The sequence below is a fragment of the Panicum virgatum genome, chromosome 5K, assembly GCF_016808335.1.
Source record: "Panicum virgatum strain AP13 chromosome 5K, P.virgatum_v5, whole genome shotgun sequence".
NCBI lineage: Eukaryota > Viridiplantae > Streptophyta > Magnoliopsida > Poales > Poaceae > Panicum > Panicum virgatum.
This window is the reverse complement of record NC_053140.1, coordinates 1761392-1831019: the sequence shown is the minus strand read 5'-3', so window position 1 is coordinate 1831019 and position 69628 is coordinate 1761392. Positions and strand designations below refer to the sequence as shown.

Sequence of the window (69628 nt, the reverse complement as noted above, 5' to 3'; positions counted from 1 at the left end):
GCTGAGCCTAACCCTCAGCCGGACGACTCTTCTTCCGGTAGTGCCTCTTCTGTGGGCAACCTCGACGACTTCTAGGCGTCTTAGACTTGTCCTAGATAGTTGTGTTCTCTTGTTGTAGCATATGTATATAGGGAAGATGATATTGTAAAATAGCCTTAGGGAGGAGTACCACTTGTTGTATTATATGTGGTAAGGTTAAGCGATGTTAGGTTGTAAGAACAAGGCTGCTTTGGATGTAATATAAGTAGCGACTACCAGTTTGGAAATCATAATCTTTCTACTTAGCAAATCTCTTTATTTGTGCATCTTCACGCCGTTTGATGAATACAAGAGGTTGCAAATTTTTGTGGCATATGTGCTCATCAAATGTTAGCATGTTGAATCTGTGAGACTAAATTTTAGTCCGACCCCTTCTATGATCTCTGTTGTTTAGCAACATAGCACATAGCGATGAAGAGCGAATTGATAGATTATTTTCTTTACCCTTTGCTCTCAGCATTGAGTCTCTATACGATGGAGCATGAAGCTATCTAGCAGCTGACCAGTTTTGATTTTTGTGGGTTGCACATTTATGTGTTGTGCACATTGTGCTACACCGCATCTAGTTACATTTTTGCTGATTTTGTTTTATCCAAATGTATGATCATTGGATGTACCATTAATTTTGGAAGCGAGAAATATGTATCTAATGGATGTCTTCCATGATTACAGATGGTTGGTCATACACGCGGAACTCCTGATGGCTTCGGTTGTGAAAATGGCAGTGGATCTCAGCAACCACCGCCACCCCCGTCGAATCTGGCCGAGTTAATGGCCATGCAAACAGAGCTGCTTCGCCAGCTAGTCCAAGGGCAACAAAATCAGCCACACCAACAGTATGGAGGAAGGGAGGCACAACCAGCGGGTTACCAGGAATTTTTTGGTACCCAACCTCCACTTTTCAGCAAAGCTGATGACCCATTGGATGCCGATGCTTGGCTTCGTACAATCAATTCCAAGTTTTCTTTGTTAGCGGTACCATGTATTGATGCGAACAAGGCCCCCTTTGCCGCCCAACAGCTTCGCGGTCCTGCACGTATATGGTGGGATAATTATTGTGAAATGCAGCCTGCTGAACATATCATATCTTGGGAGGAATTCAGAACTGCATTCAGATCACATCATATTCCGGATGGACTAATTGAAAGAAAGTTGAATGAATTCTTGGCTCTAGATCAGGGAACCCGCACTGTTCTTCAATATGCACAGACCTTCAATCATCTGTGCCAATATGCGGGTCATCATGCTGATACTGATGCCAAGAAACGTGATCGTTTCCGTCGTGGCCTCAATACTAAGCTCAAAGAACGTTTAAACTTGGTTCAGCCCAATACCTATAATGAGCTGGTTAATATGGCCATTACACAGGAAGATTGTATTGCTGCACATCGTGCTGAGAAAAAGCGGAAGGCACCAACAGGACCCTCGAGTGCCCAGCCACCGAGGTATCGCCTAGTGCAAAATACTCCACCTAGGCCTCCACAAAGAAACACCCCAGTGGGTAGATTTGTCTTTAGGCCGCCTCAGCAACAAGGAGGATTCAGACCTCCAGTGCCTCAGCAACAGCAACAGCAGCAGTTTAGCCCAAGGCCGAATGCCCCACAGTTCAATAGTGGGAATAGTAATAATCGATGTTTCAACTGCGGCAGTGCTTCTCATTTTGCCAAGAATTGTCCACAACCCAGAAGGAATAATCCAGGGCAAAACTCTAATCAGAACAACAACAACAACAACAACAACAACAACAAGGGCAAGGGCAAGAGGCAAATGGTGCAAGTCCGGCAAGGGCGAGTTAATTTCACTACTCTTGTAGACCTTCCAGCAGGAGCACCAGTTATGACGGGTACTTTCTCTATCCACAATAAACCCGCAGTCATATTATTTGATTCTGGTGCAACGCATAGTTTTATAAGTGCCAAATTTGGAGCAAGATTAGGATTGGATTTTTGTCATACTAAGGGATTTTTTATGATAACAACCCCTGGTGGGAAGATAGCTTCCAATCAAATCACTAGATGTGTGCCAATTAAGCTGGGTAGCAAATTGATAAAGACAGACTTGATCTTGCTGAATTTAGAAGGCATGGATGTTATTCTAGGCGTGAATTGGATGACTACACATAAAGTACTATTAGATATCTCTTCCCGAGCTATCGAGATAGATTCACCACATCAAGGAGCCACCATACTTTATCTACCACAACGAGAGTACATTAACTCTTGTGCTTATGCCGCAAAAGAAATTAAACTTGAAGACATCCCTATTGTGTGGGAGTATGCGGATGTATTTCCAGATGATTTACCTGGAATGCCTCCTGATAGAGACATCGAGTTTGTTATCGAACTTCAACCCGGTACCGCCCCTATTTCTAAGAGGTCGTACCGAATGCCTCCAAATGAATTAGCAGAATTGAAAGTCCAACTCCAAGACCTTCTTGACAAAGGTTTTATACGTCCAAGTTCTTCACCCTGGGGATGTCCAGCCCTGTTTGTGAAGAAGAAAGACAATAGTTTGAGGCTATGCGTTGATTATCGACCACTCAATGCGGTCACTATTAAAAACAAGTATCCTCTTCCCCGCATTGATATTCTGTTTGATCAGTTAGCTGGAGCTAAGGTTTTCTCTAAGATTGATCTTCGTTCTGGCTACCATCAAATAAAGATCAAGCCTTGTGATATTCCAAAGACTGCTTTCTCTACCAGATATGGACTATATGAATATCTGGTTATGTCTTTTGGCCTTACCAACGCCCCAGCATATTTCATGTACTTGATGAATTCAGTCTTCATGCCGGAGCTGGATAAATTCGTCGTAGTTTTCATTGACGATATCTTGATCTACTCCAAGAATGAAGAAGATCATGCTGAACATTTGCGTATCATTCTCCAACGATTACGAGATCATCATCTTTATGCCAAATTCTCCAAGTGTGAATTTTGGTTGGACAGTGTGAAATTCTTAGGTCACACTATCTCCAGTGATGGTATATCTGTTGATCCAACTAAAGTACAAGAAGTGATGGATTGGGAATCTCCTATTTCAGTTCATCAAATTCGCAGTTTCCTTGGTTTAGCTGGATATTATCGTCGATTCATTACTGATTTCTCCAGAATAGCCAAGCCTATGACGGAATTATTGAAGAAGGGAGTGAAGTTTGTTTGGAGTGATAAGTGTGAAGAAGCTTTCCAAACTCTCAAAGCAAGATTAACTACCGCTCCAGTATTGTCTACACCGGACAGTACTAAACCTTTTGATGTCTATTGTGATGCGTCGGGTACGGGACTTGGTTGTGTGCTTATGCAGGACAACCGGGTTATCTCTTATGCATCAAGAGCTCTCCGGGATCATGAGAAGAATTATCCAACCCATGATCTGGAATTAGCAGCTGTCATTCACGCTCTTAAGATTTGGAGACATCATCTTATGGGAACTCACTGTAATATTTACACTGACCATAAGAGCCTCAAATATATCTTTACTCAAGCTGATCTCAACATGAGGCAGAGACGCTGGCTAGAGTTGATAAAGGATTATGATCTAGAAGTGCACTATCATCCAGGAAAGGCTAATGTGGTTGCGGATGCACTCAGCCGCAAGTCACAATGCCATTGTCTATCTGTAGAACCATTCAATGAAACTTTATGCCAGGAAATGATGAAGTTAAACCTAGAAATGGTACCTCAAGGAAGTTTGAACCATATATCCCTTGAGCCTACACTTCATGATAGCATCATCATGGGGAAATTACATGATGAGGGTATCAAGGTCATCAAGGAAAAGTTATCACAAGGTGAACCAAAGTATAAATGTTTCCGAGTGGATCATAGAGGAGTTTTATGGTTTGAATCTCGACTAGTTGTACCCAAGAATCATGAGCTTAGAAAACAAATCCTTGATGAAGCACATCTATCGAAGTTTTCGATTCATCCCGGTGGTACCAAGATGTACCAAGATCTCAAACAAAATTTCTGGTGGACTCGAATGAAAAGAGAGATCGCCAGATATGTTTCTGAGTGTGATGTCTGTCAAAGAGTTAAAGCTAGTCATTTGAAAGTAGCTGGTACTCTTCAACCTTTATCTATTCCATCCTGGAAATGGGAGGACATCAGTATGGATTTTATCGTTGGTTTACTCACTACTCCTCATAAGCATGATTCTGTTTGGGTAATCGTTGATAGACTCACCAAGACCGCTCATTTTATTCCAGTACACACCACTTATTCTGCCAGGAAGTACGCAGAGATTTATCTCGATCTGATTGTTTGTTTACATGGCATTCCAAAGACGATTATTTCTGATCGTGGGCCTCAGTTTATAGCACGTTTCTGGGAGCAAATGCAGGAATCCCTTGGAACAAAATTGATTCGTAGTTCAGCTTATCATCCACAAACAGATGGGCAAACTGAACGAATCAATCAAATCCTTGAAGACATGTTGAGAGCATGTGTTATTCAATATGGCAAGAATTGGGTTAAGTGCCTAGCACTGGCAGAGTTTTCATACAATAACAGCTATCAATCCAGCTTGCAAATGGCACCATTTGAAGCATTATACGGTCGAAGGTGTCGAACTCCTTTGAATTGGTCACAAGCTGGAGAACGCAAAATTTTTGGGCCAGATTTAGTTTCGGAGGCAGAGGAGCAAGTCAGAATTATCCAGGTTAATCTTAAAGCAGCTCAATCAAGACAGAAAAGTTATGCAGACAAAAGGAGAGATCCTTTACAATTCGAGGTAGGAGACTTTGTATATTTGCGAGTATCTCCTACTAAAGGTGTTCAACGCTTTGGCTTAAAAGGGAAATTAGCACCCCGATACATCGGACCATTTGAAATTATCGAAACTTGTGGACCCGTTGCCTACCGACTTCGTCTTTCATCTCAGTTGGCCGCCGTTCATGATGTCTTCCATGTCTCACAACTTCGGAAGTGCACCAGGGTACCTACTGAGATCCTTGAACCACAGGATATTGAGATTGAATCCGATCTATCTTATAAGGAGTATCCGATCAAGATTCTTGGCACCAAAGAAAGAAGTACTAGAAGGGAGAAAGTTAAAATGTACAAGATCCAGTGGAATCAGCATACTGTAGAAGAAGCTACTTGGGAAACTGAAAATTTTCTCCAAAGAAACTTTCCCGACTTCCTTAGAACCAATCCAGGTACCCAGTTTTTGTACCCTTTTCTTTCTGTAATCTCGGGACGAGATTTCCTTTTAGGGGGGAAGGCTGTAACACCCCGGGTGTTTACACAGTAATTAAATAGGTGTCTGCACAGTAATTGTGTTTGTGGCTATGCATCTTGTGCTTGAAATGCGTAAAAAGGATCTTTTTGAAATTATGAAAGGTTGTATGTGTAATTATAATTTTATGCAAGGTCCTTTTTGCAGTTGTGTTGAATAGGTTGTGTAATTATAGTTTTAGTGGAGGGTGTTTGTGCAAAATTTCAGTACATTTAATGCATGGTAGTCATTTTGCTTGTAAGTCTACATTTGAAGTGATTTTGCTTTGAAAAAGACAAAATTCCTAGAATTTAAAATCCCTCTTGTGTTTTCAAATTTAGCTCTCTATCCTTTGGTCAAATAAATTTTTGCACAACATCAAAGTTGTAGCTCTTAAAAAATTGAACAACTTTCATGTTGGGCACTTTTTCTTTTGAGCTTTGGTTTAAAAGTTATCGCTGTTTTACAGTGGGATCCCTGGAACTTTTGGTAATTGCAAAACGAACCTTTTCTTCCACCTCCACCCCCCCTGCTCTGTTTTCTCTCTCGCCGCCGACAGCGCCGCCCGTCACCGCCGTGGAGCGCCTTCCCGGCCTTCCCGGCCATTAATTCGCCGTGCGCTGGCTCCCACGCGTCGCGGGCGAGCTCCTCCCCCTCCTGTTGCCTCGCGCTGGAGCCTCCACCCCTCGCCACGCACCCCCGCCGCGCCCAGAACCTCCCCGACGGCCGCCACCACGACGCCGCCGTGGAACGGCCGCTGCAGAGCACGCCGCCCTCTTCTAGCGAGCGCTTAAGCACTACTTAAACCCCAGAGGTCGATTTCGCTCGTCCATTTCCTCTCCCCTCGCTCCCACGCCGCAAAACGCCGCCGCCGCCCCGCTTGAACCCCGGCGAGCTCCACCCCACCGCGGAGCCGCCAACCCAGACCCGCTCCACCCCTACATCCCCCACCATTAGCACCGCCTCGACCTCGCGCAACTCCCAGGCCTTTTCCCCTCGCCCAAACCTCACCAGAGCCATCCCGCCGCCGAGCTCCGAGCCCGCAGGCCGCCGTCCATCGCCGACCGCCCTCCTCCAACCCTCTCCCGACGCGCTAAGTACACCAGGAGGTCCGCCCTGGCCTGCTCTCCGTTTCCCCCAACCCCACCCTCGCCGCCGGCGATCGCCGTCGCCGGTTTTGGCCGGTCAAACCACCGCCCCCTGCTCTGACTCGGCCGGGGACTTGTTTGTTAGAATTAGAGAAAGGCCAGGGGGTTATGTGAATAGACTATGACTCATTTGAATAGTGCCACTAAGGACTGCTTTGTAATGTTTTTCAGTGAACTTTGAAATGCAATATCAATTCGTACAAAATTCGTAAAATAGCAAATCTTAATGTTTTGGAATCCTCTTGAAGAGCTCTATGCAGTAGAACCAGAATATGTTAGGCTTTAGTTGCAAGTTTTTGCTGTAGATTTTGTTTTGTGTTACTAGGTATATAAATACTTGTTCTTTAATCTTTTTCTTATCTGATGCTTGAAAGCTTGTATTGCTCTGAAATTTTGGTGGTAGTTTACTCTTGTTACACTAGCTTTGCTATAAAAATTTCATGATCAGTTCTTTGTTGTAGCTTTTTATTTGATTTAATCCTTGTTTAGTATACTTTATTCATGGTAAATAGTTTCTGTTCTTAATAAATCGTCAAAATATTTCTGAGTGATCTTCTGGAGTATATTAGCTTGTCCAGGAAGTTTGAGCCTTAGTTCATGGCTAGATCAGGGGCTAAAAATAAATCTTTCTAATCTGTTGTCTGTTTTATTTATTTTCTCAGAATTATTTTGGTGTAGACAAAATCATGAAAAATTCACAGTAGATAGATCGTCCCTGTATAGATCTCCTGTTAAATTTTGAGCTTCTGTTGTGATCTATTTTGATCTGTATAATTCAAGCTTGTACTAGGTGTTGCCTGCATAAATGTTTTATTGTGATTAAATGGCTACATGTCTTGGCATGATTTTTGTAGGGTAGCTTAGTCTGTTCATGTTCTGTTTAGGGTAATTTTTTCTAGATTTATTGCTATCTGTGATCTAAGTTGTTTATTTATTTAGCAAACCTTGAGTTAAGTGCTATGGGAATCAACCCCCACTTGTTAATGAAGTTAGTTAACTTCTTTTGTGCTGTTGATCATGATGCCTTGTGTAGTTAAATTTGTTATTTAACTACTCTATAAACGATTGCCCATGTGTGGTTGTAATGTTGTTCTTGCATTACATATAGATACGACTACTTTGTCGGACGGGACGTACGAGTTGATTCCGGAGTCTGACAGAGGTGATCTCGAAGCTCAAGTGAACACTGCGGAACTAACTGAAGCCCCGAACCAAAGTTCGGAAGAGCCTAGCGCTGAAATAGTTAGCAACTACCGAGAAGGCAAGCCCCGGACATAACCTATATTTCAAATTATTATCATTTACTGTTATTACTTACTTGTGCATTTACAGTTCTTAGGATTTGAATTGAAACCCTAGATGCATGATCCTAGGAACCTATGTACTGAACACTAGACCTGAGTTCGACTATCTGCTAAGCTTATAGGAACGGTAAAAGTCGAGTGATTGCCTGTCACTCGCGAGCTGTATAGGAATTGCTTGTTTACTTTCTGTTATCAATATAAGGACGACGGACGGGGTTGTGTTCGATATCATGTCCTATGTGAGACCCCGTCTGTGTTGATGAACTTGCTAAGGTCGCGGTGTGTGGTAGTGCTGGTTAAGTTTTTGAAAGTACTAGTCACATGCCGTAAATATGGTACGCGGCAAGCCTAGTAGCCGATTGGACCGGGGAGTGGATATACCTCCCACTCTCTCAGTAGGGATAGGTTTTATTATATGTTGCGCAACACTACGACTTCTAGGGACAAGGTTCGGCCTTGGAGCCCTGTAGTCGGGGAGAGTGACACTATCCACAAGCCGGAAAGAAAGGTTAACGGTTGTTTGGGAATGACCCGACGGTATTCCAGACGTGTGTGCTAGGTTACCCTTGCAAGGTTGAATTTCGATTCAGAATCGTCCGCCTCTCACGATGAAATGAGACTGCTTGATCTCTTTGCCACACAGAGTAATAAGTGCAATAATATTCTTATTAATCTTGATGTTTGCTAGAAGTTCCACCATGTTTGGTTAGTAGATGCTTACATAGAATGGTTAATCAACTAGAATCTTGAAGCTAAAACTTGAAAGTAAGGACCTACTCTTTATTGCTTTTCAGCAAAGGAAAACCAGAGCCTTACAAAGCCTTGCATAGTCTAGCTAAGGTGGGCTACTTATACCCGTTGACGGTTAAGTCTTGCTGAGTATTAGAATACTCAGCCTTGCTGTTGAAACCCTTTTTCAGGTATGAGTTTTGAGGATCAGATCGCTAGCTTGACCTATCCTTGCTCGTTGCCTCCTGGCTGGTCCGTAGAATGGGATACGTCTTCGGCCAGCAATGACTGTGACGAGTGATACCATGCTTGGGCTAGCTTGGTATACTTTTGCGACGTGTTGTAGTCATCGTGTTTCATCTTCCGCTGTTTAGACTCTGAACTTATAATCATAACTTGTATAACTGTTTTATTTAAGTTGGCCTTGTAATAATGTGTTTAACTGGCTTGTAATCATTACTATGCCCGTGTTGTAAAAATTGTGGTTGTAATATCTCTGGACTCGCCTTCGTGCGGGGTATGCTTGTTCGATCCGAGAATCGGTGGTTGTATCGGGACGTTACCCGACAGACCAAAAATTGTTCCGTTTGAAGTGCGTTTAAGCTAATATTGCCTTTATGGTGATGGTTTACGCACTTGAGCCGGGATAATTTAGGCGGTTCTGCCACACTACCCCCTGAGTATACACCCTCTGGGCTAGGGCGGGTGCCTTCCGCCACCCGGCTGTGGTTTGCAGCACCACGACATTTGGCGCGCCAGGTAGGGGCATCAGCTGGTCGCAGTTCATCTTTTCTTCGTCCCCATGGTTCGCGTGGACGACGTGGAGATGACAGAGGGTGTGGCATCCTCCACGCCACATGCCTCTCGCGTTCCTGCTCCAGGGGCAACTGTGCCTGTGGAGCAGCCACCACTGGCGGCGGCACGCGCCGCTCGCCAGCAAGAGTCAGGGCGCCCATCAAGGGCCCCCTCACAGGCTGCGAGCGGCGGAGCGCTGGCAGCGGCTAGGGAGTTGCTTCGCAACCCCCCGGCTGAGGCAGCCTCGCCAGACGCCCTGAAGCAGTGGCGGGACGACGTCGACCGTCTCCTCCACCTGGCTCAGGCCTCCCCCAGTTCTGCAAAGACTGGGCAACGACCTCCGCCTGGCAACGCGGTGGTACCTTACCACCAGCGTCAGGGCGGTGCGTCGGCATCTGTGCGCTCCCCTACCGTGAGGGGTGCACGAACAGAGGACTTGCGGGCGGAGCTCAACCGCCGGCGCGCGGGGGAGGATGCCCGCATCGCTGTCGAGAGGGCGCGAGAGCGCCGTCTCAACATTGAGGGACGCCACCTCAATGTTGATCTGGACGCGGCGGCACCCAGGCCTCCGGTGAACGCCCGCATTCAGTCAGGCGCACCGGTGGCCGGGGTGGGCTGTGCTGCACTTGCGGAGCACCTCCGCGCCGTGGCGTGGCCACCCAAGTTCCGCCCCCACTTGCCGGAAAAGTACGACAGTACTACTAACCCGTCAGAATTCCTGCAGGTGTATGTTACCGCCATCACAGCGGCTGGTGGTAACGGCGCCGTAATGGCAAGCTACTTTCATGTAGCCTTGTCTGGGCCAGCCCGGACCTGGCTCATGAATCTCACACCTAGGACGATCCAGTCCTGGGAAGAGCTCTGTGCGAGGTTCACAGCGAACTTCGCCAGCGCCTACCAGCAGCATGGTGTGGAGGCACACCTTCACGCCGTGAGGCAAAAACCCGGGGAAACGCTTCGGGCCTTCATCTCGCGCTTCACCAAGGTACGGGGGACCATTCCTCGTATCTCAGATGCATCTATTATTACTGCTTTCCGCCAGGGGGTACGTGATGAGAAGATGCTAGAGAAGCTGGCGACGCACGAGGTGGAAAGCGTCACTACGCTTTTCTCCCTGGCAGACAAGTGTGCCAGGGCCGCTGAGGGCCGTGCATGGCACTCAGCCCCCCAAGACGGAGACACCAAGGATGGTGGCTCCAGTGCTACCACTCCGGGCGGTGGCAAGAAGAAGAAGAAGAAGAACCGGGGTCGCGGGGAGCCGCATTCTGGCGGACCAGTCGTTGCAGCAGCAGCGCCAGCAGCGGCGCCAGCTGCAGCGGCAGCGGCTGGAGGCCAGAATGCACATGGCAAATGCCCTCGCCCGCAAGGTGGAAGCGGAGGTTCATGCCCAGTGCATCCCACCGCTCGCCACAGCGCCGCTGACTGCCGCGAGATCCAAAAGCTCGCGAAGCGGGTCAGTGGGCGGCGTGAGCAGTCCTCTAAGGATGGCTCATCCCCTCCTCGCCAGCGGGCCGGCAAGGAGAAGGCCTCTGACAGCGGGGCCTCGGCCGGGGAGAAGGAGCTGGGGTACCAATCCCCCGCTCGAGAGCTGAAGGGCGTCTATCACGACGACGACTCCGGTTCCGACAACGGCGACCGCCGCAAGAAGCTGTACGTAATGTATGGCGGGAGCTGGGAGCTCGTCTCCCGGCGGGACGTGAAGACCCTTCGCCGGGAGGTCCTTTCGGTGAAGCCGGGGGTCCCGAGGGCGGCGCCGCACCAGAGGTGGATGAACACCACCATCTCTTTCGGGCCATCCGACTGCCCGGAGAATATGGCCAGAGCTGGTGTGCTACCTTTAGTCACCGCTCCTGTCATATCCAACGTGAGGCTCTACCACGTGCTGATTGACGGTGGGGCTGGCCTCAACGTCATCAGTTATGCAGCGTTTAAGCAGCTGCAGATCCCAGAGTCCAAGCTGACTCCCTCTCGCCCATTCTCCGGAGTGGGCCCACACCTGGTGTTCCCTCTGGGGATCATCACATTGCCGGTCACGTTCGGGACCGAGGAGAACTTCCGCACAGAGAGCGTCATGTTCGATGTTGCGGAGGTGAACCTCCCGTTCAACGCCATCATTGGCCGACCGGCACTCTACCGCTTCATGGCCATTGCCCACTATGGGTATTTGGTCTTGAAGATGCCTTCCCCTGCCGGAGTCCTCACCGTGCAGGGTGACCGCACCGCTGCCGTCGCTGCAGTTGAGAGACTGCATACTCTGGCGGCAGAGGCTGCACGCTCCGAGGAGGATCCGTCCACCTCGCAACCCAGGGCGCCTGCAAAGGCTCCCAAGGTCCAACCATCTGATCCGGACCAAGTTCCCGTGAAGACGGTACAGATTGGAGCAGACTCCACCAGGACCACCCGCATCGCGGGGAACCTGGAGGAGAAATAGGAAGACGCGCTCATCGCTTTCCTCCGGGCAAATGTCGACGTGTTCGCCTGGGAACCGTCACAGATGCCCGGGATCCCCAGGGAAGTGATCGAGCACAATTTGAGGATCTACCCCGACGCCACGCCGGTGCGCCAGAAGCCTCGGAAGCAGTCCGTGGAGCGGCAGAACTTCATCCGCGAAGAAGTCCGTAAGCTCCTACACGCCGGCTTCGTCGAGGAGGTCCACCACCCCGAGTGGTTGGCCAATCCGGTCGTCGTCCCAAAGGCCAACGGGAAGCTTCGGATGTGCATCGACTACACCAGCCTCAACAAGGCATGTCCAAGAGACCCCTATCCTCTTCCGCGTATCGATCAGATCGTGGACTCCACCTCCGGGTGTGACCTTTTGTCTTTCCTAGATGCATACTCTGGTTTCCACCAGATTCAGATGTCTAGAGTGTGGCAGAACCGCCTAAATTATCCCGGCTCAAGTGCGTAAACCATCACCATAAAGGCAACATTAGCTTAAACACACTTCAAACGGAACAATTTTTGGTCTGTCGGGTAACGTCCCGATACAACCACCGATTCTCGGATCGAACAAGCATACCCCGCACGAAGGCGAGTTTCAGAGATATTACAACCACAATTTTACAACACAGGCATATTAAAGATTACAAACCAGTTCAAAAGATTATTACAAAACCAACTTAAGTAAAACAGTTATACAAAACATAAGGGTAAGTTCAGAGTTTAAACAGCGGAAGATGAGACACGATAACTACAACACGTCGCAAAAGTATACCAAGCTAGCCCAAGCATGGTATTACTCGTCACAGTCATTGCCGGCCGAAGACGTATCCCATTCTACGGACCAGCCAGGAGGCAACGAGCAAGGATAGGTCAAGCTAGCGATCTGATCCTCAAAACTCATACCTGAAAAAGAGTTTCAACAGCAAGGCTGAGTATTCTAATACTCAGCAAGACTTAACCGACAACGGGTATAAGTAGCCCACCTTAGCTAGACTATGCAAGGCTTTGTAAGGCTCTGGTTTTCCTTTGCTGAAAAGCAATAAAGAGTAGGTCCTTACTTTCAAGTTTTAGCTTCAAGATTCTAGTTGATTAACCATTCTATGTAAGCATCTACTAACCAAACATGGTGGAACTTCTAAGCAAACATCAAGATTAAATAAGAATATTGTTGCTCTTATTACTCTGTGTGGCAAAGAGATCAAGCAGTCTCATTTCATCGTGAGAGGCGGACGATTCTGAATCGAAATTCAACCTTGCAAGGGTAACCTAGCACACACGTCTGGAATACCGTCGGGTCATTCTCAAACAACCGTTGACCTTTCTTTCCAGCTTGTGGATAGGGTCACTCTCCCCGACTACAGGGCTCCAAGGCCGAACCTTGTCCCTTGAAGTCGTAGTGTTGCGCAACATAATAATAAAACCTATCCCTACTGAGAGAGTGAAAGGTATATCCACTCCCCGGTCCAATCGGCTACTAGGCTTGCCGCGTACCATATTTATGGCATGTGACTAGTACTTTCAAAAACTTAACCAGCACTACCACACACCGCGATCGTGGGCAACATTATAAACAAACATGGGCAATCGTTTATAGAGTAGTTAAATAACAAATTTAACTACACAAGCCATCATGATCAACAGCACAAAAGAAGTTAACTAACTTCATAAAATGAGTGGTGGTAATTTACTATACCACTAAGTCATGGTTTGTAAATAAAACAACAACTCAAAGTACAAATAGTAATAAATTCTACCAAAATTACACTAAACAGAACATGAATAAAGTAATCTACCCTACAAAAATCATGCCAAGACATGTAACCATTTAACCAGAATAATTCTTTTACTCAGATAACATCTAGAACAAGCAAGAATTACACAGTTCAAACTAGAGCATATCAGAAGCTCAAAATTTAACATGAGATCTACACAGGGATGATCTAGCTACTGTAAATTTTTCATGAGTTTATCTACCCAGAATTTATTCTGAGAAAATAAACAAAACAGACATCAGTTTAGCAAGATTCAATTTTAACTCCTGTTCTAGACATGAACTAAAGCTCAAACTTCCTGATAAAACTAATATACTCCATATCAACACTCAGGAATATTTCCAGGATTTAACAAGAACAGAAACTATTTATCATAAATAAAGTATACTAAACAAGGATTAAATCAAATAAAAAGCTACAACAAAGAACTGATCATGAAATTTTTATAGCAAAGCTAGTGTAACAAGAGTAAACTACCACCAAAATTTCAGAGCAATATCAGCTTTCAAGTATCACATAAGAAAAAGATTAAAGAACTAGTATTTATACACCTAGTAACACAAAACAACACCTACAGCAAAAACTTGCAACTAAAGCCTAACATATTATAGTTCTACTGCATAGAGCTCTTCAAGAGGATTCCAAAACATCAAGATTTGCTAATTTACGAATTTTCTACGAATTGATATTGAATTTCAAAGATCACTGAAAAAACATTGCAAACCAGTCCCTAAGGCACTATTGCAATGAGTCACTGACATCGCAGATAACCCCCTGGGCTTTCTCAAATTCAAGCACGCGGTCCTTGGGTCGGGTCAGAGAGGGGAGGCGAGGTTTGACCGGCCGTTTCCCGGCGAGGGGCTCACCGGCGGCGAGGGTGGAGGGGTGCGTGAGCCTCACGGGTTCAAGGCGCACCTCTGGGTGCTTGGAATCGAGGCTAGGGCGGTCGGAGAGGGGTGTCGACAGCGAGCGGCGGCTTGCGGGCTCGGAGCACGGCGGCGGGGTGGCTCCGGTGGTGTTCGGGTGAGGGGAAATGGCCTGGGAGCTGCGCGAGGTCGAGGCGGTGCTAATGGTGGGGGATGTAGGGGTGGAGCGGGTCTGGGTTGGCGGCTCCGCGGTGGGGTGGAGCTCGCCGGGGTTCAAGCAGGGCGGCGGCGGCGTTCTGCGGCGTGGGAGCGAGGAGAGCGAAGAAGGGCGGTAGGAATTGGTTTCTGGGGTATTTGTAGGCCCAGGGCGCTCGCTAGAAGGGGACGGCGGCCACTGCAGCGGGCTCTCCACCGCGACGGCGAGGTGGCGGTGGCGCGAGCGCTTCTGGACTCGGCGGCGCGCGTGGCACGGCCGGGAGGCTCCAGCGCGAAGCAACATGAGGGGAAGGAGCTCGCCCGCGACGCGTGGGAGCCAGCGCACGGCGAAGTAATGGCCGGGAAAGCCGGGAAGGCGCTCCACGGCGGCGCTGTCGGTGGCCGGAGGCGAGAAGCAGAGCAGGGGTTGAGGTGGAGGAAAAGGGTCGTTTTGCAATTACCAAAAGTTCCAGGGACCCCACTGTAAAACAGCGATAACTTTTAAACCAAAGCTCAAATGAAAAAGTGCCCAACATGAAAGTTGTTCAATTTTTCAAGAGCTACAACTTTGATGTTGTGCAAAAATTTATTTGACCAAAGGATAGAGAGCTAAATTTGAAAACACAAGAGGGATTTTAAATTCTAGGAATTTTGTCTTTTTCAATGCAAAATCACTTCAAATGCAAACTTACAAGCAAAATGACTACCATGCATTAAATGCACTGAAATTTTGCACAAACACCCTCCACTAAAACTATAATTACACAAATAACTTTATAAAGGACCTCGCATAAAAACATAATTACACATATAACCTTTCATAATTACAAAAAGATCCTTTTTACGCATTTCAAGCACAAGATGCATAGCAACAAACACAATTACTGTGCAGACACCTATTTAATTACTATGTAAACACCCGGGGTGTTACAGCCTTCCCCCCTAAAAGGAATCTCGTCCCGAGATTACAGTAAGAAAAGGGTGCAACGACTTGGTACCTGGACTGGTTCTAAGAAAGTCGGGAAAGTTTCTTTGGAGAAAATTTTCAGTTTCCCAAGTAGCTTCTTCTACAGTATGCTGATTCCACTGGATTTTGTACATTTTAACTTTCTCCCTTCTAGTACTTCTTTCTTGTGTGTCAAGAATCTTGATTGGATACTCCGTATAAGATAGATCGGATTCAATCTCGATATCCTGTGGTTCAAGGATTTCAGTAGGTACCCTGGTGCACTTCCGAAGTTGTGATACATGGAAGACATCATGAACGGCGGCCAACTGAGAGGGAAGACGAAGTCGGTAGGCAACGGGTCCACAAGTTTTGATAATTTCAAATGGTCCGATGTATCGGGGTGCTAATTTCCCTTTTAAGCCAAAGCGTTGAACACCTTTAGTAGGAGATACTCGCAAATATACAAAGTCTCCTACCTCGAATTGTAAAGGATCTCTTCTTTTGTCTGCATAACTTTTCTGTCTTGATTGGGCTGCTTTAAGATTAACCTGGATAACTCTGACTTGCTCCTCTGCCTCAGAGACTAAATCTGGCCCAAAAATTTTGCGTTCCCCTGCTTGGGACCAATTCAAAGGAGTTCGACACCTTCGACCGTATAATGCTTCAAATGGTGCCATTTGCAAGCTAGATTGATAGTTGTTATTGTATGAAAACTCTGCCAGTGCTAGACACTTAACCCAATTCTTGCCATATTGAATAACACATGCCCTCAACATGTCTTCAAGGATTTGATTGATTCGTTCAGTTTGCCCATCTGTTTGTGGATGATAAGCTGAACTACGAATCAATTTTGTTCCAAGGGATTCCTGCATTTGCTCCCAGAAACGTGCTATAAACTGAGGCTCACGATCAGAAATAATCATCTTTGGAATACCATGTAAACGAACAATCTGATCGAGATAAATCTCTGCGTACTTCTTGGCAGAATAAGTGGTGTGTACTGGAATAAAATGAGCGGTCTTGGTGAGTCTATCAACGATTACCCAAACAGAATCATGCTTATGAGGAGTAGTGGGTAAACCAACGATAAAATCCATACTGATGTCCTCCCATTTCCAGGATGGAATAGATAAAGGTTGAAGAGTACCAGCTACTTTCAAATGACTAGCTTTAACTCTTTGACAGACATCACACTCAGAAACATATCTGGCGATCTCTCTTTTCATTCGAGTCCACCAGAAATTTTGTTTGAGATCATGGTACATCTTGGTACCACCGGGATGAATCGAAAACTTCGATAGATGTGCTTCATCAAGGATTTGTTTTCTAAGCTCATGATTCTTGGGTACAACTAGTCGAGATTCAAACCATAAAACTCCTCTATGATCCACTCGGAAACATTTATACTTTGGTTCACCTTGTGATAACTTTTCCTTGATGACCTTGATACCCTCATCATGTAATTGCCCCATGATGATGCTATCATGAAGTGTAGGCTCAAGGGATATATGGTTCAAACTTCCTTGAGGTACCATTTCTAGGTTTAACTTCATCATTTCCTGGCATAAAGTTTCATTGAATGGTTCTACAGATAGACAATGGCATTGTGAGTTGCGGCTGAGTGCATCGCAACCACATTAGCCTTTCCTGGATGATAGTGCACTTCTAGATCATAATCCTTTATCAACTCTAGCCAACGTCTCTGCCTCATGTTGAGATCAGCTTGAGTAAAGATATATTTGAGGCTCTTATGGTCAGTGTAAATATTACAGTGAGTTCCCATAAGATGATGTCTCCAAATCTTAAGAGCGTGAATGACAGCTGCTAATTCCAGATCATGGGTTGGATAATTCTTCTCATGATCCCGGAGAGCTCTTGATGCATAAGAGATAACCCGGTTGTCCTGCATAAGCACACAACCAAGTCCCGTACCCGACGCATCACAATAGACATCAAAAGGTTTAGTACTGTCCGGTGTAGACAATACTGGAGCGGTAGTTAATCTTGCTTTGAGAGTTTGGAAAGCTTCTTCACACTTATCATTCCAAACAAACTTCACTCCCTTCTTCAATAACTCCGTCATAGGCTTGGCTATTCTGGAGAAATCAGTAATGAATCGACGATAATATCCAGCTAAACCAAGAAAACTGCGAATTTGATGAACTGAAATAGGAGATTCTCAATCCATCACTTCTTGTACTTTAGTTGGATCAACAGATATACCGTCACTGGAGATAGTGTGACCTAAGAATTTCACACTGTCCAACCAAAATTCACACTTGGAGAATTTGGCATAAAGATGATGATCTCGTAATCGTTGGAGAACGATACGCAAATGTTCAGCATGATCTTCTTCATTCTTGGAGTAGATCAAGATATCGTCAATGAAAACCACGACGAATTTATCCAGCTCCGGCATGAAGACTGAATTCATCAAGTACATAAAATATGCTGGGGCGTTGGTAAGACCAAAAGACATAACCAAATATTCATATAATCCATATCTGGTAGAGAAAGCAGTCTTTGGAATATCACAAGGCTTGATCTTTATTTGATGGTAGCCAGAACGAAGATCAATCTTAGAGAAAACCTTAGCTCCAGCTAATTGATCAAATAGAATATCAATGCGGGGAAGAGGATACTTGTTTTTAATAGTGACCGCATTGAGTGGTCGATAATCAACACATAGCCTCAAACTATTGTCTTTCTTCTTCACAAACAGGGCTGGACATCCCCAGGGTGAAGAACTTGGACGTATAAAACCTTTGTCAAGAAGGTCTTGGAGTTGGACTTTCAATTCTACTAATTCATTTGGAGGCATTCGGTACGACCTCTTAGAAATAGGGGCGGTACCGGGTTGAAGTTCGATAACAAACTCGATGTCTCTATCAGGAGGCATTCCAGGTAAATCATCTGGAAATACATCCGCATACTCCCACACAATAGGGATATCTTCAAGTTTAATTTCTTTTGCGGCATAAGCACAAGAGTTAATGTACTCTCGTTGTGGTAGATAGAGTATGGTGGCTCCTTGATGTGGTGAATCTATCTCGACAGCTCGGGAAGAGATATCTAACAGTACTTTATGTTTAGTCATCCAATCCATGCCCAGAATAACATCCATGCCTTCTAAATTCATTAAGATTAAATCTGTCTTGATCAATTTACTACCCAGATTAATTGGCACATGTCTAGTGATTTGATTGGAAGCTATCTTCCCACCAGGAGTTGTTATCATAAAAGATCCCTTAGTATGACAAAAGTCCAATCCTACTCTTGCTCCAAATTTTGCACTTATAAAACTATGAGTTGCACCAGAATCAAATAATATGACTGCGGGTTTATTGTGGATAGAGAAAGTACCCGTCATAACTGGTGCTCCTGCTGGAAGGTCTGCAAGAGTAGTGAAATTAACTCGCCCTTGCCGGACTTGCACCATTTGCCTCTTGCCCTTGCCCTTGTTGTTGTTGTTGTTATTGTTGTTGTTGTTGTTGTTGTTGTTGTTCTGATTAGAGTTTTGCCCTGGATTATTCCTTCTGGGTTGTGGACAATTCTTGGCAAAATGAGAAGCACTGCCGCAGTTGAAACATCGATTATTACTATTCCCACTATTGAACTGTGGGGCATTCGGCTTTGGGCTAAACTGCTGCTGTTGCTGTTGCTGAGGCACTGGAGGTCTGAATCCTCCTTGTTGCTGAGGCGGCCTAAAGACAAACCTACCCACTGGGGCATTTCTTTGTGGAGGCCTTGGTGGAGTATTTTGCACCAGGCGATACCTCGGTGGCTGGGCACTCGAGGGTCCCGTTGGTGCCTTCCGCTTTTTCTCAGCACAATGTGCAGCAATACAATCTTCCTGTGTAATGGCCATATTAACCAGCTCATTATAGGTATTGGGCTGAACCAAGTTTAAACGTTCTTTGAGCTTCGTATTGAGGCCACGACGGAAACGATCACGTTTCTTGGCATCAGTATCAGCATGATGACCCGCATATTGGCACAGATGATTGAAGGTCTGTGCATATTGAAGAACAGTGCGGGTTCCCTGATCTAGAGCCAAGAATTCATTCAACTTTCTTTCCATTAGTCCATCCGGAATATGATGTGATCTGAATGCAGTTCTGAATTCCTCCCAAGATATGATATGTTCAGCAGGCTGCATTTCACAATAATTATCCCACCATATACGTGCAGGACCGTGAAGCTGTTGGGCGGCAAAGGGGGCCTTGTTCGCATCAATACATGGTACCGCTAACAAAGCAAACTTGGAATTGATTGTACGAAGCCAAGCATCGGCATCCAATGGGTCATCAGCTTTGCTGAAAAGTGGAGGTTGGGTACCAAAGAATTCCTGGTAACCCGCTGGTTGTGCCTCCCTTCCTCCATACTGTTGGCGTGGCTGATTTTGTTGCCCTTGGACTAGCTGGCGAAGCAGCTCTGTTTGCATGGCCATTAACTCGGCCAGATTCGACGGGGGTGGCGGTGGTTGCTGAGATCCACTGCCATTTTCACAACCGAAGCCATCAGGAGTTCCGCGTGTATGACCAACCATCTGTAATCATGGAAGACATCCATTAGATACATATTTCTCGCTTCCAAAATCAATGGTACATGCAATGATCATACATTTGGATAAAACAAAATCAACAAAAATGTAACTAGATGCGGTGTAGCACAATGTGCACAACACATAAATGTGCAACCCACAAAAATCAAAACTGGTCAGCTGCTAGATAGCTTCATGCTCCATCGTATAGAGACTCAATGCTGAGAGCAAAGGGTAAAGAAAATAATCTATCAATTCGCTCTTCATCGCTATGTGCTATGTTGCTAAACAACAGAGATCATAGAAGGGGTTGGACTAAAATTTAGTCTCACAGATTCAACATGCTAACATTTGATGAGCACATATGTCACAAAAATTTGCAACCTCTTGTATTCATCAAACGGCGTGAAAATGCACAAATAAAGAGATTTGCTAAGTAGAAGATTATTATTTCCAAACTGGTAGTCGCTACTTATATTACATCCAAAGCAGCCTTGTTCTTACAACCTAACATCGCTTAACCTTACCACATATAATACAACAAGTGGTACTCCTCCCTAAGGCTATTTTACAATAACATCTTCCCTATATACATATGCTACAACAAGAGAACACAACTATCTAGGACAAGTCTAAGACGCCTAGAAGTCGTCGAGGTTGCCCACAGAAGAGGCACTACCGAAAGAAGAGTCGTCCGGCTGAGGGTTAGGCTCAGCAAGTGCGTGCTCTGAATCTAAGTCAGATACTCCCTCAATCTCCTCTGGGTCCTCCTCTGCTGCTGCCGGCTCAGCTGGGGCATCTAGTTGCTCCTGGAGCATACCAACATGTGCTAAAGCATCAGCCCAATCTGCTTGCAGCTCATTCACCTGCGCCTGAAGAAAACCGATAACTGTGTTGCGCTGCTCTATCTCAGCACCATACTCCATAGCCTGATGCTCAAACTGTGCAATAGCAGTGTCCCTCCCAGCAACGGCATCCTGAAGTCCCTCAATCTGAATATCCTTCAAACGAAGGCCTCGCTGAAAACTCTGGGCCAAGTCTATCACCTGGTCCATGTGTCGCTGCTGAAGTATCTGGTAATGAGACTGAGCATTCATATATCTGACTACTGCCTCGATAGTCTCATCCGCTACATCTCCAATCAAGTGCCCAAAGTGTGTGACTCTGAACAGCCACTCTGCATCGCCAGTACGGACTGCTGGAAACAAACCAATAGGATATGCTGCTACCTCCTCGGGATGGTGCTCACAAAAGGTGGTGATAGCGTTGAGAGCTGCTTTCTCAAAAGCATCCACAAGACGGTACCCAATCACCTCAATCTCAATCGGTGGCCACTCCAAGGTGGGGTGCTGAGGAATGATCATCTTAACTCTGTTCTTCTTAATTCCATCCTCCGAAAACTGGCGTCCCGTGTACTGGGGTGGATCTGGGTAGTGGAAGATACGAAGTGAATCCCAAAGAATCCTCGGAAAACCCTCCCAGTACAGACAATCGGTATGAGCATTTCCCTCCTCATCCCAAAAGATCTGGGAACAAGTCGCCATCTGAATCAAAAAGGATTCAAATGTGAGTAATATAATTATCTCAAGACTTCTCAAATAAAGCTTTAAGAAGACTGCGGTAAAACAAATGTGACTCTAATTCACAAGATGATATGATTCCAACTCAAAGAATAATAAACCACAATTGGTACTGGTTCATCATTTGAGATTCTAAGGAATGAAAAGATCCTTATAACAACAAGATGGAGCTTAGGAGGAAGGCATGACTCGAAACCATATTTTTCAACCAATAAAGTCTAAGCATTTAACAAGCATGCTCCTAAAATCAAAAATTCACTCACTCATGTTTTAAGCACACTAACACTTATCTATGAGGATTCATACTAGAAATTCCTTACAAAGCTTATGTAACAACTTCACAGACTAGGAACCAAAGTAAACATCAACCAATATGCATGCACGTCCTAACCGTCCTCACAAGATAAACAATTGCCAACTATCATTGGGCTTACGTGGTTAGCACGGTGGCATACATAAATACGGCTCTCCCTATATAACTAGTCGATACATTCTAACCGTTCTTAACTTATCGAATCGTGGTTAGTGTACCTGCAGAAGATTGACAAAACATAAATATATAACCCCAATGAACCTTTCATGCCAGCACCCATGAAAGCGTTCCCAAACATTACCGCTCACTATAGAAGCGGCAGCAATACAATTTCCGCCGTATGGCCAACGTTAGCATACGCTACTCAGAGGCGTATTCACAAGTTTCTTTACTCCCAATATAGTCGATCGAGATCGGTATATTGGCAGCAGCTCAAGTAAGTCACTGCTTGAGCGCAGCGTTCGGTTCGCATCGCCGACGGGAAGGTCAGACTCCCTCAGCTGACTGAGTACACTTTACTCCCAATATAGTCAACTAATAGTCGGTATATTGGAAGCACCTCAAGTAAGTCACTGCTTGAGGGCAGCGTTCGGCTCGCATCACCGACGGGAAGGTCAGACTCCCTCAGCTGACTGAGGATCCTTACCATCTTACCTTACGTAGGTGCGTCGTTACAAGAATTAAGAGTTGCTTGTGAGTATGGTTTGACAAAATGTAAAGTGCTGGAAGTCAGATAACATAAACCATACAAAAATAACCACCTAGTAATTCCCATAAATTCCCTAGGACTTTACGTTCTAAACACAACTCTTAACGAATCCAACGTAGTTTTCCGAAATTCTTTATGGTTCCAATTTTATATGGAAAGCGATTTTTAAGGTTTCAACACCTCTGGTATATGCTTGTAGCTCTGATGCCAGCTGTGGCAGAACCGCCTAAATTATCCCGGCTCAAGTGCGTAAACCATCACCATAAAGGCAACATTAGCTTAAACGCACTTCAAACGGAACAATTTTTGGTCTGTCGGGTAACGTCCCGATACAACCACCGATTCTCGGATCGAACAAGCATACCCCGCACGAAGGCGAGTTTCAGAGATATTACAACCACAATTTTACAACACAGGCATATTAAAGATTACAAACCAGTTCAAAAGATTATTACAAAACCAACTTAAGTAAAACAGTTATACAAAACATAAGGGTAAGTTCAGAGTTTAAACAGCGGAAGATGAGACACGATAACTACAACACGTCGCAAAAGTATACCAAGCTAGCCCAAGCATGGTATTACTCGTCACAGTCATTGCCGGCCGAAGACGTATCCCATTCTACGGACCAGCCAGGAGGCAACGAGCAAGGATAGGTCAAGCTAGCGATCTGATCCTCAAAACTCATACCTGAAAAAGAGTTTCAACAGCAAGGCTGAGTATTCTAATACTCAGCAAGACTTAACCGACAACGGGTATAAGTAGCCCACCTTAGCTAGACTATGCAAGGCTTTGTAAGGCTCTGGTTTTCCTTTGCCGAAAAGCAATAAAGAGTAGGTCCTTACTTTCAAGTTTTAGCTTCAAGATTCTAGTTGATTAACCATTCTATGTAAGCATCTACTAACCAAACATGGTGGAACTTCTAAGCAAACATCAAGATTAAATAAGAATATTGTTGCTCTTATTACTCTGTGTGGCAAAGAGATCAAACAGTCTCATTTCATCGTGAGAGGCGAACGATTCTGAATCGAAATTCAACCTTGCAAGGGTAACCTAGCACACACGTCTGGAATACCGTCGGGTCATTCTCAAACAACCGTTGACCTTTCTTTCCGGCTTGTGGATAGGGTCACTCTCCCCGACTACAGGGCTCCAAGGCCGAACCTTGTCCCTTGAAGTCGTAGTGTTGCGCAACATAATAATAAAACCTATCCCTACTGAGAGAGTGAAAGGTATATCCACTCCCCGGTCCAATCGGCTACTAGGCTTGCCGCGTACCATATTTACGGCATGTGACTAGTACTTTCAAAAACTTAACCAGCACTACCACACACCGCGACCTTAGCAAGTTCATCAACACAGACGGGGTCTCACATAGGACATGATATCGAACACAACCCCGTCCGTCGTCCTTATATTGATAACAGAAAGTAAACAAGCAATTCCTATAAAGCTTGCGAGTGACAGGCAATCACTCGACTTTTACCGTTCCTATAAGCTTAGCAGATAGTCGAACTCAGGTCTAGTGTTCAGTACATAGGTTCCTAGGATCATGCATCTAGGGTTTCAATTCAAATCTTAAGAACTGTAAATGCACAAGTAAGTAATAACAGTAAATGATAATAATTTGAAATATAGGTTATGTCCGGGGCTTGCCTTCTCGGTAATTGCTAACTATTTCAGCGCTAGGCTCTTCCGAACTTTGGTTCGGGGCTTCAGTTAGTTCCGCAGTGTTCACTTGAGCTTCGAGATCACCTCCGTCAGACTCCGGAATCAACTCGTACGTAGTCGTATCTATATGTAATGCAAGAACAACATTATAAACAAACATGGGCAATCGTTTATAGAGTAGTTAAATAACAAATTTAACTACACAAGGCATCATGATCAACAGCACAAAAGAAGTTAACTAACTTCATAAAATGAGTGGTGGTGATTTACTATACCACTAAGTCATGGTTTGTAAATAAAACAACAACTCAAAGTACAAATAGTAATAAATTCTACCAAAATTACACTAAACAGAACATGAATAAAGTAATCTACCCTACAAAAATCATGCCAAGACATGTAACCATTTAACCAGAATAATTCTTTTACTCAGATAACATCTAGAACAAGCAAGAATTACACAGTTCAAACTAGAGCATATCAGAAGCTCAAAATTTAACATGAGATCTACACAGGGATGATCTAGCTACTGTAAATTTTTCATGAGTTTATCTACCCAGAATTTATTCTGAGAAAATAAACAAAACAGACATCAGTTTAGCAAGATTCAATTTTAACTCCTGTTCTAGACATGAACTAAAGCTCAAACTTCCTGATAAAACTAATATACTCCATATCAACACTCAGGAATATTTCCAGGATTTAACAAGAACAGAAACTATTTATCATAAATAAAGTATACTAAACAAGGATTAAATCAAATAAAAAGCTACAACAAAGAACTGATCATGAAATTTTTATAGCAAAGCTAGTGTAACAAGAGTAAACTACCACCAAAATTTCAGAGCAATATCAGCTTTCAAGTATCACATAAGAAAAAGATTAAAGAACTAGTATTTATACACCTAGTAACACAAAACAACACCTACAGCAAAAACTTGCAACTAAAGCCTAACATATTATAGTTCTACTGCATAGAGCTCTTCAAGAGGATTCCAAAACATCAAGATTTGCTAATTTACGAATTTTCTACGAATTGATATTGAATTTCAAAGATCACTGAAAAAACATTGCAAACCAGTCCCTAAGGCACTATTGCAATGAGTCACTGACATCGCAGATAACCCCCTGGGCTTTCTCAAATTCAAGCACGCGGTCCTTGGGTCGGGTCAGAGAGGGGAGGCGAGGTTTGACCGGCCGTTTCCCGGCGAGGGGCTCACCGGCGGCGAGGGTGGAGGGGTGCGTGAGCCTCACGGGTTCAAGGCGCACCTCTGGGTGCTTGGAATCGAGGCTAGGGCGGTCGGAGAGGGGTGTCGACGGCGAGCGGCGGCTTGCGGGCTCGGAGCACGGCGGCGGGGTGGCTCCGGTGGTGTTCGGGTGAGGGGAAATGGCCTGGGAGCTGCGCGAGGTCGAGGCGGTGCTAATGGTGGGGGATGTAGGGGTGGAGCGGGTCTGGGTTGGCGGCTCCGTGGTGGGGTGGAGCTCGCCGGGGTTCAAGCAGGGCGGCGGCGGCGTTCTGCGGCGTGGGAGCGAGGAGAGCGAAGAAGGGCGGTAGGAATTGGTTTCTGGGGTATTTGTAGGCCCAGGGCGCTCGCTAGAAGGGGACGGCGGCCACTGCAGCGGGCTCTCCACCGCGACGGCGAGGTGGCGGTGGCGCGAGCGCTTCTGGACTCGGCGGCGCGCGTGGCACGGCCGGGAGGCTCCAGCGCGAAGCAACAGGAGGGGGAGGAGCTCGCCCGCGACGCGTGGGAGCCAGCGCACGGCGAAGTAATGGCCGGGAAAGCCGGGAAGGCGCTCCACGGCGGCGCTGTCGGTGGCCGGCGGCGAGAAGCAGAGCAGGGGGTTGAGGTGGAAGAAAAGGGTCGTTTTGCAATTACCAAAAGTTCCAGGGACCCCACTGTAAAACAGCGATAACTTTTAAACCAAAGCTCAAATGAAAAAGTGCCCAACATGAAAGTTGTTCAATTTTTCAAGAGCTACAACTTTGATATTGTGCAAAAATTTATTTGACCAAAGGATAGAGAGCTAAATTTGAAAACACAAGAGGGATTTTAAATTCTAGGAATTTTGTCTTTTTCAATGCAAAATCACTTCAAATGCAAACTTACAAGCAAAATGACTACCATGCATTAAATGCACTGAAATTTTGCACAAACACCCTCCACTAAAACTATAATTACACAAATAACTTTATAAAGGACCTCGCATAAAAACATAATTACACATATAACCTTTCATAATTACAAAAAGATCCTTTTTACGCATTTCAAGCACAAGATGCATAGCAACAAACACAATTACTGTGCAGACACCTATTTAATTACTGTGTAAACACCTGGGGTGTTACATAGAGAGGATAGGAAGCATACTGCCTTTGTAACAGTAGATGGGCTTTATTGCTACATTGTCATGCCGTATGGTCTAAGGAATGCCTTACCCACGTTTGTACGAGCTATGAACAAAACCTTCTGTAATCTAATTAGAGATATTGTTGAGGTTTATGTCGATGACATTGTGGTCAAGACTAAGGTAGGGTCAACACTAGTGGAGGACCTGTCCCTCGTCTTCGACCGTCTTCGCTCCACGCGCACGAAGCTGAACCCAGAGAAGTGCATCTTCGGCGTCTCAGCAGGGAAGCTGCTGGGTTTCCTGGTCTCGCATCGAGGCATCGAGGCAAACCCAGCCAAGATCAAGGCGATCGAAGCAATGAGGCCTCCTGGCCGCATCAAGGACGTCCAGAAGCTTACTGGATCTCTCGCTGCTCTTAGCCGCTTCATATCGAGGCTGGCCGAGAGGGCCCTTCCCTTCTTCAAGCTATTGAGGAGGTCCGGTCCATTTTCTTGGACCGAAGAGGCTGAACAGGCCTTCCAGGAGCTGAAGCAGCACCTCACCTCGCTGCCAGTATTGGTGGCTCCAGAACCCGGTGAGCCGTTGTTTCTGTATCTTGCTGCATCTGCGGAGGCGGTCAGCATGGTGCTGGTCGCCGAAAGGATGGAGCAAACTCGCCAGGGGAGCTCCAAGGTCCTGTTGGCCAAGGATGGTGAGCCGGACCCCGGACACAGGGGCCCGTCAGCCTCACCCCAGCTTGAAGGTCCGGATCCTGCACAGGCAGGTCCGGGGGAGCCTCATCCTAGTGGGAACCCAGAACCACTGGGGGCCCAAGGGACAGATGTGGTGGACAAGGGCGAGCCGGACCCGGGAACTAGGGTCCGGACCGTCCAGAAGCCAGTCTACTACGTCAGTGAAGTCCTCCACGAGGCAAAGGCCAGGTATCTTGAGACGCATAAGCTTATCTATGCAATACTTATTGCATCCAGGAAACTGCGCCACTACTTTCAAGCACATCGAGTTATTGTAGTGACCTCTTACCCATTAAGAGCGATCCTACACAACTCCAACGCCACAGGCAATATCGCCAAGTGGGCAGCAGAGCTGGCAGAGTTCCAACTGGATTTCCAGCCACGCCATGCGGTCAAGAGCCAGATCCTGGCTGATTTCATAGCGGAGTGGACTCCTTCCCCAAGCAACCCTGGGGGTCCGGTCATAAATGCTGGACCCCCGGAGCCGGAAATCAGGACACCAGTCTTCACTGAGCCTCACTGGACACTCTTCTTTGATGGGTCCGCCCGCGAGAAGTGGGCCGGGGCTGGTGTGGTCCTCATCGACCCAAACAGAGATCAGCTGAAGTACATGGTGCACCTTGAGTTCAAGGCCACCAACAACATGGCGGAATACGAAGCTCTAATCTTCGGCCTGACGCAAGCCCTCTCATTGGGGGTCCGGCAGCTTCTGGTGAAGGGGGACTCCCAGCTAATCATCAAGCAGGTCCGAGGGGATTGCAACTGCAACAATCCCCAGCTCGCGGCATACCTCATACAAGTGAGGAAGCTCGAGAAGGACTTCGACGCCTTGGAACTGCAACACGTTCCCCGCGAGCACAACTCAGCAGCAGATGATCTCTCTGCGAGAGCATCTACCTGGGCATCTGTGCCCGAGGGTGTCTTTGAAAGACGGCTGCTGAAACCTACCGCCCAGCCTGCCGAGCCGGGTGAGGGGGATCAAGCTGGCACCTCGAAGCTAGCGGTCCCGGCAGCATTCCACCTATGGTGCCCGACCAGGGCTATGTGTTCTGTTGAGGAACCTGGTGACCTCACAGAGCCACCCCCACCTGCTCTGGGAGCTCCCGATGCATGGATCTCCGAGATCCAGGACTACCTGAAGGATAACATCCTCCCTGATGACGATGTGTCCGCTGAGCGCGTAGTCCGATTGGCTAAACGTTACGCGGTGGTAGAAGGGGACCTCTACCGCCGTGGCGCCAACGGTGTCCTCATGCGATGCATTTCCCAGGGAGAGGGCCGCGAGTTGCTCGCGGAGATCCATGGAGGCGAGTGCGGAAGTCATTCCTCCTCTCGCATGCTTGTTGGCAAGGCCTTTCGGCATGGCTTCTACTGGCCAACAGCACTCCAGGATGCGGCTGAGCTGGTAAGGTCCTGCAAAGCATGCCAGTTCCATGCAAAACAAATACACACCCCAGCTCAAGCTCTGCAGATGATTCCACCCTCATGGCCATTCGCTGTGTGGGGTGTGGATATCCTGGGGCCTTTCCCCCGGGCTGTCGGCGGATACCGGTTCCTCTATGTCGCCATCGACAAGTTCACCAAGTGGCCGGAAGTTACTCCTGTGGTGAATATTACTAAGAAATCAGTAGTCGCATTCCTCAGGTCCATTGTGTGCAGATTTGGCGTCCCAAACCGCATCATCGCGGACAACGGGACCCAATTCAAAAGCAGACTCTTCCAAGAGTACTGTGAGGACATCGGCATCCAGCTATGCTTTGCGTCCGTAGCACATCCCCGCAGCAATGGACAGGTTGAGAGAGCGAATGCAGAGATCCTCAGGGGACTCAAGACCCGCACCTACAACTGCTTGAAGAAGCATGGTGCCAAATGGGTTGACGAGCTTCCGTGTGTACTATGGGGCAACCGGACCACACCCAGCCGAGCCACCGGGGAGACTCCGTTCTTCCTGGTCTACGGGGCTGAAGCATGCCTTCCCCCAGAAATTCACCTGGGCTCACCACGGGTCCAGGCCTTTGACGAATCCATGCAGGAGCAGCTGCGGTGCGACGACGTGGACTTCGTTGACGAGCGAAGGTGGCGAGCAGCAATCCGAAATGCACGCTACAACCAGGCGCTCCGGCGCTATCATCAACGGTTCGTACACAGTAGGGAGCTCCGGGCTGGCGACATCGTCCTCAGACGGATCCTGAACCGAGCGGGGCTCCACAAACTCTCCCCCAGCTGGGAGGGGCCCTTAAAGGTTACAGAGGTATGCCGGCCCGGATGCGTTCGCCTCGCCACAGAAGACGGAGTGCCGCTGCCCAACCCATGGAACATAGAGCATCTGCGTAAGTTTTACACCTAGGCAGAGCAGGGAAATAACTTTTCCTTTGTAATAAGATAGAGTTAGCGTGCGGTCCAGAGCGGTTGGGGGCTACCCTCGTAAACCCGACCTCTGGCATCCATCGCACTAGCGGCTAACGCGCGGCTCAGAGCGGTAGAGGTCCGACCTCGTAAACCCGGCCTCTGGCATCCATCGCGCAAGCCATGTGCATCGAGATTGCAAAGGAAAGATTTTCTCCTAGTTCTGTCTTTGTGTCAAGGTTAAATTACGCATTTCGATTCTCGGAATTTTCGCTTTTTCTAACCCCCGCGGGACCTCTACTCTTGTTGCTGCAACTAAGATCTGCATTGAGCTGCTGGACTGCCGTACAGATCCGGACCCTCTTGCTGCTGGAGAGGGGTCCGGACCCCTAGGGACCTACTCTGGGGAGCGGATACTTGTTTCCTAGGGAGGTTTGGAGCCCAGTGTAGCCGCTTAGCTGGTTCCGTACCCAAAAGCCTGCACACTCCACCACCCTGTAACGAGTGCCCTAGTACCTGGAGCCGGGTAATTGGGGGACCGGACCTCGCCCCAGCTCAAGAGCTGGCTTCCTAAGTCCAACACGGCATGTCCAGCACTATATCTCAAAGGATCGAGCATAGCAAAGTGACCTCACCCACTGCTGCGAAGAGTCTGGGACGATGAAGCCAGGTCCGGAAAGATCGTGCTGTTTCCTGGAATGGTCCGGAGCCCTGCGTAGCGCCTTAGCCTGGTTCCGACCCTAAGCCTACGCACTCCCCTACTCTGTAACAAGCACAGAGCTCCTGGGCCTGCGCATCTAGAGTCCTGGACCTGGTACCAGCCTGGGATTGGTCAGGAATGAGCCCCGCGGGTCTGCTACTAAGCTATAACTTTGAAGTGGTACACAGGTTAAAACCTGGCTAGTGGTAGTCAGTCTCAAACCATTGAGCCTACCTACCAGGGGGTCCGAGTATCTGCTTCAAAGCTTTCCTGCAGGATAAGAGCCAGTCTCGATGGTAGACAGACTCATAGCAACTGAGTCTCTCTCCCAGGGGGCCTAGGGCATCCGCCTTGTCCCAGACATCATGGATGAATTCTGCATGCGTCAAATAGCTAAGCTATGCAGCCCTATGCCAAGGAGGTCCGGAGTATCTTCTACGGCTCAGATGGCAGACAGGTCGAAGCAACTGAACCTATCTGCCAGGGGGCCAGGGCGCCGGGGTGCTGCATATTGCAAGTCAACAACTGACAAACAGCTAAGTTGAAGTTTTTTCTGCTTCAAAAATTTCAGCTAGTACAAAGTTTGTTACATAATGCAAAAGGAAAAAGATACAATGCCCAGCTCAAGGGTCTGCAGGCTCTCGCTTGAAGTAGGCGGCGACGAAGTCAACGACCTCCTGCACGCTGTCCCGAGCGGCGGCCTCCGTCTCCGCTACAGGGCCATCGACCACGGGCGCCAGAGAGATGGTCGGATCGTGGCTCCGGAGGCAGGTCAGGATGTGCTCCGCCACCAGCCGGATCAGCTTGCGGCCCTCGGTTTCAAGCTGTCCGGCAAGGACTGGCCCCAGGCGCTGGAGCCTATCCGAAGCAGAACTCAGCACCGGGAGGGCGTCAGCTATTGAAGCTGGCGGCTCCGCCACCTGGATCGGGCTCAGACCAAGCGGCACCAGCGCCAGGCTCGCTTCGGTTGCCCAGTCAGCGATCCGCTGGGCCTCAACGCGCTGGTCTTCCTGGTGCTTCCGGACCGCCTCCCGGACCGCCTCTTGCACCCGGGTGTCTAGTGCCGCCTTGGCCACCTCCACCTCGCGGGACCTCTCCTCGAGCTCGCGGGACCTCTCCTCGAGTTCGCGGGACCGCTCCTCCAGCTTGGTCTCCCTCTGCTCCGCAGATACCTTCTGCTTCTTGAGCGAGTCTCGCTGGCGCCCAAGCTCCTTCTCTATGCCGGTGGCGTGAGCCTCCCGCTTGGCGAGGGACTTCCGGCCCTCCTCCAAATCCGCCTCGTCGGCAGTCAGCTGGCGGGCTCTCTCCTGCAGTTGTTCACGCCATCCCTGCAGAGTCACAGAGAAGACGTCGAGCTCCTGCCTCCGGACCTCGAGGTCCTCGCTGCGAGTCTCCAGCTCTGACTACTGGGCTGCGAGGTGGGCCTCGAGGTCGGACCGTTGAGCAGCAAAGCCAACAACCTCCAGGGTGAAGTCCCGCTCCCGCTGCGCCAAGGATTTCTCTCGGTTTGACACCGCGAACTCTCGATCAAACACCTTCCTAAGGTTGGCTCGGTAGGCCTCTTGGTCCGCCTTGAGCTTTGACTGAGTTTCCGCGGCGTGGGAGGCTTCAGCCTTGGTGTGCGCCTCCAGAAGGGTGTGCCAATCGGAGAGGCGCTGACGCTCGCTCTCCAGAGCAGACCACTCCCACCGGAAGGCCACCTCGGCAGAGGAGGTTGCCTCCTCGATCGAACGCCGAACTCGCAACAGCACCTGAGGAAGCGGAGTCGCATCCTCCTCCGGAAGTTGAATCTACAGGAGCCGCCTGCCAAAAACCACCTCCAACTCCTCCTCTGCGGCAGGACCGGAGCTGGAGGTAGGGGCTTCTGCCGCGGCACTTGTCTCCGGCGCCTCTGCTGCCGCCGAGTCGGGCGCGGCCGGGCTCAGCTCCGGCACCTCCGCTGTCGCCGAGTCGGGCGCCGCCGGACCCAGCTCCGGCGCCCCCGCAGCCGCCGAGTCGGGTGCGGCCGGGCTCAGCTCCGGCACCTCCGCTGTCGCCGAGTCGGGCGCCGCCGGACCCAGCTCCGGCGCCCCCGCAGCCGCCGAGTCGGGCGCGGCCGGGCTCAGCTCCGGCGCCTCCGCTGTCGCCGAATCGGGCGCCGCCGGGCCCAGCTCCGGCGCCCCCGCTGCCGCCGAGTCGGGCGCGGCCAGGCCCAGCTCCGGCGCCCCCGCTGCCGCTGAGTCGGGCATGGCCGAACCCAACTCCGGCGCCCCCGCTGCCGCCGTGGCGGACGCGGCCGCGTCGGGTGCGGCTGCGCCCTACACCGGCACCTCCACCACCGTGTCGGGTGCGGCTCCGCCCAGCACTCGCGCCTCCGCCGCTGCGGCGTTGGGGGCCGTGGCGCCCAGAGCCGGCTTTTCAGCCACCACGGCATCGGGCGCGGCTGCACCCAGTACCGCCGTTTCCTCCACCGTTGTGTCGGGTGCGGCTGCGTTCAGTATCGGCGCCTCCGCCGTCGCCGCGTCGGGCGCGGCTGCACCCAGCACCGCCGCCGCCGCCGCACTGAGCACTGCGGAGTCTAAAAATGGCACGCTAGTCAGCTCCATGCCACGCACCATGGGGTTGGCACAGGACGCCGTACCTGAGGGCCCCGCACCTGCTGCCGCCGTCGCTGTCGACGCCAGGGCCACCGCCGCCTGGGCACCTGCCAATGTGCCAGCGACGGTAGAGGAACCGCTGGGGCGGGAAGCCCTGGTTGCAAAGCAGAAAAGCCATCAGAAAAGAAAAAAACAGAGCACCGGCACAAAAAGGAGGAGAGTAGAATGACACTAACCCGGAAGTACCGGGGACCCAACGTCCCCAGAGCCCGTGCCTCTTCTCCTGTGGCTGCTCCTAATGCTGCTGCTGCCCCTGCAGCTGCGATGCAGGCGCAACCCGGGCTTGCTCCCGCTGCTGCTGTCCCTGTGGCTGTGGCATGGGCGCAACCCGCGTGCCTGCTGCCGCTGCACTTGCGGCTGCTCTTGCTGCTGCTGCTCTTGCTGCCGGCGGGAAGAATTCCTTGGCGGCGATGGTGGTGGTCCAGTCGCGCCAGAGGACCCGTGGGGGCCGGCAGCCCGGGAGCTACCCTGGCCTGCGCCCTCAGAAGACCTCTGGCGCTTCGCAGCGGGCTCCGAGACTAGGGTCCCGTCGCCACGGAGTAGCCTCCGCCGGCCTGCGTCTCCCGATGACGCACCGGAGCTGCTCTGTGCCCGGCTGGAGCCGGCCGTGACCGCACTGCTAGCCGCGGCCTGCTTCCCCTTTGTGGTGGCACCGGACCCCGCAGCGCTCAGCGTAGCCTGATCCCCGGACGTGCCAGGGATCCGGAGCCCACGGTTCGGGTCACCTCCGGTCTGCCGTGGGGCCAGTCCCCCGTCGTCCAGGGTCGGCAGGGTAGCCAGCACCGCCACCCTCGCCGGGTCCTCGCAGAGGGGGACTATGCTCTGCGGAAGGATCAGGTTCTCCGGGATGAAGGTGTCTCCCGTCACGTTCCGCACCAGGACCTCCAAGGCCTCCTGGGTCAGGTCGCTTCCCTCCCCGCGGTGGGTCCTGCTGCAATCGTTGAGGCCGGTGAAGCTCCACGCCGGACACGGCCGCTGCTTCAGGGGGGCGATCCGGCGCTTCACGAAGTCGCCGAGCACGTGCCATGAGGTGAGGCCGCTCTCCGCCAGCGACCTGATCTTGTCCAGCACGGAGTCGAACTCCGGCTGCAGCGACGGCTTGGCCCTCCAGGATGCTTTGTCGGAGGCGGGCCCCGCGGTCGGCAGGGCAAGGCGCTCGTTGGCTTCGGTGGTGGCGATCACCCAATCCCTGCGCCACTCCTCCCACCTTCCGCCAGCAAGGCCGGGAATGTAAGGAGTCGGCAGGTCGCTCCTTATCTGGAAGTAGTACCCTCCCACTTCGTCCCTGCTCCTTCCGGACCTCACCAGAATGAAGAAGTAGCGGAAGAGGATGACGCAGGGACGCACTCCCACGAACATCTCGCATAAATGCACGAAGATGGACGCCAGGAGGAGGGAGTGGGGCGTCAGATGCTGAAGCTGGAGGCCGAAGTCTTCCAGCAGCAGCAGTAAGAATGAAGAAATTGGCAGTCCCACGCCGGCGGAGACGTGCGAGGTGAATAGCACGAACTCCCCGGCACGGAGGTTGCCAAGGGGAACCGAGCCTGCTCGCACCCCCCAGCCGGTCTCCTGAGCACTCCACCCAAGCAGGGGATGAACAAGGGATGCCATCTCTTGGTGGAGTGAGAAGGGTGCCTGTGTAGGGGGGAGAGAAGGCAAAAGGGCGCAAAGGCTGGAGGAAGAAGACGAATGCGGGAAAGCAACCGCGGAATGTGGTGCGCCCCGTTATAAAGCCTGACTCAACCGGCGCGCCCCGGAACCGTCGCCGAAACTCAAGCGACGCCCGCGCCTAGAGTTAACCGCCCAGTCCATGACGTGGGGGCCCAGGCCCACCTGTCAGGGAGAGCGGGTAATCAACGGAGGTGTGAAAAGGCGGGATCCGAACCGTCGCCCGCGCGCGTGGAGCAAGGCGGAAGCTGAGCTGACGTGCGCGCATTAATCGCAGGCGTGGCCGAGCTTTTCGGGAGCTGCGCCGGTGGTAAATGATCTGTTTACTCCGGCCGCAACAATGCCGAACGTCGCGCGTATGACTAGGTGAACCACTGATCGTGGGGCCCAAAGTCAGTAAGCCGTTGCGATGTGATGAGGCAGCAACCAACCCGACGGGTAGTCAAAGCCGGTCAAGACCCCTGCAGAAAGGAACTTCGAGCTATATAGAGCCAAATCGCAGAACTGGCCCCACCTGTGGGTTCGTACCTCCCCCAAGGTGGGCCCGGGGGCCACTGTCGGTACCCTGTAACAGGGATACCCACTCTTACTGCAGCAAGGCAGGACCCGCGTAGTTATCCGTAGCTGCGCGGGAAAGACGGAGTAGCCAGGCCCCACAGGCCAGGCTTTTCCCTCACCAGGCCAGGCTTTTCCCTCACCAGGCCAACGGCCCCGGACCGTTCCCCGCCTGAGGATGGGTCCGGTGACGCCACGTGTCTCTAAGGAAGGGAAGCTCCGGGCTGACCGCCGAGGCCTCGGACCCCCAGAGGGGTCCGGGACCTCCTGCGCCCGTTCGGACTCCCCTCACCGTGTAGGGGTCCGGAGCCGCCACGTGTCCCGGAGACGCGGGATCGTGCGCGAGTCTTTCGCAGGAAGACTCGCTCACCTACCGCATTTAATGTGGTGGACAAGGCGTGCTCTGCCGCCGCGGTACGCAAGACAGCCTTGTCAGGCCTCGCTGAGCACCGCGTATTACCAAGGAGCACAGTGCAGCCGCCTGTGCCGCACTCGCGCAGAGCCCGCCTGCAGCATTAAATGGATATGGCAGCACGGCACTTTTCCATCATGCCGCCTACGCCGCAAGCTACACCACCCGCTTAAGCAGTGTGGCGAGCGGTGCCGCTAGCTACGACAGGCCCGACCTGACAAGACAACGCCAGGACATGATGGACGAAGGGCTCCGGGAGCAGGCGAGGGAATCCAAGAGAGAGATCTCCTTTGCCTGCGACGCCATAATGTATGAACAAGTACATTATTTTATACTGCATTGTTGGACCCACCTATCGGGGATCCAACAGCTGTGTACGCACCCCCTTGAGATATAAAAGGGAGGCGCTCGCTGTGCACAGGACAATCCAGACTGACTCAAGCTCTCGCAACCTTCTCACTCTCGTGGGAAGGCAATACAACACACAGTGGACGTAGGGTATTACGCTCCGGCGGCCCGAACCACTCTAAATCCTGTTGTGTTCCTCGTGTTCTTGAGTGAGACCGATCTAAGACTAGCTACCCCCTGAGTATACACCCTCTGGGCTAGGGCGGGTGCCTTCCGCCACCCGGCTGTGGTTTGCAGCACCACGACAATCGTAAAGTAAGTATGATGCAACCTTGATAAAAGTTTTGGTTTGCTGAACCTAGAAGTATCTTGATAAATGTGATAACTAAAGTTTATCCTTCGGTTTAGTAATTGGATTTGTTTGAATAAAAGTTAGTATCTAGTAAGTCCAAATGTTTCCACCAAACAAGCTAGTCCACTCAACAAGCCTTGCATATCCTTGAAACTTATATATTTATACTGGTTAGTCGGGTCAGTCTTGCTGAGTACCTTTTTGTACTCAGTGTTTGTGCTTATAAGTTTTTAGCAGTGCTGCCGGAAGAGCCACAGGAGGGAGGCACCAAGACCCGGAGTGTAAGCTGAGTCCATATACCTCTAGATGTTTTATAAACTCTTGTGAGATAAGGCCTGCATGTTAACCAACCCTACGGCTGTAGGATATACGTATTTGAAACTCTGTAGAACTGGTTTGCACTAAGGTTTGTGCTTATTGTGTAATAAATCTCATCTTTTTATTTTTATATATATGCATTAAATGTTTGTGTGTAATATCTGATGCTCCAATGTAAATGATGCTACACGCATATCTGAGACATGGTTGTATGGTGGATGATTCGAGTGAAACCCGACGTACTACCAGATTTATTCCGTTTTAAGAGCGCTGGCTGGATTATCTCTTTAAATGATGGTCGGGCACTCTTAAGTCGGAATAATTTGGGTGGTTCCGCCACAACAACCAGGTGTCGGATACACGCGACGGGAGAGCTTTGATGGGTGGACTCTGTGGCGGAGCCTCAGCGCGAGGGCCGGCGGATCGGCAGACATTCCGGGCCTCGACGTGGGCGGGGGCGCCGGCGCGTGGCGAGCGGAGGCGCTGGCGTGCGGCGGGATGTGCGAGGGCGGCGGCGCGGCGAGCGGTGGAGCGAGGGGCGGCGGCGCGGCCAGACGTGCGGCGGAGCAAGGGGTGGCGGCGCGGCCAGACGTGCGGCGGAGCGGGGGCTGGGAATGAGATGGCGATTGACGTGCGCCAATCCGCGACACGGCGTTGGCGGCGTGGCGTCGGGCGGGACGCGCGCCGATCCGCGGCGCACAGAGATAGAAGGCGCGGGATAGGCGGTGACGTGGAAGCGTAATGGATGGTAGGCATGTTCAAACTAACCAATCAAAACGCGGGTATGGATTAGGGGTGGAGACCAGCGTGGGTGTCAAAAAAATTAGCGCGACCTCTTGATTGAACTGGTGGGAGGGTGATTTTCAGTTCACCATGCCTCCTGTTAAACATTTTGAGCTTACATGTGGGCCTTAAAGGGGTGGTTTGTGAGAGGAGTGGGTAGACTAATCTTGGTAAAATATGTTTCAATTGTTTAGGTTCTTTATAGTATATATGTGCACTGGAGGCCGGGCTCCAAGGTGATGCAGATATGCGTAGGAGGACTTTGTTCAGAACAATGGACTGCAAATCTGCTAAACTGTACTCTGTCAGTCCTTAAAAAAAATTCATCCTAAGAATTCTAGGATAAATCAACAAGAAGTTAAAATGATCATATTTGCCTTTATTTATTGTTTATATTTTACACTAATTGATTCTTGCGTTTGCATGTACATTTTCTAAATAAAGTAAGATGACTTATTTTTTAGGATAAATTTTAAGGCAACGTATGCTCTGCAAACTACCTTCGTATGCAAAATATGAAAACTCCAATCTGGACCACCGGATCAAGATCCAAGGGGGGTGCAGAGGAGTGGGAGGGGGGATTTGCAAAAGTGTAATTACCTAATTCAAGGGCAGCCGGTTAATTGTAAAATTACCTCCCCCTCCTCATGCCCCTTGGATCTTAATCTGGTGGTACAGGTTGGAGTTTCCATAGTTTGCATACGAAGATGGTTTGCATAGCATACGTTGTCAAATTTTAAATCTTAAATTGACTTGTTTTTGAGACGGGCGAAGTAAGTACGAGTACCCAACGGCTGTTTGGTTGGGATCTGAGGCGCTGGCCCGCAGCCTGCACCCATCTCTTTTTTTTTGTCAAAAAGAAAAGTCCGGCACAAGTGCACAAGGGGGCAAATAAACTAACTTATCAGGTTATTTCTGCATGCCAAAATTTGCTTACTTTTTTTATGAATCAAAGGTACTTTTCTCAATTTTTTTCCTACAAAATCCACGCAACTCGGCCATATTTAGTTCCTAAAAATTTTTCTACATTACCCTTCACATTGAATTTTTAGACACATGGATCATTAAATGTAGTTAAAAAATAATTAATTACATAGTCTAATTGTTGCATACAAGATGAATTAGTTCATAATTAGATATTAATTATAATAAGATGTGCTACAGTATCAAAATTCAAATATTTTGAGAAACTAAACACAACATCAGCCGGCTGGGTGTACGGAACTAAACACAACATCAGCCGGCTGGGTGTACGGAATGGAACAGTAGCTTTTGTATAAGCGAGCCACGCTTTGGCGAGAATTCTGCACTACTAGCTCTGCTTGTCGCTTCCTGTGGCTGCCAATGTTTATTAACCAACCAAACACTGGCCAAGATTTTGTGGCTCGCCTCAACTGCGGTGTGGCTGGTTGTGGCTAGTATCCAAACAGCCCCTTGGCCTGCCAGTGCCCAGTGCCAGGGGTCTCTTTGTTTCCTAGCCCCAGAGGCCAGAAGCCCGTGTGCGGCGTGTGGACCTGCGGCCTGCCCGTGCCATGCGCACGACACGCCGACCCGTACGCGCGCGCGCGCGTGCCTGCATGCCATGCACTGCGGGCGCATCCGTCTGGTCTCATCTGCCTCTCTTCCTGACCGGCCGATACTCGCAGGCCAGCCAGCCGCGGAGAAAAAAGGCTGCGTGCAGGTGCAGGTGCGGAGCGGACGTGACGCTTCCACTATGAAAAAGTCCAGGTTCCGACGCCAGGCCAGCCTCTGCTGCACGTTTTAATTTTACTGTTGAGATTCTGATAGGACCAATGAAAAGACCAGGAAATTATTAAATAATGTGTTGCAATAACAAACGCTAAGACAGGCGGATGTACACTACCGACTACTCCTTTTGCACATCACGGGCAGCATGGACATGATCGATTGATGCTGTGCACCCTCCCAAGCATAAAAATTGATAGGAATCTTTTCAAAAAAAATTGATAGGATCACTAGCTAGTAATGTGTGAGTATCAGTTGAATGAAGGTGTAAACAGCCTTGATCGGTCGCTGCAGTGACTGTTAAGTTGTTGGTTTCACAGAGACCATGGTAGGTGCCGAATTAGACAAGAGAGGAGTACTTGATTAGAGTTATGCGTGGCATCTTATCGTAGACGAATGAATGGATGAATGAGCTCGGGATAGGATAGATGACGAAAAGGCTAAAGGCTAGTAGTTTGTATGAGCTGCAGTTTTTGGAGCTTTTCCAAAAAATCGTTGCTGTCATTTAGATGATGCTTCTAACTTTCTAGGCTCAAAACCCTAGAATAAAACTGTACGCTGTATTGGCATACAGTTTAGCATAAACGAAAAGACTAAACGAGGAGGAAGTTTCATCTCTATGAAATCTCAAGTGGCAGACTGACAGTTTAGTATAGTTACTTAGTTTTCAGTTCTTGCAACCGTACCATGAAACTATATACCGATGCTGGACTAAGCTGCTTAGTCTAAGCATAACATGTCTAGTCGCGCAGCATTTAGCGGCAAACACAAGCGAATACTCCACGTATAACGACCGCTCGGTGCGTAACTGCCTGCACGTACGTCCGACTGCACGGGGCCGGGAGCCGGTGCAGAGGATCGATCGACACGTCAGCGTAGAGATATTTGTTTTGTCTGTGCGGGTAAACGGCTGGGTCGCGTCGACGTGTCGATGTCCTGCGTGTCTGTTGAGTCGTTGTTACCGCGCGCGGCGAGATCCAGCCTGTTCGTCTTGCTGATTAGCTATGGCTGGCTGGTAATCAGCCGCTGCATTACCAGCCACTACAGTATACATCCTCCTACAAAAATCAGCCGTTACAGTGTTCAGCCAAGCCAAACCAGTCAGCCGAACATGCCGAAAACCAGTGACGGGCCGGGTAATTGTGGCGTGGACCCACCGGGGGAAGAGAGAGAAGTCCGGTGGGCAGGGCAGCCAACGGGAACTCGACAGAGCGGGCGTGACATGATGGGGGCTGAGAGCTACGTGCGGGGGCCTGTCCCTCCTGACCTCCCCCTCCCATGCAATCCACCGTCTCGTCAGCCGTCACTCCTCGTCCTCCCATCTTGCAAACATAGTACAGCGGTGAAACGCCTCCATGAAACTCTGAATCTCTTGTTTAATTTCTACTCCACCACTTTTCCTCGTAAATGGAGTAGTAAACCATTATTCATCTCTAGTTAATTTATTACTCCCCCCGCCAAATTAAAAGGGTCTCTTCTTCTTACTGTGTTCGGCTGGAGCAAGCAGTGTTTTTCTCTCTCACCAAATCAGCATGAACCACCAGCACCAGCCAGTCATCAGTACTTTTCTCTCACAACAAATCAGCATCAGCCACCAACCACAGCCAACCGAACAGAGTTTCGTCAAAATGGTAGAGAAACTCAGAAACAAGCTCCAGTAGGATTGGCTAGCTCCAACTGATGAGGATGTATGTACGCATCTCGACCCGCTGTAGTTGTTTGTCGAGTGTTGACAACGTTACCCTCTAGCTGCTTGTTCCAAGCAAGCTTAAGGTAAAAGAAAGCGGATGGGAAAAATCTTGATGCATGTAATAAACGGCACATCGATCAGAGCTTGGCCGGCTGTCCAGGCTCAATGAAACAGTAGTATCTCTCCGGATCCTGTAGCTAGCTTTGGTATGATCTGATGTGTCTACTGGTGCCGGATGGATGATCCCCTAGCCCCTAGGCTACGCTGCTGTCGTCCTCCTGGCTAGCTTTCCTCGACGAGCTAGCAAACAGCACATTTGACCGGCCGGCCCGGCCACCGTACCCACTCCGCCCCATCCTTTCCCAAACCGCCAAACGCGTCGTCTCTTCTAGCTCTCCTCGCCTCGGCAGCCACCGCGCGCAGGCGGATGGACGCCGGCCGATTCACACACACCCAGCCGCCCGGCCCGGGTGGGGATCGACGCCTATTGTCCAGTCAGCACCGCCCGGGCCCCATCTGCCGCCACGCTAGCTGCTTCCGCACGCCACCACCTCCCCTAAGCTCGGGCGGAGCAGCTCGTCGTTCAGCTCGCTTTCCGGCCCGCCGCTACGTCCTCTATAAGTAGAAGCAGAAGCAAGCTGGTGGGTGGTGCAACGTGCGCGCACGAGGCGATTCAGTATTGGCGCGGTCTGCTCTGGTCTGGTCTGTTGGGCGGCGGAGGGCGACGATCGAAGAAGAGCCAGAGCGACAAGAGGACGGAGCCTGTCGCCGCCGCCGCCGCAGCAGCCAGCAGCATGCAGCGTGGGGATCCGCTTGTGGTGGGGCGGGTGATCGGCGACGTGGTGGACCCCTTCGTGCGCCGGGTGCCGCTGCGCGTGGCCTACACGGCGCGGGAGGTCTCCAACAGCTGCGAGCTCCGCCCCTCCGCCATCGTCGAGCAGCCGCGCGTCGAGGTCGGCGGCCCCGACATGCGCACCTTCTACACCCTGGTACTAATACTAATTAATTGGTCAGCTACCTGCTGATCCATCTGATTATAATCATCAGAGTGATTTATTTGCATCAGGTGATGGTGGATCCGGACGCGCCAAGCCCCAGCGATCCCAACCTCAGGGAGTACTTGCACTGGTAATTAATCTGCTACTAATTAATTGCATTGGCACGCCACAACAGTACAGTTAACCGAGACAGATCGATCTAGCTATAGCTAATTCCATCAGAGAGCGCGTTCGAGCAAATCCCAAGCTTCGTGCAGGACTACTTCAATTCTTTTGTGCAGAGAGAGAGAGAGAGAGAGAGAGAGATCTGCAGCTTGCATATCACGCCATGCGATCTTGTCCATCTCATCAATTCCCGTCTCTTTCATGGCAAGGCACAGAACACGTGTACTGTCAGGATCTTATCTACATCCACCCAGGGTTTTAAAATCCGACCGGACCGGCCTAACCGCCGCCCTCCGGTACCGGTTTACCGGACCGGTTAGGCCGGTAACCGGTGGAAACCGGTTGAATTCAAATCCAAATTCAAATAAATTCAAAAACTCACATGCAACCGGTTCCGACCGGTTTACCGGCCGGTTTGACCGGTTTACCGGCCGGTTTTACCGGTTTACCGGTCGGTTTGATCGGTTTGAAAATCAAAAGTTCCCGTGCAACCGGTTTACCGGCCGGTTTGACCGGTTTACCGACCGGTTTGACCGGTTTACCGGCCGGTTTGACCGGTTTGATCGGTGGGCCTTCATGGGCCGGCCCATTTTTTTTCTTTTTCTTTTTTGATTTAACTTTAAATTCCCACAAACTATACTAAATGAATGAATTTTTTAGAAAATTTGACACCATTAGATTCATCACACCTTGAAGTATTTTTAGGAATTTTTTGGGAATTTTTCATTTTTTGAATTTAAATTTAAAATTTGAATTTTGGCCGGTTGGGTACCGGCCGAAACCGGAACCGGACCGGACCGGTTTGACCGGTAACCGGTCAAACCGGACCGGTTCCCACCGGTTAGGTTAACCTTGCATCCACCTCGTACCGGGGGGCGGAGACGGGGGGCAGGCCCCCCCCCCCTATGGTTTCTAAATGTACATTGAACATTTGAATTTTTGATTAAATTTTTATATAAATTAGTATGGTTGATTCCCCCTAATAATGAAATATTAGCTCAAACATACACTATTAATAACTAGTGTATGTATGGAATAATGAAGGATTACTTCTGACAGACAGAACATAATGATTGTGTTATGAAATATCTATTTTGTTGATAACTTTAGAGGGTAATAAATTAATTAGGTGCAATCATAAAAACACACAGGAGTTTCCCGGCGACGACAGGAGTTTCTTTTGGTATATATATATATAAATTATTTTGATCTGGTATTGCAGGCTGGTCACTGATATCCCGGCGACGACAGGAGTTTCTTTTGGTATGTCCTGCTCAGAGATTTTTTTTTTCATGTTTGACCAACCTATACAGCTAGTTCAGACTTCAGATCGATTCAGTCCCTGTTTAGTTATTTGAGCATTATTAATTCACAGTATACTTGAACGCACAGGGACTGAGATCGTGTGCTACGAGAGCCCACGGCCGGTGCTCGGAATCCACCGCCTGGTGTTTCTGCTCTTCCAGCAGCTCGGCCGGCAGACGGTCTACGCCCCAGGGTGGCGACAGAACTTCAGCACCCGCGACTTCGCCGAGCTCTACAACCTCGGCCTGCCGGCCGCCGCCGTCTACTTCAACTGCCAAAGGGAGTCCGGAACTGGTGGCAGGAGAATGTGAACTCCTACTCGATCGTCCCGGGTGAAATAAGATTGATGATTGATTGATTGGGTATATTATATACAAAAAACTGAGACAACCTTTACATCTGGGAGGAGTATATATATTTGATAGTTCTGGCAGATTATTGGCCATGGTTATAATAAGACTATAAAGCAAGCAAAAATGACTAGCCTGATGAGTCAACATGACTACTGTCTCTCTCTCGCGAAAGAAATAGGCCCATGTCAGTCCAACTTGTGGAAGAAATCGGCCCAGCACACACTTTTTCCCTTCGAGTAATCCATGTGATTAAATTCATCATCTACTACTAGCTTCATGTATTCCAAAAGTACATTGTCACTCCAATCTTGAAGTTCCTATTACATGCTTGAAACAAGGAAATTGAGTAAAAACCAGCGCAACGACTCCCTTGCAACTTCTAAACTAAGAGGAAGTTCAGATACAGATCAAAGAAGTGGTCACACCAAGATCATAAGTACTTGCATCCGTATTATGTACACTCGATAATGACCTCTAATGTCTGAGTGCACAAGCGAAGATAGCTATCCTGCCCTGCGGCTCGGGTCGGCAGTCGTAGGATCGTAGCATGGAAGCAATTTTGACGATCCAACTGAATAGTGACATCCCCAGACACAGACAGTCCAACTTCAGCTTGTTGTGGGACATATTTCTGATTGGGGCCAAGCGTGGGACGAAAACTGAGGAAGGGGCAAACAGGGGCCAAAAGCTGAAGATGCTATGAAGAGAATGGAGATGACTCTTCAACTGAAATCTGGCTTGTGGGCTTTAGCTCCCAGTTGCGTAGACCGCTAACTGTCGACTCGGACTTCAAAATGTACAGGGCCTTGTTGTGGAACTTGTGAAGTGTTTTCCGGTGACCGATGCTTATGTAAGTAATGCCTGCAGCTTCGATCTGACTGTATAGATGAGCCTGTGCCAGAAATAAAACCAATCAGAATTGACATCGAAGTAGGTGTCCACTATTTGCACAGGATATGCTCCCCATAAAAATGATGTTCTAGAATACCAATTTCTTCCCTTTTTTATCCTCTGTAACAGGGTGAAAACATGTCTGCAGTTCAGTGGTTGTAAATCCAAGCCTAGCATTTTCCGTAATTAAAATAAAACGAGTATAGAAGCAGGATGAGAATCATAACCTCATTTGTTTCATCTAGTGCACTTGTTGACTCATCCAGTAAGACCAAAGTGGGTTTAGCAAGCAATAACCGAGCGAATGCAAGACGCTGCTGCTCCCCAAGAGAAAGAACACTGGCCCAATCATGCATACAGTCCAAGCCATTGAAACGAGGCAATATATAGCCCAGCTTGACAGCCTCAAGCACTCTGATCAGTTCAGCAGTTGAGGGCATCTCTAGCTTGGCACCGACTCCATCTGATGTGGAAACTTCAGATAGAAATGGAAGAGGATCTGGCATTTTACAGAAAGAATTTCAACTTAGCTGCACATGCATATTTTAGGAACTGGGGCCCAGAATGCTTTCACACTTGATAGCAAAATTTTTGACGATTGCTTTGTTCCACACATCCACTAACAAAAAAAAAATTGTAGTACTGATGCACCTATATTAGAAACAGAATGGTCCGTGCAGAACAATACGAATAAGGGAAGGCAGAAGAATCATCCAATTGAGTCTTTGCTTCCACAGTCTTTTATACATTTACTTCCATTGGAAGACATGATACTGTATAGTATTTTTTACCAACACGAACTTGCTAAATACCAATCTATCCCCATAGTGTTCGTCCCTGACCTCTTCCAAACATGTTGATATTGTGTATGACATAGCAGTACGCCAGTACCTATTCTTTTTAATCATTAAGTCTTTAGATTGTAATGCACACAGGCCCAAAATTCTAACTTTTGTCCTCCCTTCCCTCAAAATGTTAATTTAACATAAACTTATTAGGCTCCGTGCCTTTGGGTTTATATGCTATCTAAAAATATTAAGCTCATCTAAACTGATTAATGATTACCACAAACATGGGTCACTTGAACTGTAGCACTCATCACAGCATCCAAGTCACAAAAAAAAAAGATTTGTAATTTGTAAACTGATAAGAAAGTATCAATGATGAGCTGCGAAAACAAATGGAACATGTTAGATGCACACAAGCTATACATGTATAACTGAATCATTTCCTTCAGAAACCTTCAGAATACCAAAACCAGGATAAATTCAATAAAAATAGATGAAATATTTATCACAAACCACCCTCAGTACAGGTGCAATAGTGCAATTGTCAAACCATGCAGGTATTCATCAACAAGCATAGCAATGTTCTCTTATAAAAAATTGAAATCTATCTATCAGTGTATGGGCCCTATTTGACTTGGCAATGCTAGAACTCTGAGATCCACTGTCAGAATATAGTGTTTGTAGAATAAAATGAAGTTTAAACCACTGTGTATAATCCAAAACAAGAACAATAGCTCAACCAAATACCCTCAATATTCTAAGAATATTTGGAGCTAGGGATGGGCAGTTCCAAAAATTCTTGAAGCTGGAGCTCTGCCAAACATGCCCAATGATATCCAACTGAGTTCAGATTAAAAACAACTTATGCTGGCACAAACAATAGAAAGGAAGATTGATATTACCACCTTAGTAATGTTTTTCTTTTTATGTTATGTTTCTTTATTTATGAGAAAATCACTGTTTCCAGCAGCACAAGGATAGTTACCTGTACTTTCAGCATCATTATTTGGCGAATGATGAACATCTTCACTCCATGTAGGATAGAGTAATTGCTGACGAAGTGTGCCCAGGACCATATATGGTCTTTGCGGGACGAAGAATATTCCATTGTCTCTTCTTTGCTTGGAATTTTGTAGAACTTCTTCACCCTCTAACTTCATATCAGATGGCTCATCAGAACTTACATTTGATTTTTGAAGCTGCATAGAACCTCTCACGTGGTATATAATGTCCCCATTACCACTAGTCCAGAGCCCAGCCAGAGCACGCAAGAGCGAGGTTTTCCCACTTCCACTAGGGCCCATCACCTAAAGGTAAAGATAAGCATATCATTCCGATCAGGTGTCAGCACTAACATTTATTCTGCTGATATACAAATAGTTAAAGAAACTGGTACCAATAGGTGGTCCTTGTCTTTTAGTTCCAAAGTGAGGTCAGTAATAAGAATATTTCCGCTCCTCGGCGTTATCAATGTCAAATTGCGGATCTCTAGAACCATGCATGGATCAGATTGTGTGAGTGATCCATTTGAACTAACAGAAGACCTGCTGCTCTTGAAAATAATGTTGATCCCATCAACGCTATCGCTTTGGGATGATAGAGAGGACTCATTTCCATCCAATAGATCATCGAATTCACCTACAATGAAGAATTTAATGTCATTCAAGTTATCAAAGGGAAGGAATTGAGGAGGGAGGGAGGGAGGGAGGGGGATAGAGAGGTCACCTAGACGATCGATAACTGCTGAGAATGCACTGATCGACTGAAATTGGAAAACAATGAGAGAAAAATCACTGAGGATATGATTGAAAGCAGACACTGATTGGTTGATTACTCCAAACTCGATTTTCCCTGAAAAGTACATTGGAGCTACAACTGCAGCTGGCAGGATCTGAATTAAATATCGATAACCATTGGTGAAAAATTCCAGATTCCGAGAAGCTATCAGCAATTCCTGCAACATAACATAAACACATATGAAATACATGAAAGGAAAAAGTCTAAATTACTCCCCTCAACTATAGCCAAAGTCTGGATAACCCCCTAAACTATTTTTTGGTTCATTTTACCCCTCAAACTATCCCATTTGGTTCAAATTACCCCCTACTGTAATTTGTCCTTTTCATTTCTTCATGTATAAGTGGAGTTTTAAGTTGAAATTTTACAATATGATAGTACACACCATAACACATGTTAGAAAACTAAATCATATTTTTTTTATCATTATTTTGATAGGTTAGGATATTTAATAACAAATTAGTCGTTGGAGTTCAAAATTATATGAAAAATAATGGGGAAAATTATAAAACTTTTTCTAAATATGCATTGTGATGTCCACTACTACCCTGCAAAATTTGAAATTAAATTCAACTTGTGTAAGGAGAAACAAAAAAGATAAATTGTGTTATGGGGTAAAATAAACTAAATGACATAGTTTAGGGGGTAAATTGAACCAAGTCATAGTTTAGGGGGTTATCCAAACTTTGGCTATAGTTGAGGGTAGTAAATTGAACTTTTTCCTACATGAAAAGCCTGTAGTGAATGTTTCTGCCTAAAAAAATAGAAAATAAATAAGGAGCTGCAGAGAGTGCCACTTCAAGAATAATAGAAATACAGAGCCAATTACTCTAGTGAGCGACTGGACATACAACCATTAACAGGTTTTGAGATCTAAAATCTAGCTTACTCAGTATTTTAATACAGTAGTAGTATGAATAAGAATTTTACTATTGAAGCATGGTAATATAATATATTATTAACAAATTTTTCTCAATTTATGCAGCAGCATTTTAATGCCAAAATGTAACCTGATTGAAGAAACAATTGAAAATGAGCAAGTGCTATGCGATCTGATTGTGATTGGTTTCCAAGTTTCACATTCTAATCCAACTGTCATAGGCTGGAACCATCACCTGATGGTAACTGGTTCAGATGTGATTTTGAGAGTGCCGGAACAACAAACAAAGAAATGATGAACAACCGCATATGGCGAAAGGACAGCAGTGGCTTACACTTAGGTTGTCAAAAGCCCTCCTGAAACGATCCAGCAAAAGTTGCAATTCGTTTTCCTCACCTCCGTAAAAAGCAATTGATTCAGCATTTTCTCTAACACGGACAAGTCCATACCGAAAATCAGCTTCTTTCTTCTCTTGCATGAAGTTGAGGTTGACCAAGTTCTGTTGATTAAAGCATAAGAAGTATCAAGTCTGTGAAGACTGAAGAAAGAAAATAGTCGAACAATATAATAAATTCAATGCAAGTTAAAGATAAATAATGCTTACTAAGTTACTAGTATCTTACCTTACCAAGGAAGACACTAATAGCAGTGCCCCCAAGAGAGTACACAACAAGAACAACGAATAATGGTGGATAGATTCCGTAAAGGATGTTGCTAAATGATATCAAGTCCACAGCAGCATTCAAAAGTGTGAGAGAAAATGCAAGCGCTGTTCCAGTGAATGCGCTGAGATCATCATTTATCCTTTGGTCCGGATTGTCAATTATTGATTGAGATTGAATCTTATAGAAAGTTCTGTTGTTGAAGTAACGCTTCATGTAATAACTTGTCATCCAAGATCGCCATCTCAATGAAAGGGTTTCTTTTGCATAATCTCTCAATACAAAGAACTGCAGAATAGTGGAAGCAGGAATTTGACATGTTGAATTGAAAAATTATAACATCAAGCCTACAGACAACACAGTTGCACACTATGTAAAATGAAACACAAAGCAAAAAAAAAAAGTATGTTTGTCTATTGGTTGGTGTTAATACTAGCAGAAACATCTCCCCAGAACAAACGCTGGAAACCAGGAACGAAGTTAAAGAAACTGGCAGTTTAGCGGCCATTCAGTGTGGCAAATACAAAATGTTCGCTTGCATGACTTTTGCTGGGACAAATTGTTGAAGGGAGAGAAAGCCATGCTAATTTCAGACAAGAAAAATGACCACAAGTGTGCTGGTGTCTTTGGCACAGCTAGGAAATTATCAAAAGTTTTGAATCTACATAGCCTCGGAAAGGAGGATTTATTATCTTGGCAGTTCTTTTTTCCCTTTTGGTCACCAAAGTGAAATGAAGTCTTATCCAGGTGATACAAATAGTTGAAATTAGGCTAACAGCATGAAGAGCAATACCTACAAAAGAGCAGCAATATGCTCACCGGAATTCCTCCAGCAAAAGCACCCAGGTAGTAGAGCAGTTGCTGGGTAAATTTTTCTTGATCCTTATCTTGCAAAAGAGAAGAACCCCAAAATGTATTAGCAAGTAGCCTGAAAATGTCATTACTACTACAAGAACACCAAATCATACCAGCAAGGGCATTGTAGAAGTCACGACCCAAGAAGTTAAATCCAACACTAATCCCTGTGGTTCCCAATGTGAGGGCAAACACAACAGCAAGCCTCAGCCTTGCTTGGGTTTTGTCCTCCGACCACCAGTAGGGGGCAGCAACTTTCCAAAATCTTGTAGCTAGTGTCTTGAGATCTGTACCAGCCCTCTACAAGTACCAGCATGACACCAAAAAGATAAATGCACATTCATCAGCGATTCAGCGCACAGGGAAATGGCAACCCAGCAAAGGAATAACATCAAAGTTAGGATCACTAAACATGCCTTTACATGAATTGAAACAGAAGTGAGTGATGGTTTCTAAATTTTGACATTTGACATCCTCTCCACAAAATAAAAACCCAATAAATATGCGTAGAGCATTAGAACATATGCACAAGCTAGAGTCGCATTCAGAATAGGATAGTGGATTGAGGTTGTGAAGTTTGACATTAATCCAACCAAGTTGAAGCACATTAAGAGAACACCGCAACAATGCGTCGAAAATTCGAACTTAGCTTAATTCCGTATCTATCTAGAAAGTGATACAAAATGACATCCAACGTTCTCTTGCACAGTTGCAAGCCAGATTTATGTGCATCTAGCACCCAAATCCAAGCTCACACCTCGCATCACAGCCGAAAACAGCCCGCTGCGAAATCTACCAATGCAGTGGAACTGTGGAAGTGCGCAACTCTAAATCTACAAGCCGGTGGCATCAATACTCCAGTACTAGGAACTCCGAAACCAAATTGAGGTCTACACGAAGGGAGCAGAGAAAAGTGCAGTCCGCCCGCCCCGGGGAAGAGAAGCGTCAGCACCGGAGCATCACCTTTTCCTGTGAACCAGGGGCAGCGGCCTCCCGGCCGCCGGCGGCAGCGCCCGGAGAGGGCGCGACCCTTCGGCGACCGCGCCGGCGCATGGCGGAGGCCACGTACGGAGGGGGCGCGGGTCCGAGTCCAAGGCGCCGCGCCGCGGAGCCAGTGCCGGAGGCGGAGGCGAGGCGAGGGGATGGTCGCGGCAGCAGCGTTAGCGCTGGCGGCTGCGGAGGTTTAGTGGAGAGGAAGCAACAGCATATCGGAGTAGAAGTAGACAACAGCTGCATCTTTTTTCGCCTCGCTTTTCCACCCCCTGCTAATCGGTCTGTCTGGTTGCTTCCGTGTCTTGCAGGGAAAGCTCGCTCCCGTGCTCCTTGCCGCGGGGGAGCAAGCAATGGCGGAACGCCGCGGCGGAGGAGGCGGGGAGCAGGCCAGCAGCTCCACCGCGAGACCACGCTACGGCTACCGGGGGGGCCGCGGCTGTTTGATCCGTCGGCCGATGCGTGGCTGGCGTGTGGGGCCCCGACGGAACGGGGCCTCAGGGCGACGGGGCTCGTGTCGCGCCGGGGACCAAGGTGCCAGCTGCGCCACACGTGGAGCGTGTTGGCCGCAAAGTGCTCGAGATTGGGCTGGATCAGACAGAGGACCGTGCGGCCCAGGTTAGTTTGATGGATTTTGGAATCAAATCAGAACACAAAAGCCCAGAAATGCCAAGGATAAAATGAAGAGGAGGGGGGAAACGGAGAAAAAGGATGGGTGGGAAATGCCAGGTGCAGGCTTACTGTTTCAAGAACTAGGATCTAGGAACTTTGGCCAATTTTAGGTGATCCCCTGGAAGAAAAGATAACGGCATCCCTTATACTCACTCCGTTCCATTGTAGTAGAATGGGTGGTGCGGCAAGCTGCGTTGGGTCGGCATCCGATCAACAGCAGAAAAAGATGTGCAGGAAGCCGGCCAAAAACCAAGTGTCTGGGCTTTGCCCCGCCGCCGTCGCCATCCAGCGCGGGGGCCGGGACTCCTCTGCCTGCTGCTGCTAAATACTTCTTCAATGTAGACGGCGAGCAGATAGACGGGACGAGCGGCGACGATTCCGATCCTGAGGGCCGGCGAGCGGTACTGACGGCGACGTTCGAACGAGGGAGTGCGGCAGCCGCCAGTAGGGATGAAAACGGTCGGGAACGGTCGGGAAAACCTCTTAACCATTCCCGCAACTGTATTTTTTAGCCGGTAACGGGAGCGGGAGCGGGAACGGGAAAGACGGACGGGAAAACGAAAACGATATTGCGGGATATCGGGAACGGAATATTTCGGTCGGGAACATACCGGTTACGATCGGGAATCGATAACTCAAAACAGAAACACCACACATGTTACCACTTCAAAGATTTAGCTCGATGAAATAATTACAACTATGCATAACTTATATGCAAACAAGTAGATGCACCCCATACACACTAGCAAATACACACATCAAAAAGAGTTCGAGAATGGTAGAATTTGACACACTGCACGCCGCAGCTACATACATTTCCAGTTCGGCAGTTCCAGTGACCAATCCAAATAAAAAATCCAATTCGGGCAGCAGTAGTACAGTCTGCAACTTCTCCATCCTACAAGTCAAAGAAGGTATTCCTAGTTACATTTGTAATTGGACAATCTAAGCTAGCTGAGTTGGAATTCGAACATACAGTGAGTTGTTAACTATTGAACTAGCAGTTTTGTACATCAATTGAGCCAACATGATTTATCATACATACTACCTCACAATTCTGTCTCGAAGCAAGCGCCTCTATAACTTTAAGATACCCATAATTAAGGCCACCTTCTTATCTGAAAAAAGAGCAACGGAGACATATAAATCAGCAAGCAAGATAGTGATCAATTCTTGTAAAACAATCAAAACTAGTTCTCTCGCCCGTCTGCATGGCTGCTTGGGCACGGGCAAAGAGCCCACAAGGGAGTGCCACCTGCCGCACTGCCGGCACTGGGAGGGAGCCAGGGAGGGAGAGCCGGAAGTGCTGCAGCATCATGGCGAGCACCATCTTGGCCTCGACGAGCGCGTGCACCTGGCCGACGCAATTGCACGGGCCCGACGCGAACGGTAGCAAGGCCGGATGCCGGCCCGCCGCGAAGCACTCCGGCTTGAACTCGTAGTGGTGGATGGCGAGCATCGGGATCCCTACCAAAAGGCCGGCCGACAGGTGCAGGCCGACGGCGAGCCGGATGTCCTCGAACACCATCGGCGGCGGCGGGTACAGTCGGCGGGAGTTGCGTTCTCTCGGAGAGGGGGAGCGATAAGCAAGGAATCCATGGGGCAAGGCGGCGGCGGCTTGGACTGTGGGAGTGCGTGCGTGGAGAGGGGGGTGGGGGCTGCAGGGAAGGGATTAGGGTTCGCCCGTTCTGGTGTCGGGTTGGGCCGAGTAACATTCGTGGGCTGTGGGCTGAAATGTAGTTTTGTCTCTTAATGCGGGAAAATACTGCAGGATTTTCCCGGCCCAAATACGGGAACCGGCAATACGGTTGGGAAAATGACTGAACCGCTTCCGCTCCCGGTTTCGCCGGATTTTCCCGTATTTTTCCCATTTTTCTGTTTTTCCTGAAAAATGATATCTGAACGGGATAAGCGGTATACGGTGCCGGTCGGGACGGGATTTTCCCGTCCCGTTTTCAACTCTAGCCGCCAGCTGAGATGCTCGCGCCTTGGCTGGATCGGGTGGGACCGACCAGACCGGCGGCCACGACTCGACGCCCGCTGCGCTGGATGAGATCTGGGGGAGGGCGGACGTGCGAGGCCGCTGTTTTTTGATAAGATACCAAGAGGGGTAAAAATGAAAAACGGTCAATGATGGACCCGATTTAACGGTGTTATGCTACTTTTTGTAGGAAAAAATTGACGGTACTCGCCCTGTTTAGTTTCTAAAAAAATTTCCGCATTACCGTCACATCAAATCGTTAGACACATACATGAAGTATTAAATATAATTAAAAAATAATTAATTATATAGTCTAACTGATTAGCACAAGATGAATCTTTTAAGCCTAATTAATCCATAATTGAATATTGTTTGTCAAGTAACAACGAAATATGCTACAGTACCAAAATCTAAACCTTTTCCCAAACTAAACACAGTTTGAAGGATAGACAAAGTTAAATTTCTAGTGGCACTAGGTAAGGCCTTATTTAGATATATAAAGTTTTGACTGTAAAGCACTGTAGCACATTTATTTGTATTTGATAATTATTGTCCCGCCATGGATTAACTAGACTCAAAAAATCCGTCTCGTAAATTATAGATAAATTGTGTAATTAGTTATTTTGTTTAGCTACATTTAATACTTCATGCATGCATTAAAAGATTCGATACGACAAAAAATCTTGTAAAATTTTAAAATTTTGAAGGGAACTAAAGAGGCCTAAGCTCCGCGGAATTTATTAGTAGCACAGACGCACATGGATGGAGTAGCATAGAGCTGTCTACATCCATAGCAAGGTCTGCTGTCTAGAGCTGTGCGATACATGCTGCAACAAGTGGGAGTGGGGTACAGTCTAATCTGGTACGACACTTCAAGGCCGCTATAAACGCTGTTTAATTAAAACCTCGATTAAAAAAAGGAAAGTGCCATGCATCCATGTAAATATATGTGTGTCTATGTTAGCACTAGTATAGGTTCAACATGTCTTGATGATGCATAGGTTTAAGTTTTCTGCTTAGCTGAAAGATCTCTCATGCACTCGTGTTCAATTGTACCAAATGCTGTTAAGCATATTATTATTTACCATTACTCCAAATTCATCAACAGCATTTCTGTACAAGTTATGGGCCTGCAAGCATATTTTTTCCATGACATGATTCCTATCAATCCAAGTATCTCTGTATCTATCTAATCCAAGTCTGACGAGCTGCTAATCCGTCGCCGTCGCCGTCGTGTTGAGGATGGGCGGGTGGGCGTACGGACCCCTAAGCCAGCCGTCGGCGATGCGGCGGTTGGCCGCCTCGGTGAGGTGCACGCCGTCCCAGTTGACGTACTTGGACGGGTCGGCGCAGGCGCTGACGCCCGGCATGCCGCACAGCGCGGCGAGGTCGACGTTGTACCTCCCGCCGACGCCGCCGCAGCAGGCTCGCAGCTGCTCGCCGTCCAACCCGTAGCGACCCGGTGCCGCGGCGAAGTCGATGATGGGCGAGTACAGGTCGGCGTAGACGACCCGCACGCCGGCGGGGGACCGGCCGCCGAGCCGCGCCAGGGCGCGGCGGAGCTGCGCGTTGTGCTCCTTGGACAGCAGGTTCAGGTCCCTGAGGCACCCCGTGCCGGGCTCGTACTCGCCTCCGGTCTGGTTGGCCATGAGCACCAGGTTCGCCGGCGCGCACCCCAGCGGCGGGATCCCCGACACCACCACTGTCTTGCCGCCTTCCTTGATCAGTTTCTGCGCAAGGCAGCGGATCAATTTTGGATTCCCTGCTTGCCGCACGCGCTGTTCGATCGTTAGCCTACCTCCGTGGCTGCGCAGATGTTCCCAACGATTTCAGGCACGTGTGATCCGGCTTCATCGACGCTTTTGCCGGCGAGCAGCATGACGGCGTAGTCGTTCCAGCCGAGCTCCCCGACGACGAACAGCGCCTCCGCGAAGTAGTCCTTGCATGCTAGAGAAGAGAGTCCATGTCCAGTCCAGAGCGCGCCAATGAGTTTTGCATTGTTGAGGATCGGAATTCGGAACACCAACACCAAGTCATCACCAACCTTGGGGCGAGCTGCAGAGCGAGGGCTTGAGGGCGTCGAACCACCCGAGCTGGATGCTGAGGGAGATGTTGAACGGAGAAACAGCCTTGAAGCCCTTGTCCACGAAGAAGGCTCGCTCCAGCGCCGTGGCTCCGCCCACCGCGAAGTTGGCGCCTCGCCGGAAGCTCTGCTTCGCCGCCGCCAGCGACGGCGGGAGGAGAGGGAGACCCAGCGCTTCAGCTGCATACATCAGATTCAGATTCAGCATCGTCGTCGTCAGAGTGGGGTTTCATCAGATTTGCAGTTAATCGATCCCCCAAACAAAGTTCAGCCATGTGCTTGCTTGCTTGCTTGCTGCAAGTAAACTGAAGTTGGCTACCGATGAAATCGATGGACAATCTCCCGTCGGAGGCGCGGCCATTGGGACGCCCGAAGAAGGTCATCCCGTACGGCGGCTTCACTATCCATACACCGGGCGTCGCGGTCGCCAGGCCGCCGTAGAGGACGACGAGGTTGCCGGTGTCAGTGAAGGAATCGCCGAAGCTGAAGATGTAGCTGTAGTTGCTCTGAATCGAAAAGGAGAAGATGGGGAGTAAGAGAAAGATCTGCAACAAGACAATTATGAGCTTCATTGTAGCAGTAGCTGCTCCCGAGGATCAGAGTAGCAGGTTTCTGGTCTCTACTCGTTTTTTTTCTTTTGATGGCGTCTCTACTCGTATTTTGAGAGCTTGGGATCTCTACTCGTTTTTTTTCGAAAAGGAGAAGGGCTGGAAGGGCCGGTAATGGAGCTTTTCACCAGAAGAGATGGTTCAGAAGCAGAATTGATATATAATTTCTTTTTTGGCTTCTTCCTAGTTCAAACCAGATAGTTTCTTTTGGAGCTTGTTTTCTAGCTATGCTATAGCAGCCTACATGTTGCTGTGTTTTTGCTTGTTGGCTGTAGTTATTCGTGTGTGAAGATTAAGGCCGGAACTTTCCATATTTATTCTAAAAAATGGAATCTTCTGCGTCGTCATTGCTTCAGGGGAAGTAAGTTGCATTTGCTATATATCTCTGCAGAATGCTATTAATTAGTGCAGTACAATATATGCATGATTGCCTATAAAGTCAAAAATTGTTGTATATATATTGTATGATAGTCCATGCCATTGTATGTTTTACATAATGCTAACAATGAAAAGTCAAATGAAATTCGATACACAATGTGGAAAAATATATGCTTTGAATAAGCATATCCTTCTCGTCTTTGAACCAACAATACAATCTAATACTAACTAAAAACAATACAATCTAATACAGCTTTCATTTAAAAGAAGTATAAATATACACAACTAGGCAACCTCAGAAGGCTAAGGACAAAATTATAAAGGGAAAACACAACTACACCAACAAAGCATGTAGGCTGAAATCTGAACTCACCTTGGAAAGCATCACTCTTCAATGGAGTACAAAAGCCTTGTTGATCATGACACCTGGCTAAGAAATGAATTACTTTGCATGTATTCTTCCCAACTTTTGATCTAATGGAGCCCCTCGACTCTGTTTGCAGTGCCAATTTAGTCCCGAGTTATATACACTCGATACTGATTTTGCGGTTGACCGCTCGCGATGGTCGACACGCTGCCCCATGTGCCCGTGCACGTGGGGGCATGGTTCACAAAACCGGACGGGAACCGACGCGGTTTCCGCGGTTCCCGTTTCTCGTTCCGATTCAAAAACGAAAACCCAGTCGGAAAACGCCGGAAACCGCACGGAAACGCCGGAAACCGCCCGGTTTCCCGTTCCCGGACTTCACCGGGAAATAACTTCCCGACGGGAAGTTAAACCCTGCGTGGGGGTCAGTGGGCCGCATGATAGCTACCAGGATGTGTCTGTGCGGCATGCCCTTCCCGGCTTAATTTTTTATTTCTTTGTTTTTTATTGTCTTGAAAGTTTGTGTCAAAACATTTATTTCCAAGTTCTCTATCTCAAAATCTTTTGTTTAAAGTTTTTTAGCTCCAAAATTTGTTCTTTTACAAAATTATGCACCACGATCTTCCTTCCAAAATTTATCAATCTCAAAATATTCTAGTACAAATTTTTTCACGAATTTTTTCTGTTTAGAGTTTTCCTCTTAATTTTTTTTCTCAAAGCTTTCCTCTGTTTGATGCGAGGGTGCGGGATTCTAGAAACTGTGAGGACTGGACACATGCTCTTAAGATGCAAATGAATCTACTGTACGGAACAAATTTTACAGTCGACCGTAAATTAGACTGCCCCGTTATATACATGGCTTCCAAGTAGGCATGACATGTCAAACACACATGTTCACATAGACGTAGGCAATTAGACATGACACAAGACTCCAATAATGGAACTATTTTTTCCACAAGAGAGAAGTTCGGTTTACACCCTTCAACTATTATAAAAATCTGATTTTCAACCTTAAACTACAAAACCAATAACAGAGGCCATCCAACTGTTGAAACCGGCCAGTACTAGGCTCTCAACAATTTGATTGCTAGAGTCCGCAGTCGTTTATGCTGCTAAGCCAGCCATCGGCAATGTAGCGGTAGGCTGCCTCCGTGAGGTGGCCATCCCAAAACAAATAGGTTGACGGATCCCGGCACACCGTCGCCCCTGGCTTGCCACACCCGGCGCTGACGTTCACGTTGTACTTCCCACCGCCGCCGCAGCAGCATCTCAGCACATCCCTTGTGAACCCTGCAATAACACTACTGTCTATTCTTAACATTTCGATCCATAACAAAATTTCAACAAGAGATTAGTCAGTCAGTCGTAATTATATTACTGCGATAACTAATAAACTGACCAAACTTGTCGGGAGACTCGACCATCTCCATGACTGGGCTGAAGAAATCGGCGTAGATGACTCTGGCATCTGGGCGCGCTGTCCGGACACGCTCGAGCGCCCCCTTCAGCAGCGAGTTGTGGTAGACGGCCAGGTCGTTGAACTCTACCAGGCAGCCCGTCCGGGAGTCGTAGGCCGCCGGGTCGGCGCTCGGGAAGAAGGCGAGGTTCGGCGGCGAGCACCCCAACGGCGGGACCCCGGGGACGACCACGGTGCTCGCCCCCTGCTCGATCAGCCGCTGCCAAGAATTGTTGGTCCAGACTTGTGGTTCAGTTCGGTGTTGGTGATCGGTAGTTCAATTCAGTCCCCGGTGTTAGTGATCCAGACTCGTGATTCTTGTTACCTCGGTGGCGGCGGAGATGGTGTTGACGACGTCCGGGACCAAGGATCTGATCTGCGGCAGGGTCTTCCCGAACACGGAGAAGCTGTAATCGTTGACCCCGAACTCTCCCATGAAGAAGAGCGACCTGCGGAAGAAGGCCCTGCACTCCGCAGGGCGGCACAGCGACGGCTTGAGCGACTCGAACCACCGCAGCTGCACGCCGGAGCTGGTGTTGAGAGCCAAGTGCCCGACGACGGGGATGTCCCTGTAGAGGCCGGCGTCGCGGGCGAAGGCGCCCGCCACGGCGAAGTTGGCGCCTCGCCGGAAGCTGCGGCGGCGCGCCAGGGCCGGCGGCACGAGCGGGAGGTCCAGCTTCTCCGCTGCGGCGCGCACATGGCAGCATGGCATGGCGAGCGAATGAGGACACACCACGGCACACTAGCTAGCGGACTTGAGATGATGAGCCCGGCGAGCGCGCTTGCTTACCGATGAAGTCGATGATGAGGCGCCCGTCGGAGCTGCGGCCCGTGGGGCGGCCGAAGAACGTCATGCCGTAGGGGGGCCGGGCCGAAGGGTTGTCGAGCGAGAGCTTGGCGAAGACGACGACGTCGTTGCCGGTGTCGGCGTAGGAGTCGCCGAAGCTGAAGATGGAGTCGTAGCGCCGGGTGATGGGGAGGGAGGAGGCCGGCTCCGCTGCCCCCACCACCATGGACGGCGACGCGAGCAAGAGAACCGAGAAGACGCCGAGCAGCTTCATAGTTGGTAGCTAGGGATCGAGATTGGAGCTGGGCATTTTTTTTTTTTACGGTCGTGGGTCGGGGGGTGGGGCGGCGGTAGCATCCCCACCTGAATATATTGATAGGCTTTCTGCAAGCCAAATTGCCAATACAACAATTATATTTTGGAGATAGCGGTTTTAAAACTAGGGAAAGATGGTTTTTCTAGGGGTGTTACATTGAAGAAAACGTAGAGCACCAGACATCCGCAAGAATCCGATCCACCACCGGCCACCGTTGGCACCACAGCCGCGCGTCCTCTTTACAAACAGACCAAAACCGCGAGAGGGAAGGCGGCACACCATTGAAAACGAAGTTGTTCCGTTGCTTCCATAGCTGCCAGCACACCAGGAGGATGTAGATAGAAGAATGTTTGCTTGGCAGCATTGTCGGACAAGGGACAGTCCACAGCCGGGACACTGCACCCTTCCGTGTTCAACCCAAGTGCAGACCAGATGCCAGCAGCAGCGGGGCAGGTGAAGATGAGATGGTCGCAAGTTTCATCCGCTTGGTTGCATAGCTCACAGCATGCATCGTCGACGATATTCTTCAGCATGAGGTTTGTATTGCACTGCACCTTTTCTTGAACAAGGAGCCAAGCGAAGAATTGAATCCGCGGAGGCGCGTGATTCTGCCAGACAAAGGTGGAGAAGGCACACAGAGGGGCACCTGTCGTCTTCATCAGCATCTTGTAGACGGGGCCGGCGCGCATCACGTTCTCCGGCCCGACGAGCGGCGAGGACCGTCGATCATCATCCTCCGAGAGCAGAACGTCTTCAAGGAGCGGGGAAGGCTTGGCAAGTTCCTCCCGTGCACCGGCTGTCAGGCGTGGCATGAGGTGTGCCCGGACGCCGTCATGCAGCACACGTGCCACCGAGACTTCCGTGCTAATGGCATGGCTGTGGAGTAGGGGGAACACCTCCTTCAGCCGCCCGCAATTCAGCCACCGATCCTCCCAGAAGCAGGTAGAGGCCCCGTCCCCGACCGCGCAAGTAGTGACGGCACGGTACAGGGGCATCAGCTCCGCCAGATCCCTCCAGTGCAGGCCGGCGATCTCACCAGCCATTGTTGCCAAGTTGATGCGCTCCCGCACCCACCAAGCCCATGCAGAGTCGCCGGGGTTGTGCAGCCGGTGCAGGAGCTTGAGTAGCAGGCACTTGTTCTCCGCCGCAATGTCCTTGATCCCCATGCCGCCCTGCTCTTTTCCTTGGCACACTTTTTCCCAGGCGACAAGGCACTGTGCACCATGTACTTGCTCATCACTTGACCAGAGGAAAGCGCGTTGTTGGCGTTCCTTAAGTACCCATTTTATCCCTTGTTTATCCTTGATAATGGCATGAATTTAATATCAAAATCACTAAACGTCCTAACCCCGGCCTAATTATTGGTCATTTTCACATTTGCACATATATTTTGGAGGAACTTCGTTTTTGCAGGTTTTTTGGCCTATTTTGGAGCATGAAATGACGAGGCCCGTAATCGAGCGCTAACACGGAGAAAGACGAAGGCCAAAGCCCAAAGACCAAAGCCCATGTTGATTCGAAGCCCATTCATGCACATCCATCCTCTAAGAGAGCCCAAAAGACCAAGCCCACAAAGATGAGATCAAGATACTTCGGGATTAAACAAAGCAAATAAAGATTTAAGGAAGGATTCCCTATCATATCCTTTCCTTTAGGATATCTCCAAGATAACGACGTCCAAAGGGGTGCAATCGTGAAGGACATAAACTCTAGAAGATGCGAGGAGTCTACACGCGGAAGATGAGACCGAGTAGGGCCCGAAAAATGGTAGGCCGGCCGGCCTAGGCCCATGAGGCCGGCCGGCCTAGCTCATTTCCGAGGCGGTTCGGCCTCCCCTTCGACCGGTGGCTTCCTCGGCTTATAAATAGCTCGCACCTTATTCAACTCGGGAAAGCAATCCACCCAGAACTCGGCGAAAACCTAGGGTCAAGGCCGGAGGGAGACGACGGCCGCCGCAAGTCTTCGAAGGTACCTAGGAGATGGCTTAGGCCACCCCTAGCCGTCATGGCCTCCCTGCGAGGTTGTGCCATGGTGGAGTTCGGGAGTCATCCCCAACATTCGTCGGGGTATGTACACACACGATGGTGATATCAATCTACTCTTTATTCTAGTTGTCTCGACTTTGGTCTACTTCAATGTATGCTTTCTTTCTCATATGTGATCCATCCATATATTCATAGTAAGATTTGATCTATTCATGGTGATTAGTCTATATCTTGCGGATACGTTGAGGTAGCGTATTTTAGCTAGTTGGTTGATTACCCCGGTGTGGTGACAGCATGGCGGAGGGAAAAATTCTAGCGACGACATGATGTGGAATATGATCGATGGCGAGTACCATGGGAGTCGTTGCGCGGCTACCAAGAGGAGGAGCTTCGAGTAAGAGCACTTGGTGGGCGTTTGGGGTAAAGCTTTGGGAAACCTTAGGCGTCGACACGCACCTAGCACCGGTGACCTTGGGAAAGTAGGCCGCTTGCGAGCCACCTTTCTGAGAGATGATTTCGTGTACCTTTAGTTGAGATGCAATCTATGTTTTGATCACCTTTTTGACTAGAACTGTACCTAGAGACGATAAGCCCTAGCTCCTTGGTTGAGTTATTTCATCTACGGTTGTGGGTGTGATGAACACTTATGCTTCATTCATATCTATCAAGTGTTCAGTTTATATGCAATCTTCGCTTCATGTTTAGGATAGGTTCGATAGATTAGATGGTAAACCCTAGTCGGTTCGCTTCCGATCCACGGATTGATAAACCTTGGGGGAGTACTCTAAGGGAAAAGCTACCATGATCCGTGTGCTTGCGTTACGTAAATTGGCGCTCTAAGGAGTGTCAACAAGCTTTTCTGGCGCCGTTGCCGAGGATCGGCAACTCGAACCCTAGGGAGATCTATCTATCTTTTTGGACTAACCCTAATTTCATTATTGCATATATCCTGTGTTTCTTGTTTGTGTCCATGAATGCAGGTAAAACCCTAAACACAAAGCGATTGAGAAGTTCTCAACGTCCGTACTTTGACAAGTCCAATCTCACTCAAGCAAGTTGATGGCTACGTGAAGACCCGCTCTTTAGTGATAGATGCTAACTTTTGTTAGTGGCCCAGCATCCACTATCGAGCCCACACTCAAAACAAGTAAAGATGAAAAAGGTATGTCACCATGTCAATTTTGGCTAATGTCTCTTGGAGATTTCTTTGTCCAAGCCATAGGTGATGAAGTATGCCCAAAAAGAAAATCGTACGATCGGATCATCATCATCTCCAAAGTACTGCTGTTGTGATGAGATTTTCGTCCATGATCAGAGAAGTACCATGAGAGAAAATTGTATATTGTAAAGCTCCATCAAGTCTTCTTTCCAACACATCAACAATCGTGAATTTTGGAGATCGGTGTGAAGAGTTATAGTAAAATCTTTCAACACTGCGCGTTCTGAAATGTCTCGGGACAGAGCGTAGTGCCGGAGTAAAATGACCATACGTTCTTCATCCGGAGTCCGTTTGGGATCAATGACCACTCGTTGAAAAGGTAATTTCATAAGGCTTTCCATGGAGTAGAATTTTGGTACATGTTCTGTGCAGGATGATCAAGTAATTCAACAAAGAAGAGGCAGCAACAAACAATGGAGAAAGTGATGACGATGTCGCAAGATGTTTGGAGGACCTTGTGCACGAAAGTTGATGATTTGAAGTCGACCAACGCTGGAGGCAACAAGATTAGAGGAACCATGATGCCACCCATCTTCTCCATGGGATGCTCAAAAAGCTTCTAGTCGAGTACAATCAAAGAAAGAGACTACTCTGATCATCGACACAAAGCACGAGAGCCTCCTTCAATCATGACATCTTAGGCAAAGCAAGAACCATGGAGACAGACCATTGGAGCCATGCTACTCGCTGGTGAACCAATGGTGATGACCTTGAAGCCAAGGATGCACAACAAGACGCTCCGAAGACCACAAGATCAAGATCCTCGACATCTTCGGATCGATTCGTGAGAAGTCATTGTTATCATCAATATTTTGCCTGACCTCAGAAGAAAATTGTAGTATATTTTTTGATATTCAAAAGCCCCATGAAGTTCCGGTTCCAACGAATCAAGAATGAAGTCAATCGAAGTTTTCCACGATAAGTTATGGCCAAAACATCGAAGGTCGTGCACTCTAAAATTTTCTGGACATCACGCAGCGCTAAAGTAAAACGGTCATAACTCTATCGTTTGGACTCCGTTTAAAGCGAATGACCACTTGTTGGAAAGGTAATTTCATAAACTTTTCAATAGAGCTATATTTTGGTATATATTCTATTCTGGACGCAGGGGAAAATCCACGAAGGAGAGGCGAAGAGCAACGTGACGAGAACAAGGTGAAGGAGATATGGATGACAACAATGAAGAGGAGCTTGGGTTGTGGTTTCATCAAGCATACATGATCGAATTTAGAAGCTCAGGACAAAATAAGGGCCTTAAGGACATTGGCAAAGGAAGGCACGAGTGACAACATTCAACGCATGAAGATGTTAAGAGCGAACCACGATGGATTACGAAAGGCGACATCAATACAAGCTGCATGGACAATTCGAATTCTCGCACGAAGGACCATGGCTTCACATCAATGATAAGGTATGTGAGAAAGTCAAGCTCTATGACTTTAAATGAAGCGCTTTGCGGGAGGCAACCCGTTCATTTTATTTATCTATTTATATATATTAATATGACTGTCTACATTGCACTCTTTAATCGGAACATCAATTAACATTGTACCATTGCTCTAACAAAAACCATAACTTCATGTTGTTCATTCTAAATGTTATTGAGGGAGAACTTTGTTATTTGATCTTGAGAAAGTTGTAGACCTTTTTGTGTGCCTATTAGTGTTTAGAGTCTTTTTATTTGTGTCCTTTTAGAGGAAAATATGAAGTGTTGCACCGCTCTTTGATTCTAAACTTGTGGCTAGTTAACTTAGGCTAACTTTTTGTTTTGTTTTAGACCACCTCATCATGTCATATCATTTTGTTCACCCACCTCGTGTTGCATTGCATACCATGTTATTTGTCTCACCCTTGCATTGCATTGCATGTTGTATTTAAAAAAAACTCTTTAAAAAAAACATTGACTAGCCTCACTTTTGAGATCCTAAAACCCTTAGGAAAACCACTCATAGAGCAATCCTAAAACCATAGGTTATGTTTTTCTTTCAAAAAAAATCTAACTTTTATTTCTTTCTAGTTTTTTTTAAAAAAACCACCTTAGATAGAATTTCTATACCCAACACTCTCTCTTAAAAATTTTTGTGTTAAGACAAAAATATAGGAAACCCATAAACCTACTTCTAAAACTTTGTTAGCTCGGTTGCTTGGTCCTTTTCGATAAATAACTTTTTCATTGACAAAAGCCCCACTTCTTATGAAGTGTCGCAAATGCTTTTTTGTCACTCTTAGCAATTGTTTTTGAATAAGCTAGTTGCGGAACGACATCGAAAGGTCCTTTCAACCCTGCTAACACTTGTTTTTGCTAACTTTGCATTTGCACTTTGCATCCATTCCATTGTTCATGCCCTCATTTTTGCTAGCTTGGTCTTAATCTTATTGATGTATGCTTTCCTATCCATGTAATGCTTATCATGATAGCATTTACCTTTTGCAATCTTGTGTAAACGTGGTATTTAAACTTGTTTGCGGACCTCCATCTTTAAGCTCTTTTGACCAAGATAGCAATCCATTTTCCTCTCATTTGCGGTTCATGGCCCGGACCGCAACCTTCGCTTCCACCTCCGTGAAGGGGGCGATCAGGTGTTCCTGGCCCACCGGCATCGCCCCCGCGTACAGCGCCTCCACGTCGAGGGTGTCCGTGGGCACCGCGCAGCCAAGTAGAGCACGCAGGTGCGAGGTGAGCGCACTGGTCTTGGCGTCGTAAGACGAGAGAAAGGGCACCGTCGATCTCTAGGGCCCGGATCTGATTGCACCGCATGCGCTGGCTGGTGTGCGGGTGGAAGAAGCCGTTGTTCGCATCCCCTTCTCGGATCGCGCGGTGTTCACCACGCTGTTTCCAGTACGCCGCCCATTCACGCATTATGGCCTATCCTGCAAATAGAACACGAGCTTCCTCGAGCACGTCAAACAAATAAATCACAAACTTGCAATTGAGGTGGAGGGATGGTGGTGCACGCTTACTCCGCGCCCAAGCCTTCGACGCGCCACGGACCGCTTTGAGTGACCCAACCAGCACCGCAGCGGCATCGCGGCCATTCGCCGCCTGCCAGGCAAGAAGAATGGTGGGAAGGAAATCACAGTGTTTGAGCCACCCGTTCTCAAAATGGAAGACATTTTGTTTGGGGATAGAGGTGGATACAGACAGGAGAATCGGGGTGTGATCCGAGGTGGGTTTTGGGAGTGAGGTGAGCGATGAGTTGGGGAAGGCGGCGGCCATGGGGGTGTTGAGGAGAACTCTGTCCAACCGAGCCAGTGTGGGGGTGGACTGGTGATTCGACCAAGTAAAGAGTCGATCAAGCAGAGGCAAGTCAATCAGACCCAGGGAGTGGATGGAGTCGTTGAAAGCGTCAGCGAGGTGTTGGTGAACATTGCCATTGCTGTTCTCATCTGCTCCTCGAGTGAGGTTGAAGTCACCCACCAACGCCCAGCAGGCAGGGACGTGGCTGGCAACTTCAGCCAGATCCTCCAAAAACTCAAGCGAATCCCGGTGGTCAGCCGGAGCATACACGTTACTGAGAGCAAACTCCAAGTCAGAAGCCATAGAGGTGAAGAAAAGAGTAAGCGTGCGCTGCCGTTTGATGAACGAGGTCACCGCACAAGAGTAAGAAGCCACGTGGGGGTTAGCGCAAACAGAATGTGTAGATTGAAATTGGAATGTAACATCCTTAGAGGCGAACTGAGAATAAACTTTTCTTTTGTAACTAGATGTACATGAGATGTGCGATGTAAGCCAGAACACGGGTTTATGAGGCCGGAGCTGTCCGAACCTCCGGGCCCCCAGTCTTAGGTACTACGGTACTCGCCCTAGGGAGGTAGAACATGCAGGCTTAGGGTACGGAACCAGGCTAAGCGGCTACATGGCTCCGGACCTCCCCGGAGGGTGAGTACGCTTCCATGAACCTGGTTCGCAGAGGTTCGGACCCCTCCACGGGGGAGGCTCACCGGACTGGACCACACGGAAGTACTACCTAGTTACAAAGGAAAATGTTTTATTCCCTGCTGGGCCTCTAAGGGTAGGACTTACAGAGATGTAGAGTCGGGGGTACGACCGGAGCCCACCAGAGTCGGCTTAGTGAGACCGGAGTGGGCTTTCCGCCGAAGCGGGCTTGGTGCGACCGGAGTCGGCTTTCCGCCGGAGCGGGCTTGGTGCGACCGGAGTCGGCTTTCCGCTGGAGCGGGCTTGGTGCGACCGGAGTCGGCTTTCCGCCGGAGCGGGCTTCCTTACATGAGTGAGGTATCCTGCTAGCTGGGATTTGTCGCTCCGCCGCTCGCAGCTTGTGAGGGGGGCCTTGACGGGCGCTCTGACTCTTGCCGACGTGCAGCGCGCGCCGCTGCCGACGGTGGCTGCTCCACAGGCACGGTTGCCCCTGGCGCAGGAAGGCGAGAGGCGTGTGGCACGGATGACGCCACACCCTCCGTCATCTCCACGTCGTCGTCATCGTGGGAGTGCTCAACCACCCGAGCCATGGAGATGGGCAAGAGATGAGCTAAAACTAGCTAAAGCCCCCCTACCTGGCACGCCAAATGTCGTGGTGTAGAAAACCACAGTCGGGTGGCGGAATGCACCCACATAATCTTAAGTGTAGGATGTGCTTGGGGGCAGTCAAGGAATGCTCGATCTAGAGGCGTAAGAACACGAAAGCACACAAGGATTTAGAGTGGTTCGGGCTGCCGGAGCGTAATACCCTATGTCCACTGTGTGATGTATTGCCTGAGCTTGTGTGCAAGCTGGGGGAGGAGCTATGTCTGTCTCTGCATGTGTGAAAACTTGTGGAACCTTGTGTGTGTGTGAACCTGTATTCTAGCGGGCGTGCTCTCCCTTTTAAATGTCTAAGGGGAGCACGTACACTGAGCGGGGCCCCGACAGGTGGGCCCGGCGATGTATTATAAACTACACTTTGGCCTTCAATGCCTCAGATCTGGAGATCTTGTCATCGGCTTTCGTGCGTAGCTTCTGACCAGGGATGGTCTTGAGCTGTCCTGTCGGAGTAGAGTCTAGCATCTGGAGCCGCGCGTCGAGGTCATGATGAAGTGCCGAACTACTGACTCAGTCCGCTGTAGCAGCGTGCACTGTTGCTCCAGTTAGTAGCTGGTCATCATGACTCGTCGCCCATGCGCACGGCGCTGAGTCTTTAATGCGTGTCTTGGTAACTAACGAGCCGCCTCGGTAACTGGCGATCCACAGTGTGGACTGATAAAAGCTGCCCCGTGCTCAGCAGCAGCAGAGCCCGCCTCAACCACTCGCACTTAATGCGGGTGGGTGAGGGAGCTTCCAGCGGAAGGCTTGCGCCCGCGCCCGCGTCTGCGTGACACGTGGCGGCTCCGGACCCCTCCCGAGCAGCTAGCTGAGCCGAGAGCTCACGGGGGTCCGGATAGGCACGTGGAGGTCCCGGACCCATCTGCGGGAGTCCGGATGACACGTGGAGGTCCTGGACCCACCTGCGAGGGTCCGGGTCCACGGTCACAGGTGTTGAGCATTATCACCTCTGGGACACGTGGTGACACCGGACTCGTCCCCGAGCGGGAAGCGGGTCCGGGACCGTTGGTCCGGTGAGATGGAGTCGGACCCCAGGGGTCCGGCTGCTCAGTTCCTTAGGGCGTAGTTACGGATAACTACGCGAGCCTTGGCACAGTAGGAGTGGGTACCCCAGCTGCAGGGTACCGACAAGCAACATCAAGGCGCGCCGAGATGAGGGTGTCCCAGATGGTTTTGCACTTATCGAAATCTCCAAGACCACGAACATTCCAAGAGTCGAACAAGAGAGGGACCGTGTTAGCATTCATTGAAATGTGGGAGTCACCTGGTTACATACCGGAGCTGTAACATCCCAGGTTTTGGAAAAGTTGAAATTCCGGAAGCTCCGGGTTCAGAAACCGGAACCTCCAGTTTTACTCTGCTCCGGTGGGCAGAGCACGAATTGCGCGCACTGCACGTCGCCACCACTGCCGGTCATCCTCGTTCCAAGTGCCAGCCATCCTCACTCCGCGGACGCCCTTATCTGCTATCTCACCGCCGGTCTTATTCCCCGTGGAGTGCCGTGTTCCTCTTCGCCTTTTCTTCTTCCTCGAGCTCAAGCCGAGCAGAGCTGTGCCGCCGCCGCCCCGTCCATCCCCAGTCGCGCCTCTCTCCGATTCCTCATGCCCAAGCCTTCCTTTCCTCTTCCTCCACCTCTACCGCGCCTCCCCAAGCCCGACTAAGCCCTACCCCAGCCGGAATCCACCCCGCACCGGTCGGCCGCCATTGGAAGCCGTCGCGAGGAGCTCCGCTGCCGGCCTCGATTCACCGTCTCTGGTGAGCCCTTCCTCGATTCCTCGTGTGGGGAGCATCCTCTCGTCGTCCTCGACCCATTCCCCTATTCACCCTGCCTCTTCCTTCGCCGTGCAGGGCTGCCAGGGAGCACCTCTGCCCGCCGCCGCCCGTCGCCGTCATGGCATTTCCTCGTCGCCTCTCCTCGCCGTCTGCTTGTGGGGTGAGCTTTGTCTCGCCCTAGAACACGCCGTGCGCGCCCCCTGCTCCTCTCCGGCCTCGCCTCGCTGCTTCGCTGCTCGCCGTCGCGCCGGGCGCGCAACGCCATGGCAAAGACCGGCTGAAACCGAAACCGCCGGTTTTAGAAACCGGAACTTCCGATTTTGGCCTAGCAAGTGCCTAAAACCGGAACCTCTGGTTTGAAATTCCGGAACCTCCGGTTTTGTCAGGGTTGCATATCCAAAATGTTATCTCATGTATATTTTTTTACGCATATCATTTCATGCAATCCGGACATCATGCATTTGCATATGTAGCATTCAGGCATTAAATCTAGCATCATGTTAATTCTTGCATCGCACTAACACATGCATTTCATTCATGCATTATAGTGACTCAACCATCGGAGAACGAACCCGTGGAGCCCGCCGAGTCCGTTGTGCCTGAACCCGGAGTCCCGTTCGCGGTCGAGCCCGAAGTTAACCAAGGCAAGAAGCTAAGCATATTCCTTGCACCTATCTAATCTGATTTAGTTTAGCTATTCCACTTGGGAATTGTTGGGCTATATGTATGTATAGTATGTATGTATTGCAATTTGGTACCTACTCTCGTGCATTATCCTTCCTTGAATTGTTATCCATGTCCTTGCCACGTGTTAGTCAGTTAATTACTTAACTTGACTAGACGCTTAGCCCTGCTTAGATTTCTTATCGCTTGCTA

At 49.0% G+C, this 69628-nt stretch overlaps 5 protein-coding genes across 7 annotated transcripts; 1 reads left to right on the top strand and 4 right to left on the bottom strand.

Annotated features, from left to right (window-relative positions):
* The first annotated feature begins 41249 nt into the window (after window positions 1-41249).
* On the top strand, window positions 41250-43871 carry LOC120705583 (protein RICE FLOWERING LOCUS T 1-like). The gene is made up of 4 exons (XM_039990013.1): window positions 41250-41895; window positions 41973-42034; window positions 43292-43332; window positions 43462-43871. The coding sequence occupies exons 1-4, from the start codon at window positions 41701-41703 to the stop codon at window positions 43683-43685; spliced, it is 522 nt and encodes a 173-aa protein (XP_039845947.1). The 5' UTR covers window positions 41250-41700; the 3' UTR covers window positions 43686-43871.
* An 87-nt stretch (window positions 43872-43958) lies between these two features.
* On the bottom strand, window positions 43959-51045 carry LOC120705578 (ABC transporter D family member 2, chloroplastic-like). 2 transcript variants are annotated; one of them, XM_039990006.1, is made up of 10 exons: window positions 50564-51045; window positions 49714-49900; window positions 49565-49632; window positions 48707-49033; window positions 48418-48582; window positions 47132-47360; window positions 46803-47044; window positions 46392-46713; window positions 44846-45117; window positions 43959-44619 (listed from the first exon to the last, which is right to left on the bottom strand). In XM_039990006.1, the coding sequence occupies exons 1-10, from the start codon at window positions 50834-50836 to the stop codon at window positions 44425-44427; spliced, it is 2280 nt and encodes a 759-aa protein (XP_039845940.1). In that variant the 5' UTR covers window positions 50837-51045; the 3' UTR covers window positions 43959-44424. The 2 variants fall into 2 exon arrangements, with proteins under 2 accessions (XP_039845940.1, XP_039845941.1); XM_039990007.1 differs by having other exon boundaries at window positions 49565-49627; window positions 50564-51017.
* Window positions 51046-51893: 848 nt separating this feature from the next.
* LOC120705584 (cytokinin hydroxylase-like) lies at window positions 51894-52918 on the bottom strand. Of its 2 annotated transcripts, XR_005688001.1 has the most exons (3): window positions 52518-52917; window positions 52311-52380; window positions 51894-52160 (listed from the first exon to the last, which is right to left on the bottom strand). XR_005688001.1 is itself a non-coding variant. In XM_039990014.1 (2 exons), the coding sequence occupies exons 1-2, from the start codon at window positions 52788-52790 to the stop codon at window positions 52363-52365; spliced, it is 291 nt and encodes a 96-aa protein (XP_039845948.1). In that variant the 5' UTR covers window positions 52791-52918; the 3' UTR covers window positions 51898-52362. The 2 variants fall into 2 exon arrangements, 1 of the variants encoding a protein (XP_039845948.1); XM_039990014.1 differs by having other exon boundaries at window positions 51898-52380; window positions 52518-52918.
* Window positions 52919-54293: 1375 nt separating this feature from the next.
* On the bottom strand, window positions 54294-56015 carry LOC120705579 (GDSL esterase/lipase At5g45910-like). The gene is made up of 4 exons (XM_039990008.1): window positions 55646-56015; window positions 55288-55506; window positions 55042-55190; window positions 54294-54973 (listed from the first exon to the last, which is right to left on the bottom strand). Exons 1-4 carry the CDS (start codon window positions 55896-55898, stop codon window positions 54455-54457), a joined length of 1140 nt encoding a protein of 379 aa, XP_039845942.1. The 5' UTR covers window positions 55899-56015; the 3' UTR covers window positions 54294-54454.
* Window positions 56016-57501: 1486 nt separating this feature from the next.
* Window positions 57502-59246, bottom strand: LOC120705581 (GDSL esterase/lipase At5g45910-like). The gene is made up of 4 exons (XM_039990011.1): window positions 58926-59246; window positions 58461-58819; window positions 58079-58355; window positions 57502-57969 (listed from the first exon to the last, which is right to left on the bottom strand). The coding sequence occupies exons 1-4, from the start codon at window positions 59194-59196 to the stop codon at window positions 57767-57769; spliced, it is 1110 nt and encodes a 369-aa protein (XP_039845945.1). The 5' UTR covers window positions 59197-59246; the 3' UTR covers window positions 57502-57766.
* Between the last annotated feature and the right edge of the window lie 10382 nt (window positions 59247-69628).

What these genes read in the sequence shown, in the direction of transcription:
- LOC120705583 (XM_039990013.1), top strand. Translation starts at nt 41,701, where the DNA reads ATGCAGCGTGGGGATCCGCTTGTGGTGGGGCGGGTGATCGGCGACGTG. An exon ending in CTCAGGGAGTACTTGCACTG is followed by an intron (nt 42,035 to 43,291) that starts GTAATTAATCTG and finishes CTGGTATTGCAG; the next exon opens with GCTGGTCACTGATATCCCGG. An exon ending in GACGACAGGAGTTTCTTTTG is followed by an intron (nt 43,333 to 43,461) that starts GTATGTCCTGCT and finishes TTGAACGCACAG; the next exon opens with GGACTGAGATCGTGTGCTAC.
- LOC120705578 (XM_039990006.1), bottom strand. Translation starts at nt 50,836, where the DNA reads ATGCAGCTGTTGTCTACTTCTACTCCGATATGCTGTTGCTTCCTCTCC. An exon ending in CTTTTGCTGGAGGAATTCCG is followed by an intron (nt 49,034 to 49,564) that starts GTGAGCATATTG and finishes ACTATTCTGCAG; the next exon opens with TTCTTTGTATTGAGAGATTA. An exon ending in AGCAGTTATCGATCGTCTAG is followed by an intron (nt 47,045 to 47,131) that starts GTGACCTCTCTA and finishes TCTTCATTGTAG; the next exon opens with GTGAATTCGATGATCTATTG.
- LOC120705584 (XM_039990014.1), bottom strand. Translation starts at nt 52,790, where the DNA reads ATGGTGTTCGAGGACATCCGGCTCGCCGTCGGCCTGCACCTGTCGGCC.
- LOC120705579 (XM_039990008.1), bottom strand. Translation starts at nt 55,898, where the DNA reads ATGAAGCTCATAATTGTCTTGTTGCAGATCTTTCTCTTACTCCCCATC. An exon ending in ATTGTCCATCGATTTCATCG is followed by an intron (nt 55,507 to 55,645) that starts GTAGCCAACTTC and finishes TGATGTATGCAG; the next exon opens with CTGAAGCGCTGGGTCTCCCT. An exon ending in GCTCTGCAGCTCGCCCCAAG is followed by an intron (nt 55,191 to 55,287) that starts GTTGGTGATGAC and finishes TCTCTTCTCTAG; the next exon opens with CATGCAAGGACTACTTCGCG.
- LOC120705581 (XM_039990011.1), bottom strand. Translation starts at nt 59,196, where the DNA reads ATGAAGCTGCTCGGCGTCTTCTCGGTTCTCTTGCTCGCGTCGCCGTCC. An exon ending in CCATCTCCGCCGCCACCGAG is followed by an intron (nt 58,356 to 58,460) that starts GTAACAAGAATC and finishes AATTCTTGGCAG; the next exon opens with CGGCTGATCGAGCAGGGGGC. An exon ending in CGAGTCTCCCGACAAGTTTG is followed by an intron (nt 57,970 to 58,078) that starts GTCAGTTTATTA and finishes GTGTTATTGCAG; the next exon opens with GGTTCACAAGGGATGTGCTG.